The sequence below is a fragment of the Coptis chinensis genome, chromosome 9 (assembly GCF_015680905.1).
Source record: "Coptis chinensis isolate HL-2020 chromosome 9, ASM1568090v1, whole genome shotgun sequence".
NCBI lineage: Eukaryota > Viridiplantae > Streptophyta > Magnoliopsida > Ranunculales > Ranunculaceae > Coptis > Coptis chinensis.
Window position 1 is genome coordinate 29,277,591 of NC_141464.1, and position 72,089 is coordinate 29,349,679.

Sequence of the window (72,089 nt, forward strand, 5' to 3'; positions counted from 1 at the left end):
ATTGGACGTGCTAGTAAGACAACTGTTTGTGATGATGGAAATGGGCAGTGTCCTCGATCCACTTCAATTCTCTCTAACAATGTTTCAAGCAATGCATAGTCATGCTATGTTGTTATTGAGATTGCAAAAGTCATTCATGTGATGTAGTTACATTTTTGTTTTCTTTTGTAGGTATCGATCCAAAGTGATCGAAAAGTTGCAATTTGCAGTGTGCATCCTTTTGAACAAGCAACCTTGCAGTGCCTTGGTTGTGTCAAAGCAAAGATACATGTTTGCGAAAAGTTACCATTGCTCTCCTAGGTGCTTTTCGGATGCCCGGCATCATCGTACTTTACATGAAAGGCACTAGTGCTGTAAATGAAAATGGCAATCAAGAGGAAGAGCTTTTTGGGACGCTTTAATACTTCTGGATCTGGAGCTAGCAATGCGAGCCTGTCCAGTTCTACTCCAAGTATAGGGCACAATACTAGTTTAAGTAATGGATCTACTCCTTCATATCCAGCAGCTGTTATCGAAAGGAGTGGTGGTGAAACCTGGTTTGAGGTCGGATGATTGAAGACCTATACACCAACAACTGATGATATTGGGCATGTTCTCAAGTTTGAGTGTGTGTCATTTGATGCAGAAAAGAAATTGCATGTTGGTCATGCTAACACAATATTGACTTCCCATGTAATTCCACCCCCAACCCCTAGTCCGAGGCACTTGGTTCCAGTGAATGGTGTTGATGTGATGGGCAATTTAGATTTGGATGGTCATACCTTCAGGAACCTTTACTGTGCTCTCATACAATATTCTGTCAGATGTGTACGCTTCAAATGATTTATACAGTTATTGCCCTTCTTGGGCCTACCGCAGACAAAACTTATTGCGGGAGATTGTTGGATATCGTGCAGACATCCTTTGCCTTCAAGAGGTACTCTACGTTTTATTGTCCATTATGAAAAATCATTTGATTCAGTGTTTGGTGGGTCTGCACCATGTGTTCTTTCTGCGTACTTTCCTTGGTGTCTGTAACCTATTAATTCTTGTGAATATTCCATTAATTTGCAGGATAACGTCGCTCTAATAGCAGTTTTAGAAGCAAAGTTCAAGAACCCGTAAGGCATACCCCGGAAAAAGACAACTTCTCTGTGTGGTTAGTATATAACTTAGGAACTTAACTTTTTATTCTTCCTTTTTCTGGTTTAACATGCTACTTAGTCCAGCTTTATACTCTTTGATTTGGTAGGAATTGTGTTTTTTTGTGTTTTTTTCCCCGCATACATAATGGAACTTGGGATCTGTTGAGGGAGACCTTTCGTCTCACTCTCGCCGCCCCCATTTTTCTAAGGAGTAGCTTGTGCTTTACCCCCAAGCATAATTCACATGTTACACCACAGTTCGAGTTTGTAATAATGTGCTTTGCATATTGTATCCATCTTTGTAGTTCTTCATAGTGATACCTGAGGAAAAAAATTCTTGAAAGGGTTAAACTTGTCTTTGACATCTCCTAAAACAAGCTTTGCTCTGTTTTGAGGCTTAATGTGTCCTAACACGAGTTTTGCCCTGTTTAGTAACTTTTAGCATCTTCTGTTAATGGCAGAGCGATTAAAGTGTGTATTGATTGGTGCACTTTCGTCAAATATCTCAGTAGTGATGAAAATTTACTTATATAATATGATTAGGGTCCGTTCAAGCATGATTTATATGAATGGAATTGTCATTTTGGAACTAAATCAAATTATATTTAAATTTAGTAAGCGAAAGGGTATTCTTCTGTTTCTTCTCAAGAACACCACTGGAAAACTTGTTCCACCAAGAATTCATCCAATTTTAGCAGTGTAAACTTCACTAAGTCGATACCAAGTCGAAGAACGAGGCATTTCTCTGTTTGGGTATGTTAAGTTACTGTAATTCTTATATGAAAGTGAGTGTTTTATTTTTAATAATCATTTTTTTTAGCTCGGGTCTAATTTTACACATTTTGATATGTACATGTGCAGGGCTCTACTCAAGTTGGAGATGCAGGATCTGACGATCCATTATTAAAAAAGTTTTTAGTGTTCAAAGATGCATTTTGGAGATTCTTAAGGCCACATACAATACGGGGGACTGCATTGGGTTCTGTGTAAGTAGTAATCATGCTAGTGCTTTCCTAATAACTTGTTTGTCAAACGTATATTTGGGCCTTGCTTATCGTTTATGTTAGTCCCTAAAGCAAATGATTGTTGTTCATCTGTTTTGTTTTTATTGCGATTGCTTTGGTATCAAGAGCTTTGATTGAAAACACGGATCTAATTAAGTGGCCATTCCGTTCAAGGCACTATGTGGTGTTTTTGCTCTTATATGTGGTAATGGTTATATAGTGGGCATTAATTAGATCTATGATGTTGGTATTGACAAGTAAGCAAATCTGAGAATGATCGTGTTCTGTTTTACCGTCTTAATCATTTAATGATACACAACCTCATATGATATAAGCATCCGTTACATAGTTCTTATTATTTTTAGGTTCGATGCATTTTGTTGTTTGCGGGGTAAACAAGCCTTATTTACCTATAGCCGTAGGGGATCTCTCGTTCAATCAAGATGGTCCTTGGTCTTATTTGTTGCGATTTGCGGGTGTTTCGATCGTTAGCTTCAACTTTGGTCCATTTATTACTTCCCTCTTGCCTTGGACTTTTTCTTGGGACCATATATTCTCGTTCCTCCATTTAGAATGAAGAAATATCTCGTTGCAGCATTTCTTATCATTGCAACTGTAAGTTAATGGCTTTTAGTTCTTCTTCTCCCCACCTTTTTTTATTTTAAATATATTTTCTCGTATTTTCTATTCAGATAAAAGTGTTAATCATCTGAATTTCTTGATTATCAGTATGATTTGTAATTCTAATTGAACAATCATTATCTGCTTAAGTAGCAAATAGCTTCATCTAGATACTATTATTATATTTTAGTTGGAGGCTGATAATATTGTCATTACCATGATAGAAACAATGTGCAATTTGATCATGCTTTGTAAGTCAAACTTACAAGATTTAGCACTACACACTGCCAATTCAGATAGGTAGCTCACTAAGCTGAGGAGACTACTATTCTAACTAATTATTTGTTATTTTAGGATATTCTTCTTTTCACATAAGTCCGACTATCTTATAATGCTACTATGTATACCACAATATGTGATATTATCAACTTACTTGAACTGGAATTTGGCCACAAGAAGGAAGCTCGAGTGGACTCATTATCAGTATATAGGTCATTTTCTTTTCAGATATCATATAGCTGCGCCTTCACCACTTAGTGGCCTCACCGACTTCTCTCACCTTGGTTGGGGACACCGGGTTTACATTGAGGGACTTAGAGCTTGCAACCGGTCGGTTTTGAAGGAAAACGTCTTTGGGGAGGGTGGATATGGAGTTGTTTACCGTGGTAATTTGATCAATGGGACTCTAGTGGCAGGGTTAAGAAGCTCCTCAACAACTGTAAGTTGACAAATGGTTCTTTTCAAGTTGTGTTATATTTGTACATCTTTTTTCTTGTCTAAAGATGTATTGCTCGCTTTTTTTAAAAAAGAGGCCAAACAGAGAAGGAGTTGAGTTGAAGTTGAAGCTATTGGTCATGTCGGCCACAAAAACTTAGTTCGACTTCTAGGCTCTTGTGGTTGAAGGAACTCACAGTCGGTGTCTACTCGTAACTCCTCCTACAATTTCTCAGCCTTTACCGATATCATGTAGAGTTATTCCCACAAAATTCTAATATGCTGCAAGCTTCTTCTGATTTCTATAAAAGTTTCAGGTTATCTTAGATATTTCTTATAATATGCTAATAGCCAATGCACCAACAAATTTCGGAAATAAGAACAACCATTTAAAGAACGCCCATAGATGCTCATCGTAATTTTATTTAGTGCATTCATAGTTATCCCGTTATATTCATAAAATGAGAACTTCTTGAGATCCAAGATGAATCACTAGATTCCTAATTTCACTAGTAGTTCACTTCTTTTAGTTTACCTTCCCCCTCCTCGTTCGTTGTACTGCTTGTTTGATTGGGTATAGTGGAAGAAGTGTGTTTGCAATTCTGTTTCACTTATAAGTTTTGTTTTGATTTCGTATGTTGTACTCTTGCCACAACATTACTTGGAGGATGGAAAAGTTACCACATGAATTGTTGAAGGCTAGGATCACTTGTTCACTTTTCTGCTCATAATATTAAGGAGTTTGGAAACTACTAACTAGTTTCAGGTAAATTTTTATGTGCATTGATGTGTTTGTTTTGCTGATAACTTGCAATGAGTTTCCTATTTATAGCATTTTCCTATGGAAAAAGATTAGTTGTTAAGTGTCTATACTCTATATACATTTTTGTTTGAAGTAGCTTTGATTAAAGTTATGGTGTTGTGCACTGTTGTGGGATTCTTTGTTAGTTTAATGTGGATGGGCGACTTTTCCTCATGAATTAACTATACCATAACAAGATATGTGGTGAATGTGTTTGGGGGGTGGATGAACGACTTTTTCTCATGAATTAACTATACCATAACAAGATATGTGATGAATTGAAAGTGGGGGGTACATTTGCTTTCGACTTTCTTCTTTTGTGTTATTATTTTTTTTATTTTCTTCGTGTGCGTGTGTGCCTGCTTGTGTGAGCGCGATTACACTAGTTTCATGTAGTGGAAAAGAAAAATAGAAAACGTAGTGGATTTCTCTGTGCTTACACTAGTATCATGTAGTGGATAACACCATTTATCTCCGTGTTTGAAACTAATGTCTTGATGACTAGATGCTTCTAGCTGGGTGTCATGGTTAGAGAATCCACATTATTTGTTCTATATATTATAATTGGACATAAGTGTATGTTTGAAAATTTGAATTTCACTTGGTACAAAGTAGGTTGACCTGCTCTATACATTGTTATGTTCCGACCCTCCTTTTTAGAGTTATATTGGGTCCATGGCTTGCTAGTACATGTTGATGCAGGACAATATTTTTGGACAGTCCTAGGTTTATAGAAGTGGTGCTTTTGTTTATATATAAAGTGTTTCAAAGCCTTTTAGAATAGCTAGATAGATTATTTTGTTGTCGATTCAATGTGTTGTTCAGGTGTGTTGTGTAGGGTATCAATTTGATGGAGGGAAAAGCAAGAAGCGGACCAAAATAATTGCTCCCCAATCAAATGATCATGCTCACCTCAAGCTCCTCGTCAAGGTAAAAGTTTAAAATTCCACCTTCTATTTTCTCATTTGTCTCCATTTTTTCATTTGTTCAACTTCTTACTTCCTTTAGCTGGATTTTCAAATATTTAATTAATTGCATGAGTTTAATTAGTACTATTGTATTTCTAAATTCATTATTTGTTTTGTGAATTTTTAGGAATTAGATGGACTTTGTGGAGTTGCACTAGGATTTATAGTGAGTGAAGCCATCACCAATACTTGGTATTGCAATGATTCGAGATTGCTTGGAAAATCGTATTGAATGTGTTACCCTTATTTGTAAACATGAATTTGTAACTCTTAGAAAAAAAAATTTGAAGTTATATTGCATACATGGTTTAACGAATATCCTATTTTTTTTTTCAGTCTTTTGTTTGTGTTTGCTATTATTTACTTGTCAAATGGTATGAAAAGGAAATGGGGATTTTATTATGGAATTGAGATGTTTGTTTCAATATGGAAATGAGATGTTTGTTTTAATATAGAACAAGTAGTGTTACTTTTGCAGGTTAAGTGCATTCTAATAAAATGGGGTAGGTTTAGCTTGTTGTTACAAAATATGAGATTTTTTTTTTATTTGCAACCTATTAGCAACGGTTCATAACCGTTACAAATTTAAAAACGTTGCTAAAATTTTGTACGAAACAAGCATAACAAGCGTTACAAATAATATTTGCAACACTTAAAAACCGTTGGAAAGTTTTTCTTGCAACGGTTAATAAGCGTTGGAAATTTCTGTTTGCAACGGTTAATGAGCGTTGGAAATTTCTGTTTGCAACGCTTATTAACCGTTGCAAACATTTCCAACACTTTACCCACGCCATATTTGCAACGCTTAAAAAGCGTTGCGAAAATTATTAGCAACGGTTTTTTGCCGTTGCAAATAGCCTGTTATGGTGTAGTGGACGATGGTTATGGGGATTTGGGTGGTTTTCCTTATGCTTGACGAGGGACAGAGTCAAGTTATTTTGTGGTATAGGGCGAATCTATCTCATTTTGTTGTATAGAGAGAGACTAGTTCATTTTTGGTTGTATATAGAGAGCCACTTCATTTTGATGTAATAATCGATGTATTTGGGCAACGGTTCTCACTTAAACAATTTTGTAGATATACAGATATATCTATCCCTGTCGTATATAAAGTTAAGAGTAGTATATATATGGTTGTTGGAAGGGTGAATTATGAGATTTACAGGTTATGATAGGTTTTAAGTATACGAAATGTTGATTAAACAAAGGAAACTCCGTCGAAATTTCAATAGAAATGTGATAGTGACTGCCTCGATATTCATCTCCACGTCCTCAGGATGTGTAATAGGTCTCGGGGCGTGACAGATGTCATGTGATAGATGGGTATTCATTGAATGTGCTATGAATGACCCAATAGTTTGGACTGCCCTAGAGAGGAACTAAGGTATTCGCCTTGCGGGTTGGTCGTATTCCTTGAATGTACAGGAATGTAGGTTTGGGTATTCCTTGAATGTGGCAGGAATGATTCAGGGCATTCATTGAATGTGCCATGAATAACCCGTTAGTGTTATGATGGGTATTCCTTAAAGGTGGTGGGAATGACCCAAGATATTCATTGAATGTGCCATGAATGACCTGATATTTTGTTATGCCCAAAGGAGACTTTGTGAGTATGTGTATGGAAAGCCCAGAGATGGTTGTGACTCACAAGTTATGAGTTTACAAGATGAAAGTATGTTTCCTAGAGGCGATATCCCGCTTGGGACATATGTCTTGTAGTGGACGTGGTACTCAGTGTGAGTGAGGCACACGGATATGTGTGATTTGACAAATGTGTGTAGTGCAAATCGTGGAGTAGGAACTAAAGGTTGGGTTGTGTCTTTGAATAAATGAGTCAACAAGATAATTAATAAGCAAAGTAAAAATATTGATTTTACGTGTGATGGAGTTATTGCATATGATGTATATGATTTCTTATGAGAAATATATACGTGGTTTGTATGAGTTGATACTCACAAGGGATGAATGTACTCCTTGAGTGTGATATTTCCCCGTTCTCATAAGTAGACGAGTGGTTTTTACGTAAAAGTATATGAATTGTGTGATATTATGGATGTGAACTGTGACTGTGAATAATATTAGTAAATGATTGTGATTTCTATGTGACTGCAAAATGACTATAATTTGATATGTTATTACGAAAATATTAATGACTTGTGATAGTCTGAGATCTATGGTTATGCATGCAGAAACTATGACGTAATGATGTCATATGAATGACTACCCTTGATATAGGTAGTATGATAAGTGGTATTCCCGAATATCTTGGACCTAACCAAAGTTATATCAATTAGACTTAAATATCTTAAATGAGGTTTGGTTATGAATGGAAATTTGACTGGCTGAGATAAATCATTTTATTGTGATGTCTAACTCTGTTTTGCAGGAAGGTAGGATCTATTAATCTTTTCTGCAGAGACGTAAATATCCTACCCTAAGACGACGTGTTGGCTTAAAGGTAAGGTATACCAAACTCATATTTAATTAGGCTATCATATGTGCATTTAATAAATGGAATGTAAGTGGTATTTATGTTGTGAGTTATTTTGGAAAGTGGGAATGATGAGTACTATTATATCAGATTCTTGGAATTTTTATATTGGGAGTGAAGTCTTACTTGGGAAGAAACTACACGCCGTTTTGGAAAACGGAATTATATTGTCTTCCAAGTTGAAATGGTTGGTAATATTATATTTATTAATTTGAAAGATTATTATATATATTTTGTTGTTAGTCTACTCATACCAGCAAATTCAATTTGCTGACCCATGTTTGTTTTGTTTTGCAACGTAGGTGTATTCTTGGGAACATAGATGGTGGAGTGCAGTGGATAAGGACACGTGATTTGGAGTTGCTCTTGGAGTCTTCTGGTTTAAGATTTTCTGAAGGGTACGGTTTTGTTTTGAGACAGATGGAATAGAGTTGGTTAGTTTCTTTGTAGTTTAAAAATGTGATTTAAGGATTGTTCTTTTTAGTTTTCTTTTGATTTCAGTTTTGTATATATCGTGTTTGATAACAGGGTTTTGGGTTTTGTTTCACCCTGGGTTTCCAGATAATTAAATATAATTGTTTTAAATATTGTCTGGAAATTTGGGGTGTGACAAATTCACCAGGTCGTGTCTACACAGCTCGTATACCACTAGATTGTACTACGCCACAAGTATGTAATCACGACCCAAACCCAGGTCATCCAAATATTAAATACAGTCATACATAGAAACAAATGATCTACTGCGATCCTAAAGTTCAGTCAACGTACTAATGATGGAGGCACTTACTCTGTAACAGCAAAAGTAATGGCGAATCATTAAGGAAGCACAAAATATGGATCTACACTTAACAACGGCCTAGAGCAAATAAGGAAAGTCATATCAAACACCTATAAGTAGGGAGAGATAAACTACGTAAGGCTTTATTCAAGTTCACCTAAGAAACTTGATACATAGGCAACTCTTATCCCAAAAAAGAGTACATACATCGCCAATCAACCTCAACATCAGATTATAGGTAGAAACCTACACATCTACAGTGTTGTTAGATGCGTGTCAACCAGCTTAACTGGAAAATCGTCTTTCTACTGATTATGTGACCTATCATTCCTTTAACAAATTTTTTTGTGCACCTCTCCAAAAGCTTCTGTGATTGAAACATGGTCTTCAAAATTATACCGGAGCAGCTTATCCTTATCCTAGTGAGGTCGTGCAGTATCAAAATTACTTGAAAAAGAAATTTTATCAACTGTTTGCTGTTTACGGGTACTAGTTGTTGCTGGGAGGCTGGGAGCTGTCTTGTGCCTACTTCGTGTATGATCTGCTTGCCCGCTGAAGGGGAATTGTGGTGTTCGTGATGTGTGGGCCACCTTATGGAGTGTGTGTGCTTGCAGTTTGTACAATGGCAGAATGATCACAGCGTGCATCTCAAAACATTGAACTATTAATTCTGAGGTACTGCGCACTCTTAAATGGCATAACCCAGAGTGCGGGATTTTAAACCAACTTAAACTATATATGTTCGCACAATTCCTATCCCCATTAGCATGGCAAGAACATCCAAGTCACATTCACACTATTAATCTCATAGTAAAAATTATAAAAGTGCAGCTGCTTGTTCTTTCTATTGTAATCAATGAGGCCATAAAGTTCGCCAAGAACAATGGAATGACCTTCAAGCGAAAAATTGTTGTTGGATGTGGCGAAATATAATAATTAAACTCCATCTACCAGTACGAGTATTGTTGGAATTCTCAACACCCCGCGTAGAAAATTAGCTAATTAGTATGATAAAAAGCTTAAAATTTCACCTTGAGAGAAAGTCTATGCTCCGATCATAATTAGAACACAGTATCATATTACACTAATAGGGCTATCACAGTTGGTGTCAACTAGCAAAGTTGATAAAACTTTTGAGTGCTGATACCAGAGGTTTGGAGTTCATAAATTAAATAGTTGAAAGTAATATAACATAAGAAATTAAGACAGTAAAACATAGATCATAAGAAAAATAGCTGATATTTGATAACAACATTAGAGGAGCAATACCTACAAAAACATTGAGAATTGCTAGCGTCCTGCCTCTTTTAAGGGGTAGGACCATCCTACCCAAATAAAAGACAAACAAGAGTGACTAGTTCCTTGCAAAAAAATTAGTGCGTTTTACTTTACTCATAGTCCTCAACTACAAGTTCTGTCAAGCACCACCACCACCTGCCGCCGTCAACCGTCGAGCACCACCACTTCCACCATTCTCATCTTCTTATTATAATTATTTGGTGTTGTCTATTTATTTTCTTTTTTCTTTTGATTTCTCTTCTCAAATTTTCTTCATCCTCTCCACACACCACCACCAATGTCACCATCATAGTTGGATCTTAAATTTGGAGAGGGGGTTATGTTGGCAAAGTACAATTATTCTATGATGGAAGTGGTAATTCTTCATTTTTTTTTTACTACTAAGTTGTGGTAATTCTTCATTTGTTTAAAGGGGATTAATAAACTTGGGACTTTGGCTTGATTGGATTCCGACGGCCGGAGAATGGGTAGAGGAGGGTTGGGGTGGTTGGTAGGTTAGGGGGTTATTTGAATTGAGGAATGTGAACTAATTGTGAACAAAGATATTGAATAAATAGAATTTGAGATTCCCCTAATGCTCGGCGTTTTTCTGTTAGACTTGGAGAAGAAAAAATTATTTCTAAATTGGCCTATGCAGGTCTCGTGCTGGTTTGAAACCCATTTGAAAAAATTATTTCTAAATTGGCCTATGCAGGTCTCGAACCTGCGACCTTCGCGTTATTAGCACGACGCTCTAACCAACTGAGCTAATAGGCCAATTTGTCAATGGAATGCAGGCATACTATTTTGATATTGTAATACAATTTCGTTGGAGTAGATCATACTAAAAAATCGGGTGTGACTATCCCACATGAGCCACAAAAAATATATATATATATTTTATAAAGTAGCTTGTGATTGGCTACATGGCTGTTGTGAAATGTGAAAGACAGGTCTACACACAAACACCTACATCACTTTCACTTTCTGCTCATTTTTTTTTTCCACTTGTAATTCACTTTCTTCTCTTTGCTATTTTAATTAGAAAGTTCTCCTATTTTTTTTTTTTTTTTTTTTTATTTTATTTTATTTATTTATTAACGAAAAAAAATTAGGATAACTTCCTGAATCGGGCGTTGACTTAAAGATTAGGACAAAGCACCCCGTTGAATATGGCAGAGAAAATTTATTTCACTGTCGGACGTGGCTCCCACTTGATAATAGTATGAAATATTCTTAATACCCTTCTACACCATTTATATATGAAGACATTGTATCTCACTTGTACAACATTATGTGGTGTTGTTAAATTCGTATTTGGATAACCTGAAAATACACGCTTAATACGGTTTTCATCCCTATTGTCACTACTGTTTCAGGTCTCTTTCCAATAATCCAGTACTCATCAAATTTTCCCATCTAAGGGTGCAAGTGGATATCCAAATATTCGAATCTGATTCGAATTCGTATTTGAAAAATCAGATATTATCCGAAAATTTTGGATATCGGATACGGATTCGGATAATTTTTTATGTCCGAACTGGTTTCGAATTCGGATTCGGATACTGCCATATCCACATCCGAAAATATCCGATCCGATTTAAAATTTTAATAGTTATTATATATAATTTATTTATTTATTTATTATTGTATAAAATATTATATAAAATTATAAACTAATAATATAAAACTATAATAACAAAATAATAATAATAATAAATGACAAATATATATTTATAATAGTTTTTATAGTGATAAAATGAATTATTCAAAGCAAATAAAATTTTAATTAATATTAATTTTTGGATCGGATATTATCCGATATCCGATTCGGATATCCGAAATCGGATTCGGATAAAAATTTTAATATCCGTCGGATACGGATTCGGATATCGGTTTTCGGATTCGGATTTAGATATACAAGCATATCTTAATCTTAATCTATCCGTTTGCACCCCTATTCCCATCTCATTTACATGAATTTTCCACCAAAAGTTGGGTTTCATTTTCGAATAATTCCTCTCTTTAGTCTCTTCAGAATCACCATCCTAGTATAATTCAAACGGACTTTGATATGCTTTACTGACTAGTTGAAACAAAAATCCAAAAGAAATCTATATAAGTTCACTTTATAAATCTACATTTTAATTGAGCTGAATATGATCATATGAGGACATTGTATCTCATATGTACGACATAATGTAGTATTGTAGTGTTGTAACATTCGTATTTAGATAACCTGAAAATACACGTTTAACTAAACTAAATATGATTATAGTAAGACATTGTATCTCACATGTATGACATTATGTGGTGCTGTTAAATGACATGTTTAACTAAACTAAATATGATCATAGTAAGACATTGTATCTCACTTGTACGACATTGTGTGGTGTTGTTAAACTCGTATTTAGATAACCTGAAAATACACACTTAATGCGGTTTTCATCCCTATTTTGCTTTACTTTTACAACATGTGAAAATAATCCAATAATCAAAATGACTTGGGACATAGGATTCTGATGTACAAGGTAGGAAGAGAGATGACAAGAGGGTGGAAAATGTTCAAGGGTTTATATGTAAATTCGTATAATGAAATATTATTTTTTTCAAAAAAAAAACACTAATATGTGGAAGGGTATTAGGGGTATTTCATACTATCATCAAGTGGGGCCACGTTCTGAAGTGGAATAAATCTTTTTTGCCATATTCAACAGGCTATTTTGTCCTAATCTTTAACTCAAACGTCCGATACTCCGATCTAGGTATTCTCTATTTTAATTATCTTCCCTTTTTAAGTATGCAAACACGTTTAGAGTTTTTGGAGTTTTTGTTCTATATAATGTACATGCAAGAGAACATCCAAAAAAATAAATGCACAACACTTGATTGATCTTAATGAAAAATATTTTTTTTTAGATATTATATGGGGATTGTGGGTTTGTTAAGTTGAAGAGAATTATTTTGATGAACAAAAACTTGTTGGATACTTGGATATTGTCGGGTACTCCTAATCAACAATCCTTGGACTTGCTTGTTCGAAGAAAAAGGGAACATACATAAACACTTGTTCAAAGTTTGATTTTACTTATCATTGTTCTTTTCTTTTTTCCTCCTCCCATTTTTCCGATTACTTGTGTGTTCTCTCCTCCCCAAAACAAAAGACGTACAAAAGAATTGAAATAAGTTGATGAATAAGAAAGAAGTCAACTATTCCAGACCCCATATTACCAACCCATATGTCATATAAACCAGTAATGATATATACATAGACCTACTAATTTGGCCTACTTAACCGACCTACTAATGGCAATCATTGATTTACATAGAGATACGTGTCTGTGTATATTACAATGCAAACCAACGTTATATATCTAAATAATAAGTAGAAATAGTATTTCCGTCGCCCTACTCCGTATAAACTTGAGGGCTCCTCATTAGAATGATTATAAAGTTAAAATTGAACTCTTAAAAGAAGATTGAGGTGAATTTGTCAATCACCATCACAAATAAAGTTCAAAATGGTACTTTTGAAAGTTATACATACGCAAGTTCAGATTTCAAACACAGCCTACTTCTTAAGCAGGATATGTAACATACATTTCATTTGTTCAAATTAAAGCAAACGTGTATGAAAATCTTTATTTTCCTGAGTAGCTTCCAACTGGGCAAATTAACTTCTTGGCTGAATTTTTTTTATTTTTTTAAATATCTTTGAGCAAATTCAAGCTAGAAACGCTTACAGATATGATTCCTGACCATTTGTTTTCGCAGATTTTGTGTTCGAGTTCATACATGGGCAGGGGAGGGGTCTATCATTTAGCATATTGAATTAGGAAAATTCAGCATTGATGTGTAGATTGGAGCATTCCCATACATACAGATGATTATAAATCCATGATCAACTCAAAATTTCACAACTCTTGAATAGTATTAATAAGCAAAATAACAGTAAATAATTTTTTCCATCGTTGAAAAATCAACGGCTAATCTCAAAGAAAAATCAACTTATTCAATTCGTAGAGTTGATATATAACAAGGATTTCAACTACTAGCTAGCAAAGACTCATGGAGGCTGCAATATATATATATATCTATCTAACAAAATAAGAAAGTGTGGGCCCCAAAAGCCCTATCTAATGGTAGGTAATCAATCTCACCAAAATATGACTTGACATATCTAAGTGTTTGGAGAATTTGTACAATTTTATTAAGTGCAATCAATACTATGAGATCTATCCAAAAATCCAAAAATCAACAATTGGCAGCTTGTAAGGGTGGAATTTGAGCTAAACAAGCCAAGCTTTACCATGCTCAAGCTCGGCTCGCTAATTACACGAGCTTTAAATTGAGCTCGAGCTCGGCTCATATAGTTAAACGAGCGAGCTTGAGCCGAGCTTAAACAAGTCAAGCCCAAGTCGCTCGGTCATTTTACACTATAAATATGTTATTTGAGCTAAACGAGCCGAGCTTCATTAAGCTCATTTGTTACACGAGCTTTAATTTGAGCTCGAGCCCAACTCATATAGTAAACGAGCGATCTCGAGCCGAGCTCCGAGCCCTAGGCTCAAATTCCACCCTAAGCGGCTAGACTTATAAATTGTTGAGCTAGCCCATAAACTGTTGGGCCTCCAATTTTGACATGTACTGCACAATTGCCTAACCCAATTGATGTTATTGGGCTTACGGATAATTGACAATTGAGCTGGCCTTGTGCCGAAGGCGCGACAAATTGTCTTCGGCGCGACTGGCCTTGCGCCAAAGGCGCGACAAGTTGTCGGGGTAGCACCGTAGGCGCATCGAGGTCTTGCGGGCCGTATTCACGGGCATAACCTAGTTTATAACAAGGAAGACCTTTATAACAGTCAAATGGCAACCGGATAATAAAAGCTCAAAATTCCATAAGTTTCTGAGGCATGTTCTAGTTTTTACGTGCAATATCAACACCCGGGTTTTGAGTTTCTTTTTTTTGGACTTTTTTTCACTAAATCAAACACGTCCCTTAGGAGTTAGGACTTCCAACATTGGATTTTACTTGTACAAAAAGATGATGACTATTATAAACTTGATGTTCACATTCTTATTACCTACAAGTATCATTTGAGGCCAAGATGGTATTTTGAAAAACTAGCTATAAATAAACAGGTTCGTGCCTTCTCTAAACAACAAAACATGGGGAATTCAAGCTTTGCATTAGTAGCACTGTTTTATACACTTTTATCTCTAGTTTCATTGGCAACTTCAAGTTCATTGTATGACAACTTTCTGCAATGCACTTCCCTTCAGTCCAATTCTTCCATACCAATATACACTCCTAACACTGCTTCTTATTCATCTGTCTTGCAGTTCTCAATAAGAAACCTTAGGTTTACATCACCCAACACACCAAAGCCTGAACTAATAGTCACACCCTTGCATGAATCCCATGTTCAAGCGGCTGTGATTTGTTCCAGGAAATATGGAATGCATATTAGAGTTCGAAGCGGTGGACATGATTATGAAGGGCTTTCGTATGCAACTGGTGTGCCATTTGTCATTGTTGATCTTATTAATCTTCAATCCATAAGTGTTGACGCAAAAGATGGAACTGCATGGGTTTCATCTGGTGCAACCATTGGCCAACTCTATTATAGGATTGCAGAGCAAAGTAGAACTTATGGCTTCCCTGCCGGGATTTGCCCCACTGTAGGTGTTGGTGGCCAATTCAGCGGTGGCGGTTACGGTGCGTTGTTGAGGAAGTATGGTCTTGCAGCAGACAATGTTGTGGATGCTCGGTTAGTCAATGTTGACGGTAAGATTCTTACCAAAGAATCTATGGGGGAGGATCTGTTTTGGGCCATTAGAGGAGGGGGAGGAGGAAGTTTTGGTGTTATTCTTTCATGGAAAATCAGGTTGGTTCCTGTTCCACCTACTGTAACTGTTTTCACACACAATAAGAACTTGGAACAAGGCGCAACTGCACTTGTTCATAGGTGGCAATATGTGGCAGATAAACTCCCTCGAGACCTCTTCATTCAAATCGTTATAAACGTTGCAAACTCCAGTCGAGTTGGAGAGAGAACAGTACAAGCATCATTCCGATCTTTATTCCTTGGTGGAGTAAAACAGCTCATCCCTCTAATGGAACAACATTTTCCTGAACTGGGTTTGAAGCGCGACGATTATATTGAAATGAGTTGGATACAATCTGTTCTCTATTTCGCTGGATTCCCAATTGAAGGTCCATCAGACGTTCTATTAGATAGGAATCCATTAACTAGAGACTACTTCAAGGCAAAATCGGACTATGTTACAGAACCTATTTCAGAAAAAGGGTTGAAAGGAATTTGGAAACTGCTTCTGGAGGAAAATAGGCCAGTAGTGATATTTAGTCCTTACGGTGGAAGAATGAGTGAAATCTCTGAATCTGCCATCCCCTTTCCACATAGAAAAGGAAACATATACAAGATTCAGCACTTGGTGTACTGGGCAGAAGAAGGGACTAAGGCAGCTAAAGAACGTATAGGTTGGATTAGAAGGCTGTATAGGTACTTGATTCCATATGTTTCCAAGTCCCCAAGGGCCGCATATCTCAACTACAGAGATCTAGACTTGGGTCAGAGCAAGAACGGCACAGCAAGCTACTCCAAAGCTAAAGTTTGGGGCAGAAAATACTTCAAGAACAACTTCGACAGATTAGTGCTGGCGAAGAGCAAGGTTGATCCAGATAATTTCTTTAGGAATGAACAAAGCATACCAAGTGTTCCGTCATGAAAAACTAGATACTAGTGTACGTTTAGTAATAGTATGTGTAGACCATAGGAAGTAAAATAAAAGAGGTATCCGATATATATACCTCCATCGCTCCTTAGGATGTTGTAAGTTGTAACTTTGCCCAGTGTATTCTTTGTCATATAAAATGATTTGTTATTGTCTTACACGGGTATAAATAAATCTTGTAGGGTATGTAAATGTATCTATTGATTGATTCACATGAAATTATATCGTCAGACATACACGCACACGCCAATACCATGCCTTCCCGAAACCACGGAGCTCAAAGATGAAGTAATTTTCCCAAACGCTTGTTATCCCATTGACTAGACCAAGGACGCGATAGTCAAAATTCAAAGATTATTTGTGACTTTTTTTTATCGTAAACTCGTTACATTTCATTCTCCAGAAGTGCAAATCTATTAGACACGAATTATCATGGAGAAAAATTGCAAAATCTTGCAAATTCCTCTAAAATAATGCCAGATAGTGTCTGAAGGATGGCCAAGTATTGATGATTTTAAAAAACCGTGGTCTAAACTCTGAATTTCACGGTGAGTGTCCTCTTTAACGCTAAATTTCAAACCAACATATCGCTAGGTTTCTAATTAAATAGGAGATTCGATTCTTCAATACAAATCCAATTTAAGTCAGAATCTTAAGAAGGATCACTGAAAAAGTACTTTTGTAATAAGAAATTGATATGGAGTGGGGGTGTTGTCTATTTATTTCCCTTTTTGTTTTGATTTCTCTTCTCAAATTTTCTTCATCCTCTCCACACACCACCACCAATGTCCACTATCAATGCCACCATCATAGTTGGATCTGAAATTTGGAGAGGGGGTTATGTTGGCGAAGTAAAATTATTCTATGATTTCTATGATGGAAGTGGTAATTCTTCATTTTTTTTTAACAACTAAGTTGTGGTAATTCTTCATTTGCTTAAAGAGGATTAATAAACTTGGAACTTTGGCTTGATTGGCCGGAGAATGGGTAGAGGAGGGTTGGGGGTGGTTGGTAGGTTAGGGGGGTTATGTGAACTAATTGTGAACAAGGATATATTGAATAGTGTGAATGTGACTTGGAGAAGATGGAGTTAACTCACTGATCTAATGTTCTTTTTGATGGTTTGAAACCCATTTGAAAAAAGTATTTCTAAATTGGCCTATACAGTCTCGAACCTGCGACCTTCGCGACGCTCTAACCAACTGAGCTAATAGGCCAATCTGTCATAGGAATGCTGGCATGCTATTTGGATATTGGAATACAATTTCGTTGGAGTAGATTATACCCTAAAAAATCGGGTGTGACTATCCCACATGAGCCACACAAAAAAAATAAAAATATTTTATAAAGTAGTTTGTGATTGGCTGCATGGCTGTTGTGAAATGTGAATGACGAGTTTAAACAAACAAACACTTACATCACTTTCTGCTCATTTCCTTTTTCCAATTGTAATTCACTTTCTTCTCTTTGTTATTTTAATTAGGATAACTTTCTGAATCCGACCGTTAACTTAAAAATTAGGACAAATCACCCCGTTAAATGTGGTAGAGAATATTTATTTTATTGCCGAACGTGGCCCCCATTTGATGATAGTATAAAATACTCTTAACACCCTTCCACAATATTTATATATGAAGATATTGTATCTCACTTCTATGACATTATGTACGTGGTGCTATTAAATTCGTATTTTGATAACCTGAAAATACACGCTTAATACGGTTTTCATCCCTATTGCCACTACTGATTCAGGTCTCTTTCTAATAATCCAGTACTCATCAATTGTTCCCATAATCCCATCTCATCTACATGAATTTTCCACCAAAAGTTGGCTTTCATTTTTGAATAATTCCTCTCTTTAGTCTTTTCAGAATCACCATCCTAGTATAATTCAAACGGACTTTGATATGCTTTAGTGACCATGGTTGAAACAAAAATCCAAAATAAATCTATATAAGTTCACTTTATAAATCTACATTTTAACTGAACTGAATATGATTATATGAGGACATTGTATCTCATATGTACAATATTATGTAGTATTATAGTGTTGTAACATTTGTATTTGGATAATCTGAAAATACATTGTTTCAGCAAGATTTGCCAAAACACACCAGTTGAGGGTTGGAAGTAATGTTTTTTGGAGATGGTGATTGGGGAAAGATGAGACTGGACTTCGGTTTTGAAGTTGCCTCACGCACTCCAAAGATATTGCTTGGGATCAAGTCTCGATTATAGTTCGGAAAAATGACGAAGGTTGGATTTTTTAGGTAGCATTGGTGATAGTTACTTCCTCGTTCTCCAATATTCCAATCGTGGGATGAAGTTGAGAACTGGCGGAGAACCGGCCCAATCATGGGATGAAGTTCGAGAGTCGGGACATCCGTCATTTCGTGTGATGAAGTTGGAGCCCGGTGGGACATCTGTCACCGTGGAATGAAGTGGAGAACTGGCGGGAGAACTGTCAGCTCGTGGGATGAAGTTGGAGAACCGGCGGAGAACTGTCGGCTTGTGGGATGAAGTTGAGAACCGCGGTTCGTGGGATGAAGTCGAGAACTGGTGGGACATCCGGGCCATTTCGTGGATTGAAGTCGAGAACTGGGCGGGAAATGTCACCGTGGGATGAAGTCGAGAACTGGCGGGAGAAATGTCGACTCGTGGGATGAAGTTGGAGAATCGGCGGGAGAATCGGCCATTCGTGGGATGAAGTTGGAGAACCAGGGGAGAACCGATTCGTGGGATGAAGTTGGAGAAGGTCGAGAATCGGGCGGGATTTCGGTGGGATGGATGAAGTCGAGAATCATGGCGAGAACTGTCGGTTCGTGGGATGAAGTTGAGAACTGGCGGGACATCCGTCATTTCGTGGATTGAAATTGAGAACTGGCGGGGACATCCGTCCATTTCGTGGAATGTAGGCTTTGAGCATGGGCTTTTTCATAGATAAGCTCTGAGCGTGGGCTTGTTTATAGTTGGGCTCTGAGCGTGGGCTTGTTTATAGTTGGGCTCTGAGCATGGGCTTGTATTGAATTGGGCTTTTATTGGGCCACATTTGTGGGGGCCGGAACATCGCCCTCTCTTTGTTACATGGACAAGGCCTGTGTGGCAAAGAAGTAATAATTTTTAATGGTACCTGGTAGGTTAGTAAATCGGTAAAAATAAAAATGATGAGAGTTGAAAGCAAATAGAAATTTCTTTCTTGATATAATTTATATAGAGTTTGGTATAAATTTGGATTTTGATATTGTTGAATTTATTGTATAATGGTGAAAATATGTAATGGCAGTTTGGTAAATATACTTAAAATGGTTAAAGATGAAAGGTTATAGACTTATAGCCCATGGGCTTTTTGATAGGTGTTATGGGGATCAAGCTTAAACTAGATATGGGTTGATTTTGAAGAGGTTGATAGAATGGGCTTTATCTAGGCTTTTAGAAAGAAGGGGTTGTTCTGTATGTCGTAGGCTTGGAACCTTAAATACACTAAGGAAGAAATATGTCTTGTATGCAACCCAAAAGAATATAACTGTCATGATTGCCCGGTAACTTCCAAGAACTATAACAGTTGCAAAAATCTCCTCAAGCTTCCAGCTGTCTGGGAGAGGGGACGACTTCACTCGATCTTTCGAAATTGTCATTATAGTACCATCATTTAGGATGGGCACCATAAATGGTGGAAAGTCAAATTTCCATATAAGAGTTAGCATCATGAAACCAAGCAGCGACAATTCAATTCAATGACAAATCAAGCAGCGGCAAATTTAGTACAGCCAGCGGCAAACTTTCTTCCTAAATATCATTTGGATCAGCGGCATTCTAGAAAACACACATCATTTTGGCGTAAAACATAATAAGAGAATAATAAGAGAAGGATTGGTATTTATGGGATCAGCAATGCGAGCGATGCGAGCGGCATTATAGGATCGGCAATGCAAGTGGATTTTTGGGATTGGCAATGCGAGCGGCATTTATGGGCTCGGCAATGCGAGCGGCATTTTTGGGATTGGCAATGCGAGCGGCATTTATGGGCTCGGCAATGCGAGCGGCATTTTTGGGATTGGCAATGCGAGCGGCATTTATGGGTTCGACAATGCGAGCGGCATTTATAGGCTCGGCAATGCGAGCGATTCGGGACAAAGACATTAAAATTTTTGTCTTTGAACTTGTATTCTTAACAGTGCCCAGAATCCAGATTTTGTTAGGCTGAGAACATTCTATGCTTTTGGGTTGACGAAGGCTTTAAAGCACTCCCTTCGCTACCACCTTGCGACTAACAACCTCCACTTTGTCTTGTCCTTTTTGCTTTGCGTTGTTGCATTTTATCTTTGAAATGCCTACTCAATGGAACTATGCAAGTAGCGGCTCATTGCACATCCTGGAATGCAGCTTAAGAAGTTGCCACACGCGCTTTGCGGTGAGAGCATCCTTCCGGGACTCGAACCTTGCAAATGGAGAAGTGGCGAACCGGTGTTTCAAAACCTTTGCAATACCCTCAACCTTTGCAAGTAGGGGAAGCTGCATGTGATTTGACTACCATTTCATAATTATAGTCAACTCCCATAGAAACTCTTGAACCGGTCTTAATGAAGCGAGGTGCTCGGTTAGTATGAGTGCTTCAAGCCTTAGTGGATATGTCGTCGGGTTCAAGCGAGAAGGTGTCAAGCGCCGGTGTTCATACTCGAAGTTGTTAAAATAGAATATATAATAAAGTAGGAGTCGATTTGATCGAGCTAGAGAAAGCATCTTACTCTTCACCGAGTAGAAAGCAGTTCAACTCGAGTGGAATGAATAGGTTCAGGCGTCAGGACTCAAGTGGGGAAGCTCCATTTCTTTATGCCTATCCTTCCTTGAAAAGTCTGTCCCACGCATCCTTGAAATCTCTTGAAACATAACTGGGAACCAAGAACCTCTTGTGATAATTAGATCTGGAACTGATTTTAGGTGGAAGAGGAGTTTGCTTGGGCCTATTGTCGTTGCACCCCAGAAAAGTCGAAACTGTGAGGATTTCTCCAATACCCAGAATACATGTCAATCAATAAAGAAAACCGAATAATAATAGGACATACCTGAAGCCATAGCGTTATCAAGCAAGTCCTATAAGCAGCAGCGGAACGTTGTTGTCTTCCATTCTAAAACCCTTCTTGTGTTCTCTCACAGTGGATGGAAAACTTATGAGAATCAGAATAGGGTTTGGGGTGGGGACCTCAACTTATATATTATGGGTGTATTTCTATTATAGCCCATCATGATAATAGAAATACGCTTAAGCCCAAAAAAGTATCTGCACATATCGTTAAGCCTATACTCACTTTATACACGTGTCATGACTTGACACGTGTGGTTTGAGACATGTAAATGACCCAGTCATGTTACTTTAAGATCACAGTTTAGTGAGTCTTCTCAATGTCACTCGGACGTAGTTCGACAATTAACAATTGTGTAATGTGTATGATCTATGTAGGTACACCTTAAAGAGAAAAGTTCTAACAATCTCCCACTTGTACCACATAGGTCATAACCCGATATTAAACAATGGTGACCTTAAGAGCTCTAAATTTTATTGTCGAAATAATGAGTGACGCGTCTCAAAAACACAATCTGGTCCATTGAAAATAAAAAATATAGGATCACAAATGCCTTTGCCACATTTAGCATGACTAGACCCATCGTGGTCACAATACTAATATCTCCAACGACATAGATTAAGTATGGATGTGTAGCATGAAAATAACATGTAATGTGATCCCTGAACATGTTCATTTTCAATTGGTCCAACCTTATGATTTATAATGATGTCTTTATTCTACTTAATCAAACTTTATATGCGCAACCATAAATGAATAAGTAGATAAATTTATTTCAAAAAAAAAAAATAATCATCAATAGTAAACAAAATATTAATACAAACTCCCACTAAAATGAAACATCAGAAGGACTAACCACCCCCATACGAGCTACATGCTCCTTAAATGCCTTAGGTGGTAAGCCCTTAGTTAGCGGATCAGCTATCTGGAGATTTGTATTAACATACTCAATTGTCATATGATGATCTTTAACCCTCTCTTTCATGACAAGAAACTTGATGTCAATGTGCCTAGACTTTGACGAACTCTTGTTGTTCTTGGAATAAAGTTCTGCGGCTTTATTATCACAATAAACCGTTAATGGTTTCTCAATGAAACCCATTGCATGAAGCCCAGAAGTGAAATTTCTATACCTTTTTTACTTGATTTGATGCTTCAAAACAAGCAATAAATTCTGCTTCCATAGTGGAGGAGGCTATTAGTGTTTGTTTGACACTTTTCCATGATACAGCACCTCCAGCTAACATGAAAACATAACCAGACGTGGATTTTCTACTATCCAAGCAACCAGCAAAATCGAATCCGAATACCCAATCAACTCAAAATGATCGGTTTTTCGGTATGTGAGCATAAAATCTTTTGTCCTTTGCAAATACCGCATCACCTTTTTAGCCGCTTTCCAATGATCCATTCCTGGATTACTTAAGTATCTGCCTAGCATTCCAACTACGTACGCAATATCTGGACGCGTACAAACTTGAGCATACATAAGACTCCCTACTATTGATGCATAAGGAATATCTTGCATTTGTTCTTTCTCTAAATCGTTCTTTGGACATTGAAGCAAACTCAATTTATCACCCTTAGCAATGGGCATCACCTAGTGCACAGTTTTGCATGCCAAACCTACTTAGCACCCTTTCAACATAAGCCTTTTGTGATAAGCCTAGAATGCCACGTGATCTATCACGATGAATTTCAATGCCTAGCACAAAAGATGCTTCACCAAGATCTTTCATCTCAAAATTCCTTGAAAGAAATCGCTTGGTTTCATGCAAAAGGCCTATGTCATTGCTCGCTAGTAGGATGTCATCAACATATAGCACTAGAAAAATAAATTTACTCCCATCGATCTTGTGATAAACGATTGATCCACATCATTTTCCTTAAAACCAAAAGAGGAAATGATGTGATCAAACTTTTAAATACCATCGACGAGATGCCGCTTTAAGCCATAGATGGATTTCTTTAATTTACAAACCAAATGTTGAGCCTTTGGACTCAAAACCATGAGGTTGCCTCATATAGATAGTCTCACAATGTCACCATGAGAAAAGTTGTCTTAACATCCATCTGGTGTAACTCTAAATCATAATGAGCTACAAGTGCCATAATAAGTCTAAAAGAGTCTTTCGATGAAACTGGAGAGAAAGTCTCTTTATAGTCAATGCCTGCCTTTTTAGTAAAGCCTTTTGCAACAAGACGTGCTTTATATCTGTCAATGCTACCTTTTGAGTCTCTTTTGGTTTTGAAAATCCATTTGTTAGCAATGGGTTTGACTCCATTAGGCAACTCGACAAGATCCCAAACGTCATTGTCTTTCATAGACCTTAACTCCTCTATCATGGCATTCATCCAATCTAAGGAGTGAGCACTTTGTTTGGCTTGAATAAAGATAGTAGGATCATTTTCCATTCCTATATCAAACTCATGCTCTTGGAGATAAACTATATATTCATCTGAATTAATAGCTGCTCTCCGCTCCCTAGTTGATCTCCTTATTGGCACTTCTAATTGAATTTGTTGAGGTTCTTCTATAATAGCAGGGGCCAACTCAGGAATATTTGGTTGATCTACAACCGCATCCTGCCTAATGACAGGTGTGATCAACTCATCTCTGTGGATATCCATTAAAGGAATATCAACATGCTCTTCTTCAAAAGCAATATTCCTTTGTTGTGTGCTCCCACTATCCTCAACATCTTCAATAAATTTGGCATTATCCGTCTCAATTAGGGTATTGGAAGAGGGGCAATAAAACTTGAAACCCCTTGACCTTTCCGAATAACCAATAAAGTAGCAACTAACTGTTCTTGAGTCCAGTTTTCTTTCATTAGGCCTATATGGCCTAGCCTCAGCTGGACAACCCCAAATATGTAAATGCCTTATACTGGGTTTCTTTCCAGTCCATAATTCATATGGGGTTTTAGTTACTGCTTTACTAGGTACTCGGTTAAGGATATATACTGCAGTCTTTAAGGCTTCACCCCAAAGAGACTCTGGTAAGGTAGAATGACAAATCATACTCCTAACCATGTCCTTTAGAGTCCGATTTCGTCTCTCAGATACACCATTTTGACGTGGAGTCCCTGGCATGGTGTATTGAGGAACGATGCCACATTCCTCCAAGTATCTTGCAAATGGTCCTGGATGTTGGCCTTTTCCATCATACCTACCATAGTATTCACCACCACGGTCGGATCTGATAGCTTTAATTTTCTTAGAATGTTGATTTTCAACTTCAACTTTATAGGCCTTAAATACATCCGATTGGATGTGATTTTTCATGAATTAAGTATAGATACCCATAACGAGAATAGTCGATCAGAACGTGATAAAATACCGTTGACCATTCCAAGAAGCCGTAGGAAATGGACCACAAATATCGGTATATATCAAGTCTAAGACACTGAAACTCTGGCGGCACCAAACTTCCTTATATTTGTTTGTTTACCCTTTATACATTCAATACAAACTTTAAAGTCTGAAAAATCAAGGGCACTAAGAACTCCATTTGACACAAGCCTTTCAATTCTCTGTTTAGAGATATGACCCAAACGCTTGTGCCACAATGTAGAGGAGTTCTCATTAATTAATCTACGCTTAGTACCATAGTTATTAACATGCAAAGTTTCATTTAACCTTAAGTGAGAGGCATCCAAGTCTAACTTGTATAGATTATCAATCAAAGAGCCTGTACCGATAAGATTTGAATTTTGAAAGAGACTAAATATTCCTTTTCCAACTGAACAAGTATAACCGGATTTGTCCAAACAGGAAATAGAAATTAAATTTCGTCTAAAAGACGGTACATAAACAGTCTCATCTAAATCCAAATAAAAACCAGACTCTAATTTTAATCTAAAGACTCCAATGGCCTCAACACATGCCTTATTGCCATCACCCATGTAAATGAACCTTTCGGTATCACTTGGCTTTGCGGCTCCTTAGACAACCAACGCATGGAAACACTAATGTGAATAGTTGCTCCCGTATCTATCCACCAAGAATTAGAAGGTACTTCAGCAAGATTTAATTCAGAACAAACAAAACTAAATTCATTACCCGCTTGCTTTGCTTTCCACTTTATATACTTTGGACATTCTTTCTTAATGTGACTGCTGGGTTTCTTACAAAAGTAATGTAAAGTAGCCGAACTGTTTATCTTTCGCATTCACCTGTGGTGTCGCATTATCTGCAGTTCCTTTACCCTTATTATTCCATTTTCTTTTCTTAGTGCCTGAATTGCCAATAGAGGAAGTGGCCATGTGAGCACTTTCGTCTTCTCTTGTTCAACCTTTCCTCTTCTTGCACACACCGAAAGCAATGAGCTCATTAAGAGTCCATTTCTCCCTTTGAGTATTATAATTGATCTTAAAGGGACCAAATTGTGCAGGAAGAGAAATAAGAATGAGGTGCACAAGGAGATCATTAGAGAACTCCAACTTTAGTGCCCTCATTTTGGCAACAAGATTAGATATTTCCATAATGTACTCTCTAACATTTCCTTTGCCAGTATACCGCATGGTGACAAGTTTGCTAGGGAGCGTACTTGCCTCCACCTTTTCGATGCAACAAATCGGTTACGCAACTTGGTTTAGGAATTTCTTGGCATTTTCTTCCTTAGGCATTGCACCACCTAAAAGTTTCAGAAATAGAGTGCTTCATTATACTAAGACTAAAGGCGATTGAGCTCCCACTTTTCGAGGTAGCCTTTTCCTCACTCCACTATCGGCCTTAAGGTTAGCGTGCTCATCAACACGTAATGCATAATCCAAATCCATACATCCAAGAACGATTAGAACATGCTCTTTCCATTTTGTAAAGTTGGAACCAAGAAGAACTGGAATACTAGTTAAATTGGCGGATATAGAAGATGTATTTCAAGCATAACACAAAAGATATCTCACATTACTATATATGTCATCTACTATAATACATTGACAATAATAAACTTGAATATTATCATGCATTCATCAGTCTAAATGAAAATTAGTAATCAAGTAGACAAATGACAAGATAGAAAACATTTATAAAACTTTAGTAGGGGACCTTAATGAGAAACCTAACACACCGTTATAATTCAAATCTTTGGACAAGCATTTAACGTGTAAGTGGTTTCCTCTAAACACATAAGGCTAATCGACATATGTAAAACAAAATTAGGCTTGGCAAAACAATAAGCCTTCCTTAGGGCCGACTATTGAATGCATAAGTAACTCCTAAAATTATTTTACATATATTAATTACCTTATACCGTCACTAATCCGGCCAAAATAGTAAACTTCCTTTGGGCCGATTATTACTTGCATGGATTAAGACGCAACTATATACAATCTAATAAACTTTACCATTAAACCCAAATAAATTTTCCATGAAAGAGGCCACTTAGGCAGCGTATCACGTTGAACTTACCCAAATTTCATGGTTTAGATTGCTAATTTTAAAATGTTTGGAACATGCTATTATTCAATTCTATTTATTAACATGAAAATAGTAGAAAAGAAAATTCCAATAGCAAACTTAAGAAATCCAAACATGATCAAACTGAAATTTAAGTCCATCTACTTTATTGGGCTCGAAAAACTCTTCGATTTGACTATTCATATGCCCAAAACGGACTTAAAACAAGGTATATACAACTGAAATAAGGTAATTGGGCCCAAAAAATACCAAATAGGCCCAAAACCGGGTCAAACTAGATCCAGTCAGCATGAGTCGGACCCGGTCAGCACAAGTCAAACTTTGTTTGCAAAGTCAGACCTTGCATACATGGGCCAGACCCAAGCCCAATCTAATTTATGGGTCGAGTTGGACGTTGGGCTATGGGGCATACTTTAATAAAACACAATCTCTCTTTTAGTGGGCTTTAAAAGAAAAAACCCAAAAAAAAAAAAAAAAATTATGTTGGGATCGGTTTTAAAACTCACTTGCACCAAGTGAGTTGACTTTGAGAAAAGAAACTCATCGTCACTTTCAAAGAACAGAGTGCAAAAAAAACTTCATAGTTTTCCAACCCCAAACTGCCTCCATTAATCCCATCAACTGAACGATACAAAACAAGTTTCGACCGTCAGATATCATCTCGACCATCACACAACCCACCACACCAAATTTCAGCCCCATTGGACACTGCATCTCCGAGATACATAGATTTTAAAAACGCCAGATTCAATATAAAAACGAGTTTTTAATCACTTTTAACATCAGTTAACGACATGAATCTGAGATCAAAAACTATAAGCCACCGTACGGATTTAAAATATGGTATAAAGAGATCAATACTGGAAAATCTCAGCACCATACATCCAAACCCGAAGGAGATCCAAAAGTCCAAACTTGACAGAAAAAACAGTTTCGGGAATTTTCAATTTCAACCTTCGACGGCGATACCCACCATAACTGGCGATCAAAACCCATCATCCACCGTTGGATATGATCCTTAGATGATGAAGTATTGACTCCACAAATCCCGACCCCAGAAAAATCCGGTCGCCGGAATCCGACGGTTCAATAACGTTGAAACCGAAAAAAAACTGATTTTTCTCAATTTTAATTTTAATTGTATAAGAAAATAAACCGTATGTTTTCTTAATGACTAACATGTCGGCGACTGATACCAATTGTGAGGATTTCTCCAATACCCAGAATACATGTCAATCAATAAAGAAAACCGAATAATAATAGGACATACCTGAAGCCATAGCGTTATCAAGCAAGTCCTATAAGCAAGAATTTGAACGTTGTTGTCTTCCATTCTAAAACCCTTCGTGTTCTCTCGGTGGATGGAAAACTTATGAGAATCGAATAGGGTTTGGGGTGGGGACCTCAACTTATATATTATGGGTGTATTTATTATACCCCATCATGATAATAGAAATACGCTTTAAGCCCAAAAAGTATCTGACATATCGTTAAGCCCATATTCACTTTATACACGTGTCATGACTTTACACGTGTGGTTTGAGACATGTAAATGACCCAGTCATGTTACTTTAAGATCAAAGTTTAGTGAGTCTTCTCAATGTCACTCGGACGTAGTTCGACAATTAACAATTGTGTAATGTGTATGATCTATGTAGGTACACCTTAAAGAGAAAAGTTCTAACAGAAACTCCCAGTACAGGTCTAACATCGGCATGATTGGGTTCACCCATCCGTAGGTTAGAGCATTCCTCGATGACTCTGCATTCCTTAATTCGACAAATATGATAAGAGAACGGCATTTAACAGGACTGGCAACTCATTCAGCGGCATAGAGCGGTATTCTCAAAGGATCGGCAACCTCAAGCAAAAACCAAAAGGTTTCTACCTATCAACTTTATCGGCACTTCTTCGAGCGGCTATAAATTGATTGACTAACCCATTTTTTTATCAATCGGTGACTTGGTAATTTGGATAAGGTTGAAAACGATTCCCGATCACTTAAGAACCGCTGCCATAAATGTAGTAGGAGGATAAACTGTCAACCCATATGAATTCACCAACGGCAAACACCACACTTGTTGCATTTGATTCTGCCAGAGGCTTTAGAAAAATATCCACCATCGTGGTGTTGGGAACCGTTATTTCATCAAAGATACCAACTCAATCTGCAGAATGTTGTTTTGAGCATAGAGACTGGGGTTTGAAGTTTAAAACTAGCCCGCCTCGTGAGCTTGAATCAACGACTTGAGCCTCTAGATCGATCTATGTTTATACCTTGAGGAAAGCGGCGGCAACAAGAATATAGAGAGAACAACACGCCTAGTCCAAACATCAAAACAAGTATACATCTAAACCAAAGAAATTTTGAACAACAAATAGAAATACCATTCTGACTTGAGTTTGAAAACTGTGATAGTATTTAGTAATGATGAGTAGTGGATTTGAAGAGTTGTTGAATGGAGTTCATATTTTGGAGTAACCATCAGGAAACTATAATTCAAATTGAAGAAGGATCGGACATATCCTTTGAGCGGCAAGATTGTATTATAGACCGACCCAATAAATTTTTTTGTTTGTGAAACAAACCTATTGGTTTACGTTTCTTTATGAGTCCTTGGATATAAAAAGAACGCAAGTCAGCTCTCATCAGTCATAAAACTAACAGAGAAGAAAAAAAAAAAAAAAAATAAATAAATAAAACAAAGTTCTTATATTATCGTTATTTCTCGTTCGGCAATTCATGTTTACTATAGCCAGCGGCAAATTCAACAAGCGGCAAATCAAGCAGTATCAATTCATTTAGCTCAAACCGTATGATGGGAGGTCGGGATGAAGACCGGTAACTTGATAGATCGGCAAATTGGATTTCAAATTGGATAATTGATGATCGGGATTTTTTGTAGAGAAACTAGTGTTTGACAGACTAAACTTTAGGAGATCGTCCAAGTTTCGAAAGGTGATCGGTTAAGGATTGCTAATTGGACAGGATGTAGTTTGTTTTTTTTTTTTTTTTTTGAATTAAGGGAAGGAAAATCTATGACCCCCCTTTTATTTTGTAGCTCGGCGGTTTCTTGTTCTTTTATTGTATGAATAGGGTCGGCAAAATATTAGTGGGTTACTAATGGGCTAATTATATATCGGGGCTTGCTTTCACCGATAGGATCGGCAAAATAAAAAAGAATGTCCCATGGGCGGCAAAACATAGATCGGCAAGGAGTGCTTGGCTAGATCAGTTCATTCAATTGCTATATAGTAGGTCGGCAAACAAGTTACTTGGTTTACCAAAATATTTAGAAATTGGGTATTAGACAATAGTGATTGAGCGGCAAATAATTGGATTGGCAAAGGATAGAGATCGTCAAGTTCAAAAGGATAATTGCTTGCCCTTGACTGATCAATTTGGGACGAAATTTGGGGTGGTAAACAATTTGACTGATCAAGTTCAAAATTTGGGGTGTCGCAGCCCCCAATGTAATGATAATGTAAAGAAATGTGGGGTGTCGCCGCCCCCAGTGTAATGATAACGTAAAGAAATGTGGGGTGTCGCCGCCCCCAGTGTAATGATAACCCCCCAGTGTAATGATAACGTAATGAAATCTGGAGTGTCGCCGCCCCCATAGTGTAATGATAACGTAATGAAATTTGGAGTATTGCCGCCCCCAAAGTGTAATGATAACGTAATGAAATTTGGGGTATCGCCGCCCCCAAAGTGTAATGATAATATAATGATTTAATTTAATGGTTAAAATATATGAATATAATGAAATGTTATGAATGCTAATTTAAATGTATGCATGTATGTATGAATGACAAATGAATTATAAATGTAAAAGATATTTAAGACGCCCCATGTATGAATGGAAGGTCTTTTATTTGATGACAAAGTGATACTTGTTATTGCAAGATTTTTTTTTTTTTTTTTTTTTTGTAGTGAATCAATATGACTTTGAGGCAGAATGATTGTAAGTATCAGCAATTGGTAAAGCGCTTCTTGTCGTATGGTTGATCCATTCTTGAGGAGACAACAAATAGAAAGTTATCGACATCATCATATGGACATATCAAAGATGTCGATGAGCCCTAAGGTTTGGGCTACTATCAACTTTGTGAGTTCCATTATAAGGTCAAACACTCTTTGTTATATGTTGATCCCTTCTTTAGTGAGGCAACAAATAGAAAGTTATCGACATCATCATATGGACATATCAGCATGTCGATCAGTCCTGTGCGAGTTCCATTATGAGGTCAAACACTCCTTGTTATATGCCGATCCATTCTTTAGTGAGGCTACAATTAGAATGCTATTGACATCATCATATGGAACAGATCAGCCACGTCGATAAGCCCTAAGGTTTGGGCTACTATCAACTGTGCATGTTCCATGACGAGGTCAACTACTGTCCTTGTTGTATACCAATTTCTCGTAGTTATATCTTGATGATCGAGCTAAATATGAATTGATGGCAAACAGATCGGAATTGTTGAACTAGTGTACTGGTCATCAAATTGAATCTTTTTGCTTGATGCCCAAATTGAAAGAGCTTTTAGAAATAAAATTCTTGAATTGAAAAAAAATTGAAAAAAAAATTGATTTTTTTTTTCTTCTTGCCGATCATTTGGATCAGCAAAATATTCTCTGAAACATTTGGTCGGCAAGTTTTTTTTTTTTTTTTTTTTTTTTTTTTTTTTAAGGTAGGTAAAATTAGATATTGCAAATTGGCAATGGAAAAGACCGAGCCAATTATGAAGATTAGTTCTTTCTTCGCCTAGGGTGAACATTTGGAGTATATGGACGGAAGGTTGGGATCCAATCACTCTTTTTGTAGTCCTCTGTAAGTGAGTCACCATCTATAGAACTACTACTGTCAACTGACCATGTAATGTGAAACATGCATTGGTCGACAATGAACTGTGAAACATGCATTGGTCGATAATGAGCTCGAGGGTTGGGACCACGACTTGGAGAGGGACCTTTCAAAGAGGTTGGACTACTAAAGCATAGTAAGTGATACATACAGATAATTTCTTCTAGGAAAGAGCCGATCTCTTATAGCCTTTTGGCTAGGATTGGCTACACTAACATTTTTTTTTTTTTTTTCATATCTTCGATTAGTTGTCTACCCCTCCATGAGTGGTCGACATTAAAGTTAGTAGAAGAGTTTTTGAACTCACTCACGATCACACTTGAAACTATGCGTTTTCATATTGTAGTTTTGTTTGCTTTATTTAATCGCACGATTCTTTTTGGTGCATGAGGAAGTGCTTTGATTCTGTAGTTACTTCGCCCGACAACTATACATGTATATGTTTCTTCAATTTTCGGAGACGACGGTCAACTTGAGTTATTAGATCTGCAATATGAATACTCACTCTCCCAGTCGCAGATGGCTGAAAACCATCAGACTTGGAAAGAGAATTCTCATTCGGCAAAAGTTAAGTGTTGAACTTGAGCGGCAAGAGGAGAGCCTTCACAGTTGTTTGTTCTTTGTGAAGCTATTGACGCAACTTTTTTGTTGTTGAGAGTATCCCCACAGACGGCGCCAAATATGTTTCAGCAAGATTTGCCAAAACACACCAGTTGAGGGTTGGAAGTAATGTTTTTTGGAGATGGTGAAGGAGATGGTGATTGGGGAAAGATGAGACTGGACTTCGGTTTTGAAGTTGCCTACGTACCCAAAGATATTGCTTGGGATCAAGTCTCGATTGCGTAGTTCTGGAAAAATGACGAAGGTTGGATTTTATAGGTAGCATTGGTGATAGTTACTTCCTCGTTCTCCAATATTCCAATCGTGGGATGAAGTTGGAGAATCGGGCGGAGAACCGGCCCAATCATGGGATGAAGTTGGAGAGCTGGCGGGATAACTGTCAGCTCGTGGAATGAAGTTGGAGAACTGGCGGGACATCTGTCAGCTCGTGGAATGAAGTTGGAGAACTGGCGGGAGAACTGTCAGCTCATGGGATGAAGTTAGGAGAACCGGCTGAGAACTCGTGGGATGAAGTTGAGAACCGCGGGAGAAACGTCGGTTCGTGGGATGAAGTTGGAGAACTGGTGGGACATCTGTCAGCTCGTGGATTTAAGTTGGAGAACTGGCGGGAGAAATGTCAGCTCGTGGGATGAAGTTGGAGAATTGGTGGGACATCTGTCAGCTCGTAGGATGAAGTTGGAGAACTGGCGGGAGAACTGTCAGCTCGTGGGATGAAGTTGGAGAACTGGCGGGAGAACTGTCAGTTCGTGGGATGAAGTTGGAGAATTGGCGAGAGAACTGTCAGTTCGTGGGATGAAGTTTGAGAACTGGCGGGACATCTGTCAGCTCGTGGATTGAAGTTGGAGAACTGGCGGGACATCTGTCAGCTCGTGGAATGTAGGCTTTGAGCATGGGCTTTTTCATAGATAAGCTCTGAGCATGGGCTCTGAGCGTGGGCTTGTTTATAGTTGGGCTCTGAGCGTGGGCTTGTTTATAGTTGGGCTCTGAGCATGGGCATGTATTGAATTGGGCTTTTATTGGGCCACATTTGTGGGGGCCGGAACATACATGTTTAACTGAACTAAATATGATCATAGTAAGACATTGTATCTCACATGTACGATATTATGTGGTGTTGTTAAATGACCCCTTATATGTATGACATTATGTAGTGTTGTAATATTCGTATTTGGAAAACCTGAAAATACACGTTTAACTGAACTAAATATGATCATAGTAAGACATTGTATCTTACATATATAACATTATGTGGTGTTGTTAAATGACACGTTTAACTAAACTAAATATGTTCATAGTAAGACATTGTATCTCACTTGTACGATATTATGTGGTATTGTTAAACTCGTATTTGGATAACCTGAAAATACACGCTTAATGCAGTTTTCATCCCTATTTTGCTTTACTTTTACAACATGTAGAAAGAATCCAATGATCAAATTAAAGTGACTTGGGACATAGGATTTTGATGTACAAGGTAGGAAGAGAGATGACAAGAGGGTGGGAGATGTTCAAGGGTTTATATGTAAACTCGTATAATGAAATATCATTTTTTCAAAAAAGAAAACACTAATATGTGGAAGGGTATTAGGGGTATTTCATACTATCATCAAGTGGGGACCACGTTCTGAAGTGGAATAAATCTTCTCTGCCATATTCAACAGGATGTTTTGTCCTAATCTTTAAGTCAACATCCGATCCAGGTATTCTCCATTTTAATTATCTTCCCTTTTTAAGTATCTAAACACGTTTAGAGTTTTTGGGAGTTTTGGTTCTATATAATGTACATGCAAGAGAACATCCAAAAGAATGAATGCACACCACTTGATTGATCTTAATGAGAGATAATTTTTTTTAGTTATTATATGGGGATTGTGGGTTTGTTGAGTTAAAGAGAATTATTTTGCTGGACAAAAACATGTTGGATACTTGGATATTGTCGGGTACTCCTAATCAACGATCCTTGGACTTGCTTGTTCAAAGAAAAAAGGAACATACATAAGCATTTGTTCAAAGTTTGATTTTACTTATCATTTTTCTTTTCTTTTTTCCTCCTCCCATTTTGCCGATTACTTGTGTGTTCTCTCCTCTGCAAAACAAAAGACGTACAAAAGAATTGAAAGTAGTTGATGAATAAGGAAGAACTCAGGTATGCTAACTTGCTAAGTTGTTTTAGGCTCTGTTTGGCAGTAACAAGTTAAGCCGTACTTATTAGCCATGTTTGGAGTATCCAATTCTTGTTGTTCATGTCCCAGAGATGATCAATAACATAAGGTGTTTGGTTATTGCTTACTCTTCCTCAAAACTTATTACACCCCAAGTCATAAACACACAAAATAATCATGAAAAACTTCAAATAGAAAACCTAATACAATGCAATCTTAAAACATATTGTTAATCAAACTCCCAAATTAATATACCAAAACAACTCCATACATATTTATATTTTCTTGAAAAAAAATTTACAAAGAAAGATTATATAAACTTCTTTGGTAGCAACAATTTGGAAATCACCAAAATCAAGTGGGTTTAATCTTGTATCTTCAAATTTGGAGAAATCAAGAGATGATGTGAGTAGGGAGATGTTCAAATTTGAGAAAATAGAGATTTTGTGCGATGAAAATGGTGGGTTTTGCTTTGAGGTATTGCACTTTTCCTTTTTGTTTCAAGTAAGAGAAGTAAGGTGTGGAGAGAAGATGGTGGGGGAAAAGGAAGAAATAAAATTGTTGAAGTGGTGAAGAAGAAGAGAGTAGGCAGTGTTTTCTCGTTTTTTTCTCTTTTTTTTTGTCGGTCTTTTCTTATTTACTAAGATGTAGATCGGAATCCAACCTTTTCAAAAGAATACCATTATTCACACTTTTGTAGTTGGGCCAACCAACTAGTAGCATACGGGCTTGGGCTCAAAATATAGGAACCAAACATAAAAATTGGGATAGTGCACCCTAAATCATGAATAGGTTGGGCAATACAGGCTACCAAACAGGGCCTAACTATTCCTAGACCCCCACATTACCAACCCATATGTCGTATAAACCAGTAATGATACATACACAGACCTACTAATTTGGCCTACTTAACCAACCTACTAATAGTAATCATTGATTTATATAGAGATATGTGTCTGTATGTATATTGCAATGCAAACCAACGTTATATATCCAAATAATAAATCGTAATAGTAGGTCTAAAAAGTAGATCCGTATACCACTTCTCCGTATAAACTTGAGGGCTACTCATTAGAATGATTATAAAGTTAAAATTGAACTCTTAAAAGAAGATTGAGATGAATATGTCAATCACCATCACAAATAAAGTTCAAAATGGTACTTTTGAAAGTTATACATACGCAAGTTCAGATTTTGCCTTCAATGAATATAAGCTGGTTAAGTTTTTAAAGACTACCATCATCCACTTGTTGTCTCAAATATTTTGCGTCGTCTGGATCCTAGTTTGTCCTTCAAAATTTATCTAAAGAGACATCGATCAATCAAGAATAAATTTCACCATTTAGCGCCGGGTTGACAGATATATGAAACATATATTCTAGTGGTCCATGTTTCTCCTTGACAGTGTCAAAGCAGACGTGCATGAAGTTGCCTTGCACCCTAACTATATGTAACATACATTTCATTTGTTCAAATTAAAGCAAACGTGTATGAAAATCTTTATTTTCCTGAGTAGCTTGCATTGAACAACCACCACCACCACCACCACCCCTCCCTCACTAGTCCAAAATTTACCGCATAAAGCAAAGTAAAACAACATGAAATTATCAGGGCCAACTGGGCAAATTAACTTCTTGGCTGATTTTTTTTATTTTTTTAAATCTTTGAGCTATGAAATTCAAGCTAGAAACGCTTACAGATATGATTCCTGACCATTTGCTTTCACAGATTTTGAGTTCGAGTTCATACATGGGCAGGGGAGGGGTCTATCATTTAGTATATTGAATTAGGAAAATTCAGCATTGATGTGTAGATTGGAGCATTCCATACATACGGATGATTATAAATCCATGATCAACTCAAAATTTCACAACTCATGAATAATATTAATAAGCAAAAGAACAGTCAATAATTTTTTCCATTGTTGAAAAATCAACGGCTAATCTCAAAGAAAAATCAACTTATTCAATTCGTAGAGTTGATATATAACAAGGATTTCAACTGCTAGCTAGCAAAGACTCAAGGAGGCTGCAACTAGAAGCTAGTATATATATTTATAACAAGGACGACCTTTATAACAGTCAAATGGTAATCGGATAATAAAAGCTCAAAATTCCAAAAGTTTCTGAGGCATGTTCTAGTTTTTACGTGCAATATCAACACCTGGTTTTTTGAGTTTCCATTTTTTGGACTTTTTTCACTAAAACAAACACGTCCCTTGGGAGTTAGGACTTCCAACATTGGATTTTACTTGTACAAAAAGATGATGACTATTATAAACTTGATGTTCACATTCTTATTACCTAGAAGTATCATTTGAGGCCAAGATGGTATTTTGAAAAACTATAAATAAACAGGTTCGTGCCTTCTCTAAACAACAAAACATGGGGAATTCAAGCTTTGCATTAGTAGCACTGTTTTATACACTTTTATCTCTAGTTTCATTGGCAACTTCAAGTTCATTGTATGACAACTTTCTGCAATGCACTTCCCTTCAGTCCAATTCTTCCATACCAATATACACTCCTAACACTGCTTCTTATTCATCTGTCTTGCAGTTCTCAATAAGAAACCTTAGGTTTACATCACCCAACACACCAAAGCCTGAACTAATAGTCACACCCTTGCATGAATCCCATGTTCAAGCGGCTGTGATTTGTTCCAGGAAATATGGAATGCATATTAGAGTTCGAAGCGGTGGACATGATTATGAAGGGCTTTCGTATGCAACTGGTGTGCCATTTGTCATTGTTGATCTTATTAATCTTCAATCCATAAGTGTTGACGCAAAAGATGGAACTGCATGGGTTTCATCTGGTGCAACCATTGGCCAACTCTATTATAGGATTGCAGAGCAAAGTAGAACTTATGGCTTCCCTGCCGGGATTTGCCCCACTGTAGGTGTTGGTGGCCACTTCAGCGGTGGCGGTTACGGTGCGTTGTTGAGGAAGTATGGTCTTGCAGCAGACAATGTTGTGGATGCTCGGTTAGTCAATGTTGACGGTAAGATTCTTACCAAAGAATCTATGGGGGAGGATCTGTTTTGGGCCATTAGAGGAGGGGGAGGAGGAAGTTTTGGTGTTATTCTTTCATGGAAAATCAGGTTGGTTCCTGTTCCACCTACTGTGACTGTTTTCACACACAATAAGAACTTGGAACAAGGCGCAACTGCACTTGTTCATAGGTGGCAATATGTGGCAGATAAACTCCCTCGAGACCTCTTCATTCGAATCGTTATAAACGTTGCAAACTCCAGTCGAGTTGGAGAGAGAACAGTACAAGCATCATTCCAATCTTTATTCCTTGGTGGAGTAAAACAGCTCATCCCTCTAATGGAACAACATTTTCCTGAACTGGGTTTGAAGCGCGACGATTATATTGAAATGAGTTGGATACAATCTGTTCTCTATTTCGCTGGATTCCCAATTGAAGGTCCATCAGACGTTCTATTAGATAGGAATCCATTAACTAGAGACTACTTCAAGGCAAAATCGGACTATGTTACAGAACCTATTTCAGAAAAAGGGTTGAAAGGAATTTGGAAACTGCTTCTGGAGGAAAATAGACCAGAAGTGATATTTAGTCCTTACGGTGGAAGAATGAATGAAATCTCTGAATCTGCTATCCCCTTTCCACATAGAAAAGGAAACATATACAAGATTCAGCACTTGGTGTACTGGGCAGAAGAAGGGACTAAGGCAGCTAAAGAACGTATAGGTTGGATTAGAAGGCTGTATAGGTACTTGATTCCATATGTTTCCAAGTCCCCAAGGGCCGCATATCTCAACTACAGGGATCTAGACTTGGGTCAGAGCAAGAACGGCACAGCAAGCTACTCCAAAGCTAAAGTTTGGGGCAGAAAATACTTCAAGAACAACTTCGACAGATTAGTGCTGGCGAAGAGCAAGGTTGATCCAGATAATTTCTTTAGGAATGAACAAAGCATACCAAGTGTTCCATCATGGAAAACTAGATACTAGTGTACGTTTAGTAATAGTATGTGTATACCATAGGAAGTCAAATAAAAGAGGTATCCGATATATATACCTCCATCGCTCCTTAGGATGTTGTAAGTTGTAACTTTGCCCAGTGTATTCTTTGTCATATAAAATGATTTGTTATTGCCTTACCGGGGTGTAAATAAATCTTGTAGGGTATGTAAATGTATCTATTGATTGATTCACATGAAATTATATCGTCAGACATACACGCACACGCCAATACCCTGCCTTCCCGAAACCATGGAGCTCAAAGATGAAGTAATTTTCCCAAACGCTTGTTATCCCATCGACTAGACCAAGGACGCGATAATCAAAATTCAAAGATTATTTGTGACTTTTTTTTATCGTAAACTCGTTACATTTCATTCTCCAGAAGTGCAAATCTATTAGAAACGAATTATCATGGAGAAAAATTGCAAAATCTTGCAAAATCCTATAAAATAATGCCAGATAGCGTCTGAAGGGTGGCCAAGTATTGATGATTTTAAAAGACCGTGGTCTAAAATCTGAATTTCACGGTGAGTGTCCTCTTTAACGCTGAATTTCAAACCAACATATCGCTAGGTTTCTAATTAAATAGGAGATTCAATTCTTCAGAAGTTGTAGGGAAATGGAGTGCATGGTGCAATTTTGCAAGTATGAGCGACTCTAATCCATTTCCAAGAGCAAGGACTCAAGGAGGATATATATATGCTAATTGGAACCAAAAATTGGTAACAACTTTCATGTTTTTTTTAACGCCCAGAAATTTTGAGTTTGCAATCATTGGCAATGTTTAACACTATAAATTAGTTGAAATTTTGTGGAGGTGATTTTCATGGGATTGTTCAACACATCTATAAAAACGAGATTTTAATTCATGTTGTCGGTGAAGTTGTGGGGCGTGGTACAAACCATGGTATAAAAACCATAGTATATTGATTATATATACCCAGTTTGCATGGCAAATCCAACTATTCGGATATGAGTGAGCGGCCAACTGGCGAACCAGCTGGCTGATGCTTCAGCTACGATCTCAAAACATGCTGCTAGATCTAGACATCTAGTCAACTCAAGCGACAGGGTCCCTTTGATGCAGATACCAATCAAGTGACCACTTGGTTAGGTGTAGATACTAGATACTAGACACACTGGAAAGTAAAATTTCATGCTTTCAAGTTATTTATGCTAGATCTTGTATGAAGGTCTGAAAAGCATTATGAAATCAAAATAGTGCCATTTTTCAGTTCTAATCTTGAATGGTACATGAGTACATGACCAACCAGTCAACCACTACACACTTTATTTTATTTTTATTTTTTGATTGTATAACTTCAATTTACACAGTAAATTACTGATTTAAATTAGCATTCTCTCCTAAATTTTGGAGCGATTGAATTAAACAATAATAAAAAAATAAAAAAATTAAGTCACAACCCCAACCTGCTGATTTGAGTTTGTATTACAGCAGAAAAGGCCCGAAAAAGCAGATGTGTTCTAATCCTTTCTTCTTGAACTGGATCTGTGAGAACTTTATGTTAATGCCATTCTAGTTAATCGTCTTCGATGCATATGGCCCCTTCCTGAGTAAGACTAGCCCATTTTGATGAGACCCTGCGTATACATAACCAACAGAATCATTGCTGTTCTGAAATTGGACCCAGAGATGCAGCTTTTTATGAATACTTTTCAACTTGAGCAAAATAATCAAATACCTTGAGAATAATAATGGCAGCATTCTTGTGTAGAACTTCATTGTACTCGTGACAGGAAAAACTCTGCAGCATAAAAAACCTTGAGAGAAATGGCATTACTTAATTTGAAGTTAATTCTATTGTACAAGGTAGCAAAAACAGACCTGAACACAGCTGGGGCAACCGGTTTCTACAGAGCAGCGGCAAGTTGTGATAAGTTCCAAAGAAGCAACTAAAATTTCTCTGAAACGTGGTTGCATCTGTTACACAATTCCAAAAACCAAGACAAGTTTTACTAACAGGTTCACATAAGAAATAAATAACATCAGTAACCTCTCATGACTTGGTAACGCGAATTGAGATCATTAAATACACATAACACACAAAAATATGAGATACCTGTGCTGAAACCCCGCTCCCTCCAGGATGCTGATCGTAAAGTAGAATTCTCTCAGGAACTTTTTGCCTTCTGTACTTAATTTCTCCTTCGGAAAGATAGTGAATTTCATTGGGATTTACACACTCGGAAGCCAAATCAGATGAGTTGCACTGAATAAACCTATATGCCAGCACATCAGTCAGACTCGTCATTGATAACTGATAAACTGCTACTTGTAATGAGAAAGATATCCCTTTCTTGAAAATGATGTGGAAAGTCTTAGATACTCGAACTTAAATGAAAAATACCTACAAACCTACATAAGACAAACAAGAACATCACTTCATCACTTCATTCTCAACAATCGAAGTGAGTCTGGCCTCATGGGGTCTAAAAAGCATCTCCCGACTGTTTTGATGGTGTCTTAATGGTATAAAAAAGGTTAAACGGATTATTTCTTCAATCTCAAACATTTCTCAATCAAGAGGTAAAATAATTGAATTTGTTTTAGTTCCTTCCACTATATGATAAATGCTTCATCAGTGTGTTATAAATGATTTTCTTGTATTGTGTTCTAGGTGCTCAACTTAAGGTTTGGCCTAACTGCACCGCAATATAACAGTATCACTTAGCAACAGATGTCCAAGACAGATTCAAAACCCCGTAGGCGTTAAGAAGAACCTAGCCGAGACAACTTGGTATTTTTATCATGTGTTATGTGACTTACAAAGGAACAACATTACAGAGAGCATGAGCAACAGCATGAAGGCCTGCAGGAAATGAGAGCTTTCGATTTTCCACAGCGTCTTTAATTGATGGAGGAACCCTGATCCAAACAGCCTGTTCAAGGGTAACATGCGAAATGCCCAAATTAAATAAAAGAACAGATGGATCAACCTTGGAAACAGGTGAAAATTACCAATAACTTATTTATTTGAAAATCAATTCCACATTGGACAAACCTGTGATTCATACGAATAATTAGGGAGTGAAAGTGGAACACTGTCCAAGATTTCATTGCTTCCTCGCTGAATTTTAAAGAAGCCGAACCATGTAGTCGTTACTTTGCAAAAGTTTGTTTGGGCAGCTGTCGAGTCCTGAGTTGCTGTATAGGCCTAAACACAGGTTACACAGCAGACAAATCATGTTCATTAACATTTTTTTCATATCTTCACTATTGAATTTAGGATGAAAGTGCATGTCATTAAAGATCAGTGGCTATTACTATAGATTAAAACTAAGGAAAATCCTAGAAAACAGTAATTCGTTAAAAGTAAAAAGAAACAAGGCGCAATGGATGATAATGGAATTGATTTCTAGAAAATAATAGCAGCTAGTTGATTTCCCCTCAAATCCAACTTTGACTTTCCAATTTCTCCATTTTTTTCGAACAAACCCAAAAAAAAACACCAGAAAGGTGTCGCCAGAAAAAAGAATTCAAAGCACTTTCTGAGTAACCTATTTTACGTACTTTTTCCTTGATGAGAGGATGCCATCTACACTTGTCTGCCCAATAATCTTTACAGACAGCCTTTTCAGCAGTTTCCCGATAGTTATCATCAGAAGAATGATAAGGATCTAATTATTCATTTTCAAAAACTAACAATAGTATAAAAGAAATTACCCCCCAATAAGTAATCTTGACTCTTTCAAGGGAACCACACCACTAGACCAATCCTAGAGTGTTCCCTTGAGTTCCAACAAAACTTTGTGCATCTCCTTCCCTTGTGTTCAGATATTCTTCGGATCATTTCGTTCAAAAGTACTGAAATAATAGCTCTAGGTAGATGCTTCCTTATCCATGTTGTCTTTGGACATAGAACATGTGTAATTACGTCCCCACCAAGCACATTCTCAACCCTATACCGACACCCAAGGCTTGCAAAAGATACAAAGAATAACTCCAACAGTGCACGGGGTATTATCAGCCGTTTCTAAATGTTATTTCCCTCCTCAGAGCAGGTCCTTATAGCTTTGCTCACTTGCGTACAACTGGAAAGTGGAAACACTTCTTCCCATCCGAGTTACACGTGTTAAGGTACATCCTACGTTAGGTGGTAATAATCTCCTGTTTTCTTATGGTTTACTTCAGCGAAGACAAGCTTTGTGCTCTTTGAAAGATTAAAATGGACACTTACAGGCAGTACTTTGAATAACAATGGGTAAGGTATATGATTAACACTTCAATAAGAATTTTTTTATCCAGAAGACCAATTGTAAGAAATTGATACAGACCTACTATGGAACGTCAGAGAGCTAGCAAGTATGAACACAAAGAGTATACAGAATGTCAAAAAAACAAGAAAGTAAAAAATAATAAATCAAAAAACAACAAAGTAAAACCTCAAAATCTTCTACTAAATCAAATACTAAGTATACCTACAATAAACTGCAAAAGAGTCTCTTACAAAAGTAAATGAACATGAGAGAAGATTCGGAAACAATCAATTAAAAATTAAAGATTGATCATTCAGTAGAAGGAGGGCATTAAAGGGTCCGATGTACTGCAGCACTAGATAAGCTCTTGAACCACTTAACCATAAGACATACACCTCAGGTATGTGAGACATAAGCTACATGCATTGCTGCTAAGGTGTATGCCTTCAGTTTGGACGCCTCCGCCTGGATTGAAGTGTGCCTCAGCCCTCATGGCATATGCTGGCTAGCATATCAATCATTCTTCAGTGTTACACAAAGATGGTTAAGGCATGTAACAGGAGAAAATACGAAGCGAGTGAGAAGACAGAAAAACAGATAAGAGCAGAACATACAATATCTCCACCAGGCACATGAACATCTGTGTAATCACGAGTCTTCGTAAAATACTTCGGATTATCCTCTTCGCACAGAGCGATCTTTTCAAATATATCTAAGTCCTTGACCAGGTAGATTTTCCCTTGCTGCATGTATACAGCACCTTCATAAACCTGAATAGAAACAAACGGCATCTCCAAATATTTATCCATTGATCATTCATGAGTATCAATAATCTAGAAATGAGATGGCATCAGTAAACACAATAAACAGCTTATAATAAAGACATTGTATCCGGGAAATATAAATTAAAAAGTAGAAGAATAAATCACCTAGGCAAATGCACGAATTCTTGTTCCCGTTGAACAAATTCCAGATATGGAAGTATATACTAACTTTACTAATCAAGCATTCAGAACTATCTATTACCTGAAAGAACGCTTTGCTTTCCTCAATCTCTTCAATGACTTCATCTGTTTTTTTGTCTATCACTTTGTATTTCTCAGTCTCTATTGCTCGGATACTGATTCCATATGAAGGTCTTTTCTGTAGCAGAAAAGAGAAAAGAAATAATATATCTTACAATTTGCACAAAATCTATAACCGATCGTACACTTTAGAGTATATAGTATAGAGACCTCATGACCAATATAGCTCCATATTCTGACTGGAGAATCACGTGATGGATCAGAACTCAGATACCCTTTCTTAGTAAGGGCTGTAATCGAACAATGTAGGGAAGGGCCAAAATATTTATCATCATGGAGAAAACTCAATGGGTGTTCAACAGCCGCACAAACAAGGTGTTGTTCAAGAACCTACAAAACAAGATGTTATGAATACACGGTAGTATTTTCAAGAAAATTGAAGCTCAACATAGTTTCAAGCAAATCCAAAAGTGACGAGCCTAAAGTAATTTGAAATTCCATATGAACAGAAAAAAAAGGACGAAAATCCATGTCGCTGTAATACCTGCTTATTTTTGGCATCAACGTGGCAACACTCGATTGAGCGCCGAAAAAGTTTTTCAGGGAATGTCATGAAATACTGATCAAGAGGCCCTTCAAAAGCAACGTATACAGCAAGTGATGGTCTTTCCCTTCTCCCAGATCTTCCAGCTTGTTGCCACAGGCTAAATAGCAATATAAATAGTGTCCAATCAAAATATGCAGCATAGTACTACAGAAAAACAGACAACAAATTGATGTGCTAGTTAGCTCACCTAGAAATGCTACCAGGAAAGCCAAGATGAAGAGTTGCATCAATGTATCCAACATCAATACCAAGCTCAAGTGCATTTGTTGCAGCAACCCCACGAAGCTTTCCACCAAAGAATTCACTCTCTATTCTCCTTCTATCCTGTTCATCAGTACACAGTATGAGAATCCAACAAATTGGTGATCGTTATTTTTGTTCAAGTAACGCAGTGAATTTGTGATAAAAGAAAGGCTTAAATAAGTCTTTACACATGCCAAGTGACAAAGGACATACCGGATGAGTCCCAAAGCACGGAGAAAATGGAGAAAGCTGAATAAATCATTAAAAATTATGTCTAAAATCGAAAAAAGTAAGCATACGGCATTGTAAGACTTGGTATTCCCTACACACATGATGTAAAAGTGATAGTGGCAAGAAAGTGTTTGAGAGATAGTGGCAAGAATGTGTTCGGATTGAAGGTGCTCAAATGCAAACATTCAAAAAGACAGATTCACAAGGACAGCAATACAATATGAAAGCCACGTACCCATGCATATCAAGTTCGAGATGAACTTTTTTTCATATTATTTCTTTTTTTGCTTAGTAAACACAATATTATACTACAAAAACAAACAAAAAAGTAGGTGTAGTGTGAGATGTTCACACTACAATCCCAAAGAGATATAAACAGGAACCAGACTGGCAAGGTAGTAGAATCTCATCTTGCCATCATATCCTCTGGTCTAATTTCTCTAAACAATGGGCACATGAGACGACCATTCCCATACAATCATCTTACATTTACATAATATCTGCTGAACATTTCTGGGGAGTTTTTCTAACCAGAAAGATGTGTTGTAGAAGTGGCCATTTATTCAAGAAAGCAAGTTACTTTCATGGTGTAGATTGAGTTTTGATTCTTTCTTCCTTGAATCAAGGTTGTTTATACTTTCATTTGTAAGGTATGGCTTATGTCAAGTTAAATTTCAGTTAAAATGCAAACTTCCTGTCTTACGAGTTATGAGTATACAAGTATACAAATCAAGGGAATAACTGAAACAAACAAATGCCCATTCACATACTACAATCTATATGTATAGAGTCACATGCACTGTTTTTTCTGGTTTGACCAATAACAAAAACAAAGAATTATTGGTACCTCTTAATTTTTCTGGAAGTCCAATTGAGTTTGTAATCATAATCAAGACAGTTACGTTATAGCAAGAAGAAGAAGAACTGAAATGACACAGTGACAAAAGATTTAAACAAGAAGCCCAATATCAACCTGAGCAACGTAGCCACCTCGATAGGAACATATGGAATCAACAAGACAGGGTGCAGTCTCTTGAAGAATCTCACGCCTATAAACAGTTTTAGAGATGATAGGACATTAACCCTTTCTTAGTTAACCAAAAAATATATATATAGAAGGGATAAAAAGTAAAAAAATAAATAAATAAAATTAAGCCCATAAGATGAATTTGTTCACAAAAACTAAGACGTGTATATGGTTAATGTACATACGTATAAAATAGAACAAGTTCACAGAGTTTCCGTGTTTTGCAAAAAGCAATGCAACGAAGTCCATGCTGAACCATTTCCGCGAAGATTGAGGAGATCTCCGAAACTGGGCTGCATAATAGAGACATAGTCATTAGCAACAGAATTTCAGATATCTTCCAACAATTCAAAGGCATATAGTTGAGGATTGATCATGCTCAAGCAAAAATAGTCTTATGCACTCATGTGTAGAGATATGTGAGTGTCTCCAGATGAGTATACTCCATTATTTGCGGGGCAATCTCCTAACCATATAGATAATCCAAACATACAATTCGACAAATCTGAAAACTCTACCCTCATCAAAATTGGCTAACTGCGTAGTTTCCAGTTACAGTGTTAGATTGAGGGTACATTTGGCAGGGTCGAATATTTTGGAATGCGCTGATTTTTAGTGGAGAAGACTTTTAGTGCATTGAGTCCTGTTTTAGTGCCAGTGAAAATATATCCATCAAAATGACTATTTAACAACAAAATTTCAATTTTCTGCCAAAAAAGAGACCTGACAGTATATGTTTGATACAAGCTGTGGAGAAATGGGCATTTCCATTAGGTGAGGAGAGAGAGAGAGAGAACTTGTTTGTACCTAGTGCGCCTAGAAATGACATTTTTATCAGCAGTTTTACTGATACCAGTGTCACTTGAAAACTTTGAAACCTGTGATTTATCAGCGATAATAAGGATTTCAAATTGAAAGATTAATATGTCATTCGAAGGTCACTATTCTTGATCAAAGTAGAAAAGAAAAGCCACCAACCGTCTTCCAAATCAATGGTGGATTCCAGAGGACAAAAAGCTTTGGACCACTTGGACTTCCATCATTCTGGATCAAATCCAATGTTGGCAGGCCTGCAAGTTCCTGAAGCATTTGAAAATAGAACTGGGTAATTACTTGCGAGTGATAAAAATAACAGAGAAAATGACTTAAAATATGTAACAAAACACTTTTTTAACACCCTTTCATGTGTTAGATACAGTCACCATTCTAGTCTTCCCATACAAGATTTGAATATCGGTACATCAATCATTTCCCCCATTTGGCTATGAACTCATCCATACAGAAACACATATACACAGAGCAATTCATACCATAGCATGTTCACGAGGATTGGCAGAGGTGGCAGTACAAAATATGAATGAAGGATCGCTACCATACACTACATGGAAGAAAGTTCATCAACTCATAAGAAGGAGAATGATAACAATAATGACAGATAACATTGTAAAACAAGTGTTGTACCATGAGCACAAAGCCGGCGAAGCCTCCTCAATATAAGAGCTGTATGGCACCCAAATGCCCCTTTATAAGTATGAGTCTCATCGATGACTACAAATCTGAGATGATAAGATGCATTAGAGAGCCTTATTAAGAATTTTTTAAAAAACAAATAGGAACAGGAATAATCTTTGGTTCTTTTTTGAAAAAAAGAAATGCAATTTCGTTTTTTGAGTAATAAGACTATTCCAATTATGATCAGGAAAATACCCAGTTGATGACAATAAGAATTATAAAGGCTGGTCGGACTCGCACATAATTTTTAATTTTCAATAATAAATATATAAGAATAATGAACCTGACTACCTGAGATTAGATAAAATCCTCTGGAATTGGGTGTGGGATGGTAAGATTGACATGTGTAACATATCTGGATTTGTAATTAACTGCATCAATGACGACAAAATGTTTAGCAAAAATTGAAAAGAATATTTAAAGAAAAGCTACCCAATCTAGGGAAACCTAACTTACAAAAATACCAGTCTAGCGTTATCACGAAGCCACATCCTATCCCCTTGAGAAGTGTCACCATCGTATACACCCATAGCACAGCTCATCTTCATTCCCTCTGTCATCAGTGATAAAGCCCTCATCTGATCTTGAGCTAAAGCCTGCAAGCATGCACAAATAAGATTATTCATATGCATTAAAAATAAACCTAAAAATGAAAAAAATCAATCTACTAAAAAGGGAAAATCTGTCATTATGGATTACTCAGAAATTCATTTCGCTTTTTTTGACAATATTGAATTTGGATTACGAGTAAATATTTTGAAGGCATGAACCTTCGTGGGAAATAAGTACAGAGCACATGATGTTAAATTTTGGGATAATGATTCCAGAACTGGCACGTTGTAACAAAGTGATTTTCCACTGGATGTCATGGTGGCCACAACGACATTCTTTCCAGAAAGTGAAGCCTGTATCGATTCAGCCTGCAAATATTAAAACAACCAGAGCTCAACAACGTCAAATACTCATCTATATCATAGGGAAAAAAAAACATTATTGTGTGGCCCTCCTATACCTGGTGGCTATATAACCTAGAGACTCCAATCCTTTTAAGGGCAGACCTTGTGGTTTCTGAGAGCGCATTTGGGATATCCACATAAACTGCTTTTCTTCCACATATTTCTTCAATGTGCACTATCTGCACCAAACATGGCAGACCAAAGTAGAAAAATATAAAACAAAATAAAAAGGATAAGACATAACAAAACTAAACTAAACAAAAAAGATACAAACCAAACAAACAAACAAAAGCAGAAAAAGTAAAAAACCTGTTCACGAGATCCAATGCCCTTTCTCAGGTGTTCCACCATTTCTGCTGGTAACAATGGTTTCATATCCTGTTCGCCAAACAAATTGAAAATTATGACTACATTTACCTGAGAATACGAATGCAAACAAAGCAACAGCAGTTTTAAAAGATTCAAGATAGTTACTTAAGTCCAATCCTTTAACATATTTATATAAGGTTTGCAGTTTGCATATTAATATTGCCAGTGAGCCACAGGCCAAACAAAACGAAATTAGAACCACAAGAGAAGACAAGGCAGTTGTAAAGCAACCCAAACAGTTGTGAGTTTGTGACAGTGGGAACATCCAAACCACTAAAAAGTAGAATAACAAGTTCACTCTTACATGGCAACGTTTCTGTCCTGATAGAGAATTCGAAACAGCTGTACTGCCGGTTCTGGCACGTTTTGCTTCACCACATGTTGTTGCACTATTACCATACTTAATGGATACAATAAGATCTTCCAGGGAAGGCAGCAAATTCATCCTATTTCCCGATTTCCTTTTAGCCTGAGAACATAAAGGTTCAATTATTTAATAATCAAGAGGTCTGTTTCTTACAAAAATTACGTAGACGAACTGTTTTTATTCAAACTAAGTCCAGTAACAGAAGAAAACAAATTGATAAAAAAAAATTCTGAAAATACAGCGACAAGCCATTGAATCTGCTGATTATTACAAAACTGAAGATATTATCCTAGATATGCATCAATAAATGGACATGTGGGAATACAGAAGAAAAACAAAAGACGCCATTGGTACTCAAAACATGCGGCAAAAAAACGTACCATTGAATCTCTAACAGCCCACCACAAATGTTCTTTGAATCCGGCCTCCCGTTTCTTAATCGCATTTACGATAGTTGAGGTAGAAATTTGTTTTCTAACTGTGGCACACATGCAAAGCCAGAACAAACACCACTTACAAAAGTGTAAGCAAGATTGGATACAGAAAATGGAGAAAACCTCCAGAATATGGCTAACCATACCTGTGCGAACATTATTAACAGAATCAGATTGACCTCCTACGTCTTTTGAAGAATCCACAATGACAATTGCGTCACCCAATTTGATAGGCACGTTTTCATAAGTACCAATCCTCACAATCTGGGAAGCAAACAAACACAAATTGAGACAATCTAAAATCAATTCTTTGATTTGATTATAAGACAGTATATCTGCAAACATGTGACAAAACAACTCATAGTTATCCCGTTCCCAAACACGAAGGGGCCAAAACAATATCACAACACAACACGGGCAAATTTAATAACTTCCGGGGGATAGTAAAATCGCTGCAATATATGAAGACTTTGGCATGATCAAATTAATCATGTTTGTTGGATTAAGTGTCGTCTGCATTTAGCATACTAAGTAAAGTCTTGATGCAAATAATATTTTAGTCTTCATACCCAGTATCAAACTACATACCTTTGGACAAAGTACAGAAAGCTGCTTCACATCTTCAATGCATAAATCAAGTCCAAACACACCAAGTTTCTTCATAGCTCCATTTAACCGATCGCAAGTAACATCAACACTTTGCATTTGCAAAAAACCCGAAAAAATATTCAAAAACGAAAAAACCTTCAATAACTTCTTCAACCAAACCGGACAATGACACGATTTCCCATAACTAAAACCCAACAACTTCGAAATCAAACATTCCAAACTCTTCGCATCACACAAACAATTCACCCTATCCATAACCTTCACAACCTTCTCATACCCCTTTTCATCCAATACAATACCACTCTTCCCACCATTTATCACATCCCCTACCAGCCCATTCCGTGATTCGTCCTTTTTTGGTATTTCATATAACCCTTTATTATTTCTATTCCTTTCAACAAATGATGATAAGTCTTGCATTAAATCATCCCAAGTCGAATCAGTACAATTTGAGGACGGGGTTCTTTTTACCAATTGATCGTAAGGTTTAGAATGTGTCTGAGATTGAATATTCTTTTTTGTAAAAGGAACAAGAACAATAAACTCCTCTTTTTCAATTGTATAACTACTTATAATACTCTCCATCCTCATTTTAGCACCCTAATAAATAAACACAAAAAACAAAAATATTGACATTAAACAAATAATTAATTAAACGTTATTATTATTATTATTATTATTATTATTATTATTTTGGTGTACCTTAAAGAAGAGATGGAAATTGGGTGAGTTTTTGGCGGGGGTGAAGATTAATTTGAGGAGAAGTTTGATTTCTTGGATTTTGAGATTGGGTGAGATCGAAATTATAACTGATTCACCGGATAAACTTCGGATTTCGATTTCTTTTTCGGTTTTTTCAGACATGGCTTATTTTGAGCGAAACCCTAGATTTTGGCGCGGGAAATTGGAATGAAAGAAAAGTGTATTTATAGTGATGATTATTAGGCGGCGGCTAGGCTAGTCATTTTAAAGCCGCGAAGTGAATGTATCTATGTGTAAGTTGAGACAACGTTGAGAGACAAGAAGTTGCTGTAGTGTAGTGGTCATCACGCTTGCTTTACACGCAAGATGTCCCCAGTTCGAACCTGGGCAGCAACATAGAAATTATTTTTTTAGTTTTTTACTATCGTTAAATTTTACTTCAAGCCTTCATCATTGAATTTAGCATTCAGTCTTTCAGTGCCGAAATTGGTTCTTCATAATTTCATATATTTATAGTTTAGTTCATTTAAAGTTTTTGGGTTAGCATGGTGGTTGCTCTCATCAAGAGAAACACAAAAGGAAACCTCTCTAAATCCATGCTCTCTTAATTCTAAAACTGCGCTCTGTATTTTTGAAACTGCACTTTACACATCTGAAGTAGAAATTATTGGGTAACTGCCACTACTTTGCTTTCTACAACAACCAATCCACCCAAATTCAAATTATTTGAAGAATATTCTTGTGATTTGCTGGAAATTGATATCAAAGAAGATGCAAAAATGAAGACTCAATTGAGATATTCACATAAATTTAAAAAAAGAAGAATTATAGAGCAAAGAGTAAGGAACCAGGGTTTTCGAACCCATTGAATGTGTTGAAATTATCAAAGGTGTTTATGGAGTAAAAAAATTCATAGGACCTGTTAGGGGAAAGTTGTCGTATATACATTGTTCTAAAAATTGGTCTAAGGGCGTCGCAAAAAGGCTTAGGTGGTGCCTTAACCGACTAAAGAGTTTTAAAATTTTCAGGTTTTTAGGCCCTAGTTGTTTAAAAATTGGTGGACCGATTAGGGGCTAATTTGTTTAAAATTAATTGTCCGACTAAGGCTAGGCGGTCCAATTTTTTTTTTTTTTTTCGAATGATTAAATGTCGAAAAATAAAGACCCGTGTAGACTTAAAATTTGAATGAGTTTAAAAGACTTAAGTCTAATGTGAATTATATGCCACTATAACAAATAGTATGTTTTTATATGAAGTCAATATTCCTCAACTATTACGCATTTTTGTAACAAGTATTTTTGTTCGTGTTTATTTTTTAAGTTATGGTAAATGATTTTATTTATTTATTGTAGTATATGTGTGTATTACTATATATATTAGGAAAAAAAACCGTCTAGCGCCTAACCCGTCTAGACACTGCCTAGAAAGCCTAGGCGCTTTCCCACCACCCGACTACTGCCTAGTGTTTTTAGAACACTGCATATATATGCTTCTCAAAAAAAGAGTGGGAAGGGAGGAGGATCAGGTGCTACTAATAGCAATGTATTTTGTATCTCTTTAAATAAATATACTTTATTTGACTGGAGGGCTTGAGACCAACTATTTATTGTAAAAACATTTGATATGATATCTACAAAAAAACATAGTTGCAGTAAATAAATAATTGAATAATTATATAAAAAGATGCTCCCTAAACGCTCTCAATGTGGGAGCCTCTCACTTTATGGGCTTTGGCGCTCCCGTTTCTGCTTTCGCTTTCACTCCCGCTCAACGATCTGGTGACTAAGGGCATGACTGACACTCATTCCACAGCTAAAAAAGAAGAAACAGATACTCGCTAATGATTGAAGAGAGATGCTTTCATCCAATTTAGATAGAAATTAGTACAATAAGGGCATGGAGAAATAACTTTCTCAAGTACAACAAACAAAACTAACAAAGTAAATTCACACTGACAATAGACGGATGCTTCAGCATGAACTCTTAGTATTATTTAGTAAACACTCATATTGCGGTTGTTTGAACTTTCGGATCGCAGGAAAGACCGGCTGTTTGAACTTTCGGATCGCAGGAAAGACTGAAGTCGTACTCTTGCCTGTGTTGCAATTGCCAATAAATCCTCATCTTGGTTTTCTTTAGCAGCAGCAAGAGCTGAGATATATGCCTGTCTTGCCTCCTCCATTTCCAGCATCTCCGTCTCACTAATATCATCCTGTTAAAAGCAACCTTTAGGTTTCAGAATTCAAAGTTTTTTCAATCATAAATAATCTTTATGTTTTTAATCTCTAAGAGTAGTTACAAAGAACACAAGGAAAGGTGCATGCCAAAACTCTCTTCAAAGAAACCAACTTTGAGCTACCTAGAAAGCTACGCAAGGTAACATCAAAGACAACTGTAGTTATTGGAATGGAACAACTGACCAGATTTACACTAGCGTGCAAACGGAGGCGAAAATCAATATACTCTCAATAGTCTTCTTTTGGGGACCAAACACACTTGCCCCATAAAACACGTTAATGGGCAACAACTTGAAGAAATTGGATGGTCAGACCTTGCATTTTACTTCTTGATTACGTTTTCTAAAAATTTCGGCCGAGCTCAAATGCCAAGCATCATAATGTTCTCTCATAACAATCGGAAGTAACATTACACAACATCAACCAAACAGTCACCTTCCAGGATAAACCAATCTTACCTTTTTCCAATTATAAAGGAGATCCATAAGGATTATAATGTAAGAGTGGCCAATCCTTCCCATCCACCATGCAACATGTTTCTAGAGGATCCACAAACTTACTATCTTAATCCTCTTCAATTTTAATCAAAAAGGAAGCAACAAAAGAAAACATTGTTTTCTAGAAACAAAAACAGGAAAACAGAGAAAGGAAATTATTGGACAGGGATTTTTTATCCAGACACCAAGAACTATGCGTATAGATTATCTGGAGGACTGATACGGTCTACCAACCAACATCCAAAGGATATACAGACCAGCACAAATACAAAAACTGTAAGCTAATGATAGCACAAAACTAAGAAGAGATGGTGATGGGCTTACTGTAGAAGGAAGCTGATCGGAATAAGAAGGAAATACATCATAATTCTCAGCATATCCAGTGCAATCGTCACTTGTTAAACTTTCAAATAACAACATAAATGCTGCTTTCTCTCCTTGTACAGACTCCATTTCGTCCTGTAGCTCCTCAACTTTTTTATTAGAAGTTGTCGCTTCCCACTGGATTTTTTCTAGAGTTGCCTGCTTGTCTGCAAGCTTGACCTATTACATAATATGAGAGCTGTTAACTTTCCATTTAATTGAAGTAGAATTTGCTACTTGGTTTAGTAACTTTCGGTTACAAAGCATGACAAGGACGCAGGAAAGCAAACTATCTGAAATTACAGGACATGGGATTGACTTTTATCATTTCAGCACTTTTTAACACAATAATAGTTAAAAATGCCCTAATTTGACAACCGAACACACATACTAATGCTATAGGATAATTTTAGACCGTAGAAGCTGTACAAGGTACAACAAGTACATTAACAATGAAAGTAGCATATAATGCTAGGTCACATTGACACGGGCACGTGTGTCGAGTGTCCGACACGGATACGGGGTGTCGGATACGGCGAGCAGTTGAAGATCGACACAGGGACACGGATAGGAATAATTAATTAATTTTTTAATAATTATAAATTTATTAAATTAGATGGTGTAAATCATAAATTCGAGGTAAATTAAATACAATATGTGTCCAACACGGACACATGGATACGTATCCGACATAGATTTTTTTCAAAATATGGCGTGTCCATGTAACCTAGATATAATGGAATTGTAACTATGTGAGAATATTATTTGAAATCATATGCACAACGTGGTTGTGTGTCCAACACTCCGACGCGAGTGTCGTGTGTTTGACACGGATTTTTCTAAGAATAAGAAGTGTCCACATTACTTAGCTAGATAGCTTCCAGCCCCTCAACTCAGTTATCTATTCGCCCAAGAGTTGTTATATCTTGAACAGATTTTACTCATTTCTCCTCTCACTAGGCTGTGATTTCATATTATCAAACCCTACAAACATATTGAAAATAATATCTACACATAACTATAGCACTTAGATGATAATGCAAGTGATTTAAACATACTCTTGCATCAGATAGTTGCAAATGAGCAGACTTGATCAAGGTCTCCTTCTCCGCAATCTGGCGTTTCAATTCATCAACTTTTGCATGAACCACGTTCATTTGGTTCATTGAAGTCTCTGCAGATTTCAGGAGCTCGTCTTTCTCCAATACTTTCTTTTGCAGGTTGTCTACTTGCTCCTGCAATAGAATCATCTGTTCCTTATCCTTTTCCAATGTCGATGGCCTTGATGGGATAAATTCATCTACAGAGGTATCTTTACTTGGATTATTTTCTCCAATGTTCCTTTGCATTTTGGTCGGAATCGACTGAGCTATTTTCCTGCCTTTTGGTTCACCACCCTGTAACAAACTACTACCAATATCAAGGACATGGATTGGGCTAATACAAGTTGATCGAAAGAAACTTGAATCACCACAACACTTTATAACATATGTATTTACATTGACGTAAATGTGATTATCACCTTTTCCCATCCACAATGAATTCAATAAGATAAACACATACAAGAACAGAATTAAACAACCACCAATGGAATTTATTTATGAAATGTGAAAACATCATTTTCTGTTTTTTTCAGTGATATCTATCTTTCTTTCTTCCAAAACTTTTCAATACACATAAACTCATAAACACACACACACACATTAAAACACATATAAACGAACATTTCCCATTTAAAGTCCGACAACAACATAATTACACGACACTTTTAAAATTGTTTGTGCATTTTTTCCTACCGAGATCACAACTTCCACAAATTGTTTGCGCATTATCCACCATTTCCGCAAAATATCTTCCACAATAGTCTTCTGTTCCACAATCCAATTAAATTCTGACACACTAAACCAAGCATAATAATAAGTTTATAATCATGCAAATGCAAACCAACTTTGTTGAGGTGTAATTAACACAACCCCAATAATAACTAAGACCTTGGACAATTTAACAAGAATGTAGCCAAAAAAATTTAAAGAAATGCGATAAATCCAGGCAACACAAAGAATTTCATGAGGTTCAGCGATATTGCCCAAGTCCTCCAGAAGAGCGCACCAATTTCACTATTAATTTATTAAAGATGAAAGCTTACACTTGCTCTCTGTTTCTCTCACTCAAAGTCGTGGTTTCCTTACTGAAACTGGGCACAAAAATCACTCTAGAATCTATCCTTATTCTTTCTATCAAATTGGATACAAGTTACGAATGACAAAGCACCCATTTGTAGGCTATGAATTTGCCTTTTGCAATACTATCCAATAGTGGAAAATAGTTCATCACATGCTCCTTTAGTCTTTTAATATTCAAGCCCACAATTCATGGTCATTTTCTTCATTCTTGATCTTCTTATGTTGTAGCTTTGTAGGCTCAATAATGCCCACATGTGAATCAAGGAATTCTTTTGGCTGGTGGTAACTCTTTTCCTATGAATTGGTTCGTTCAGCCTCCACACTTAACAATCTCACACTTGGAAATTTCCAAGTGGGAGATTGTCATTTGTCAAGTGTGGATGCCGAAAGAGTCAGCAAATGCAACTCAATTCATAGGAAAAGAGTTACCACCACTCCAAGGTGCATGTGGTGAACTATATGCCACTATTGCATCATATTACAACAACCTTCCATGCCTTTAAATACTTGCTTGTTTCTCACTGGTAATGTGTACAAGTTGTGATAAAGGAAACCAAGGCTTTGAGTGACAGAGAAATAAGTATAACCTTTCATCTTTAATAGTTTAAAAGTGAAATTCGTGCCCTTTAATTTATTTGGTTATGTTCTTGTTACATTGCTTCCAAGGTCTAATTAACATTAGGGTGTATAAAATCACATACATTGTATAAACTAGAACTCCAAATAAATAAATACAAAACTTGTCACCTTCTTGGAAAAAGAATCTTTAGTAGGTGTCTTGGTACAAACCATCGTCGCTCGACGAGTAAAGGAAGATGAATTATTGGCTTTCCTATCCTGACACCATTTCAAAACAAAACTAGTTAATAAAACTTTTAAGTTAATAACAAATGAAGTAATTAAACAAGGGATAGAATAGTAACTAACCATGAGAGTCTCAATAAGTGGTACCATCTCAACAAGATTCTTGTAAATAACTCGATCAAAGTTATTATTATTGGAGAGAGAATGGTGGGACGATGATGACGTGTGATCTTCTGAAAGCCATGATATTGGATCTGTAATAAAGTTTCCGTCCTCATCGTGTTCTTCTAAATCCAAAAAGTTTTGTTTCTCCAACATTCTTGTTTGAGGCAGAGTGAGAGTGAGATTTACGAGTTTGTTTGAATATATATTATTATGAGATAACGACTCGTTAGCCGTTAGTCCATGGTACTAATGGGCCGGTTAATAGTTATAGGCCTGTGGGCTTGGATAAGGCCCATCTGAATCTACAATGGTTGACGGTTGAATAGTTGAAATAGAACCTTCGGAAGAATTAATGGTGGGTGAGGGATGAAAGTGAACCAACTTCTTGATGTGACTTATGTTTGTCACTTTGTTGAAGAGGTTATATATTAAGATCTCTCTAATTCTAGTTAGACATTAACATTTTGTCAATATATATATACGTGGATGGCCCAAAGGTCATCCTCATTTCTATTAAAACCAGCAATGGCCCGGTTATGCAACGTCCATGTAAATCAAGAAATTCTGTACATGTAGATGATGAGCCTATTTTTCATAGGAACTTGATACCGCCCGACTTCATAGAAGATAGTTGTTATGCCTTTTTTATTCAATTTATTGGAACTTGCAGGTGTTAGACAGTATGTTAGATTTCTCAACAACTATTCACAGTATCAAAAAGGATCAAACAAACTAGTGTCAGTTTACTACTCTATTATTTACTCAGATTCTTTGCCTAGCTCAACAACTTCTTTCATTTCAGTCTGTTTTCTTTTTCTAATGAGATAATGCAATAGTACAGACCGTCATGGTAGATATGCTATCTGTCTGAATAGGTTCTGTTTTTTTTTCCGTCGATAAGTTAGGAATTCTATTAAATGTAAAACGTAGAAGCAAGGATGGATATGTTTTTTTATGGCCGGACTAAGGATTCGCTAGCTCAATCTCCAAGTATAGACACCATATACAGCGCGTCCCATTTGTAGATGATAGATCCATAGGGGCTTTTCGTTACAGAAAGTACTCTCAAACGTTTAATTTGTAGCCTAGACGCATGCTTAGCTGCGGTATTTGCTTCCCTCGTGTGAGAGATGTGGAGCATAGCTATCTTCTCCTTGTTTTTTCCAAATTTTCCTTTTAGCTGCTTCCAGTGCATAGACCCTTCTTTAGCCGCTATGACTACTTTAGCTGCATCTGGTCGAATAGGTGTTATAATTCTGCTGTTATTTCCAATCTGTTTGATTAATGAATGGTTCTGTTTTGAATTGTACTAACAATCATAAAAGCCAGTTAACCATAGTGATCGATATCATTCTTGCAAAAGCAATCCAATTTGAGATTGCGTGTGAAAAAACAAAAACACTACGCTCAGATAAATGTGCTTTCGGAGTGTAAATAACAGGATTACAGTACAGGAGCCAATTTGATTGGAAGAGAGATTCTAGTAGTGTTGTTATAAGGACATATGGCCCAAGCGTTCCCTTTCTAAGACAGGCCTACTAGCGTTCGATGAAGGAGAATAATTGCAATATGAACATCGATTGGTGTACTGCAGAAAGCTCGTTGGAGCATAATAAAGGACTTACTGATCCTGTTAATGAGCTATTGCATGAGATTTTAAATGAGTTCATCGATGAGTCCTCCTTCAACAAGAATTATGATGAGCCTGCAGAATGTATTGCTTCAGTGAAAGGACATGATGTGGAATACATCTTCCATGAGTCTTCCATCATTGATCGCGTTGAAGGTCAACAAAATTATGATCAGGTACGTACGTAGCTTGTTTGCAAAGTTAATTAGCTCCGAAAAATCCCCTGCATGTAGTTAGTTATAATATAACTGACATGTAACTCCCTCGTATGAAAAATGTTTTGATAAGCATCAGCAGGGTTCAGAACCTCTGGTATGGTTAAGGATGCATGCTCTGTTAGATAAATTTAAGGGGATCGGTTTCGTTGAAGATGAGAAATCACATTTAACAAATCACATTTAACAAATTCACAAAAAAACAATGAAAAGGAAAAGTTAGAAAACTTCTCAATTGTAGACTGAGTCACGTGTTTGACACGCTCTCCTTAAAGTGAATTTCGCCCCTGCTACGGTACCACAGATTCGTCAGGCGTCCACCTCCTAGGATAAAACAATCTCACATGTCAAAGGGGTACTCCAAGTTGACTTGTCTCAACAAACTCTCCATTATCGTGCTCTCACACATTTCAGAAAACTTATAGAAATCTAATGAACTTGACATGAGAAAGACGACATTGTCTGTGATGAATGCTCTTTAATTCTCTTACTCCTTTTATAAATGCAAAATGTAAATATGTATATATAGAAGAATGGTGTCTCTTCAAAGAGTCACCACACCTTTTCAAAAGTGTCTCTATGAAAAGGCATCACACCTTTTCAAAGAGGACTCTTCCAAAAGGTACAACCCAAAAGACACATCTTTCGAGTCTAACCACCAGAAGACACATGGGAGCCAAATGGTACAACCCTTGGAATCAAGTGAGTTTTCATTCACATAATGAATCTACTAAAAATTCCAACATGCTCGAGATGACATAGATTTTTTACCCGAAATAGATATTGAATGTAACATGTTGTTGTGACTAAATGCGGAAGCGTGTCAACAACACAAGGTTAACCACGAAGGTGACACCTTTAATTAAGACAAGTGTTCTAACAATAACTCAAGCAAACAACCCAATAACCAATATCAACTATAGTCTATAGCAAAGCATAAACAAGTAATTATAAAGAGAAAGTAAAGAACACACCATACACAATGGCACAAAGGATTTAATTAAGGTGGTTCGGCAAGATGTTTATGTCCACACACGGCGAGATCGATGGTTCCACTAGTTGAAGAAGAAGATTACAGGAAGAGTTGCTTTGATTGTATACAACAATCAACTCTCAATCACTCACAAAGAATGCTCTCACTAGTTTTCTCTCTTTCTCACTATTTAGAAACCCTAGAAAAATATTATACACTCTCACTTTATAATCTATATAATAAAACAATTTGGTTTTTTATGCTGTTATATCAAGCGGTCAGGGAGAAAACAGTTTTGGGATGATCCTACGATGATAAATCAATTTCTTTTAAGAGTCCTACTTACTCTAAAAAAACAAATCACCACCCGAAATAAAAACCCCTTACTCTAAACTAAAGAGTCTGGCCTACTTTCTTTTAAGAGTCCTATTTACTCTAAAAAAACAAATCACCACCCGAAATAAAAACCCCTGCCTTTTCCCCTCTTCACGGCAAGAAAACCCCTTCATCTTCACACCAAAAAAAAAAAAAAACAACAACGCTCTCTAGCAAGCTCCACTCAATTCTTCTTCAGTAACTTTCTTCAAACAGTACAGCAAAAAAAAAAAAAAAAAAAAAGGCGCTCTCTAGCAAGCTCCAGTCAATTCTTCTTCGGTAACCTTCTTCAAACAGTGGAGATAATAGGTACCCTCTTTGTTCTTTTTTAATTATAGTGGTTCTTGAGTCATAGATAATTTTTAATGCTTAAGTACTGTTGACATGATTTGTTAAGTGTTGAATTGGTTGGATTAGAAGTCCCATATATACTCCATTGTTAATGCTTAAGTACTTAAGTACTGAAGGAAATAGGCTCTTGAAAGGTTCAAACTCTTTTCCATTTTCAATTTTAATCTATATTTTAGCGTGTCAATGTGTGACCTTATGCTGTTATATCAAGCGATCAGGGAGAAAACAGTTTTGGGATGATCCTACGGTGATAAATAAATTTCTTTTAAGAATCCTACTTATTCTAAAAAAAACTCGCCAAAATCACCACCGAAATAAAACCCCTGTTTTTCCTCTCTTCACACCCCACCTTCCTCTTCTCGAAAAAAAAAAAAATGCTCTCTAGCAAGCTCCAGGTTCAATTCTTCTTCATTAACCATCTTCAAACAGTGGAGATAATAGGTACCCTCTTTGTTCTTTTTTAATTATAATGGTCCTGAATCATAGATAATTTTTAATGCTTAAGTACTATTGACATGATTTGTTAAGTGCTAAATTGGTTGGATTAGTTTTCTAGAACTCCCATATATATTACATTGGAATATCATCTTGGTGAATATGGCATATTCGAGATGTCTAAGAGTATTAATGAATCTGTTATTAAATATTTGGATTGGAGAAGGAAAATTCGCATGCATAGACACTTCGATTCCCTTTCAATTCCTAAGGTGTGTGCATACTAATCGGTTAATTATTTTGATAGCAGTAGATATTTATGGGAATGAATTGATAACATGCTTCCACTTCAATTGTCTTTTTGTTTAATCCCATGGAATTGAAGTAATTGGAGTTTAGAGTTTGGTTAGTTGTTATTTCAATGTTTTTGACTTAATAAAGTGGACTCGAGAATTAGATTATGGTGTTTACTCAACATGTAGTATGTTGATAATACGTACTATAATAGAGGTGTTTTAGTGTCTTTGCTTTATGAACTTTAAAACAGTGTTAGACATGTTAGTACTTCAAGCCAGCACATGTATATGACTATGTACATTGATATGCCATAGTGCTCAATCATTTCATATTTACTCTCCCATTAGTCTTTACTCAACTAAGTGCATGTTGATAATACGTACTATAATAGAGGCAATAATTCTACACTGACACAGAGAATTTGACACAATTGGCCGACGCAGTGACGTGGCACTGCAACATCAATGTTACACTATGAAAAACCACCATTGCAATATCAATGTTGCATCGAGAAGTACCACTACAATATCAATGTTGCATCATAAAAACCACTGCAACATCAATGTTGCACCATAAAAACCACTGCAACGTCAATGTTGCATCGGGAAATATCACTGCAACATCAATGTGAAAACCACTACAATGTGAATGTTGCATCGAGAAATATCACTTCAACATCAATGTTGCATCATGAAAACCACTGCAACATCAATGTTGTACCATGGAAAATCAATGGAATGGATGATTTATTATAAAGAGTCTTTCTACGTGAACAAACTATTTTGAACAAATTCTAGAGAACAAACTGACGTGGCAAGCAGAGAGACCTTGATTGAAGTACTTCTTAGAGTAATACACACGCACCCCTGCTTGATGAGTGCCACATCAGTTTGTTCAAGAGAGTATGTTCATATAGAATTTTTGTATTGTAAAGAAAATATGAGAATGGAAAGAGAAAAAGTGTTTTGAGTGAGAGAAAAAAAAATTGACTCTTTGTAACGCCCGTATTTAAAATACTTATTTATTAATTAATTAATTAATTTAATTATTTATTTAAAATTCGCTGGATTGGATTTGAGATATGTGGGCCTGATTTATGGGCCCGAGTATGTGTTGGGCTTAGGTTTCAAACCCAGGTATATATACATATTTTTTCAGAGAATAGGGTTTTTTAGATAAAAATAAAATAAAAATGGAGGCAGAGATAAAAGCTCGCTGGCTAGAGCGTTGGAATGCGACGAATCGAACTAAGAGGGATTCTATGAGGGATTCGTGGAGCTGTTAATTAAGGTGAGTAGATTAGTTTTATATTTCACGGTCTAATTTTACTGTCCAAGGTTTCCGTTCATGATTTCTGTGTATTCTTTTGTCATTATTATTATTGCTAATGTCGTGGTTAAAACTTGTTAAATGGTAGCATGACTAAAACTCTGGAGGTGGATTTGTGGAAACTGTTAGAACTCTGGAGGTTGTTAATGGCGACATTAAGAAATCGCCAGTAAAAATTTATGTGTGAACTGTTATTGTTGTTTTTTTTTGTTGATTGAAGATTGGTGGTAGTAAGGGGATGAATGTCGGGTTTAGAATCGTTAATGGGTGTTGTTGGAAGCTTGAAGCTTTGACAAGCGTTAATGGCGTCTTCGCGATTTGTTGGAGGGTGAGCGGTTGGTATGGGTGCTGTCGGGGTGTATAGGTGAAGTGCATTGTTTGAATTATGGGTGGAAGGTGGCTGTCGATTTGGGTTGTGTGTTGTCGTTGGATGGAGTACGGTGGTTAGGCTGTTGAAGCTTTGAAAAAGGCTGTAATGGCGTCGCAAGAAAATCGTATGGATTATTGTGTGAACTCGTTTTTTTGTTGTGGTATAGTTGGTGGTAGCGAGTGATTGAGGGTTATAGAGTGAGGGGGCAGCTGTCGAAGCTCGTAGAAGCCATTAATGGAGGTCGAAAATTCTAGATCTAGTTTTGATGAAGAATATGAATTGAATGATTTGAGGATTTGGCTTTTATTAAATGTTGTTGGTTTTGGATGGGGATTAATTTCGGTTGGTATTTGGATTGTAGTGTGTGGAGGTTTGCGGTGGCCGGACGCGAGTTGGTCTGGTGGAGGGGATGACCGAGATTTAGATCCGGTGCTCCCAGTCTCACCTATTCTAACTCTAATTCAGTTGGGCCTTGGGCCGAAATCTGTTTGGTTTGGGCCGGTTTTAATTTTTGGGCTTTGGGCCAAAGTCTTTAGTTTTTGTTGGGGCCAGTTCTATTTTTTGTGTACATGGACCGGTTCTCTTTTACTTTTGTGGGCTAGGCCATTATTGTTTTAAGTGGATCTATTTCTTTTATATATTTCTAGTTGGGCTGAATCTATTGTTGGGCCGATTTCTAGTTTGACTTTTATGTTGGATCCGGCTAACATTATTTGAACCTTTGGTTGAGTCATAGGCTTGGCTAGCTAGTTGGGTCCGAACCATGACCTTAACCATGACTTTAGCTATGAGCCCATGAGCCATGCACCTTTACCTTAGCCATGACATAAACTATGACCTTAGCCATGAACCATGGCTATGACCATGAACTTGTTGAACATGGAAATGACGTGTTGACTTTGACTTTGATTGTTGACCATTGACCGTTGATTGTGGAATGTTGACTTTTTTTTTCAAATTTTCACATATTTAAGAATATAGACAAATGTAGTAATAAAATATTATCGAAAATGATATAATTTTGTTTGTCATTATCTAATTAAGATTTGACGTGAGTAGTGTATAAAGAATATAAATATTGGCATGTAACAAGAGGTAGGGGTGGGAATTTGGCCCTAACGACCCTAACCCGGCCCTGACCGACCCGACCCTAAGCCCTATAAAGCCCTTACAACTAAAGCCCTCACAGAGTTTAGGGCAGGGGACCGACCCTAATGCATAAAAAAGGCGGGGTTGGGCTAAGGGTTCAAACATAGGCCGACCCCTAACTAAGCCCTAACCAAGCCCTAATTATAATTTCACTATAAAATACACAACTAAAACTATCCAACTCCTTGTTACATATTTTCAACTAAAATAACATTGTCCTTTGTAATTTATCACTTACCGTATGGGTACTTCTAATAACTTGTCTTATATCATAAAAACTTGTAAACCTAATTGTTTCTATCTCATAACTCATGTACACCTCACAACTCCCCGTCTAACCTAGTCGCCAAGAACAATAATGAGCATTGGGCACTAGCCTAATGAAAAATAGGTTGACGTCAGTAAAAACTCATTCCATACTCTTATTTGTCTTTGTGTTCTTCAATGTTAAATGTAATTTTGGTGAGATTTGAGTACAAGAAATAACGGATTTATGTCAGTGAAAGCTCATTCCAAAATGTGTCTTGTGCATTTTAACTGTAATTTTGAAATATAAATATGAGTCTCTATGTACTTCAGTTTATTAGATTGTGGATATGCATTTTAAATTGGTGGACTTATTAAGAATTATTACTAGATTGGTTGTTATTCAAATTTCAAAGTGGTGGGACTTTGAGTTTGCAAATCTTTGAATTTTTTTTGTAATATAAATGAGTTTTAAAACTGATGCAGAAAAAAGAAGAAAATATATAGGCCCGGCCCGACCCGGCCCTAAATTGTTAAAGAGGGCTTAGGGGGGGCTTGAAATTTAGACTTATGACCCGGCCCTATGGGGACTTTAGGGTCGGGCTGGCCTGACCCTAATAACTGAAAGGCTTTAAATGTTTAGGGCCGGGCTAGCCCGACCCGGCCCATTGCCCACCCCTAACAAGAGGGGAATTCTTATAAGACTTAGATATATACGTTTTTATGAGAATTAAACTACACATGGACTCAGATTCATAGACTTTAGTTTTGGGCTTTTTGATGATTGATCAGTTTGACCTGACTGGTGATTTGGACTCGAATAATTATGCGTGATATTTGGACTTGAGTTGTTTTTTCTTTTTAAAGTCGTTTCATTTTGATATTTGGTGGAATGGACTTATATTTTGATTATTTATATACTATTTATATTGTGCACAAATGGAAATAATGCGTGCCTTTGATGGTGACTTGAGTTCACATAAATATATTGAACGAATACATTACATGATTGATTACTATTATGAGTTGCTACTTAAATGAATGGTAGTATGAAGGCTTGAGATATTCCATATGGTGTAGTACAATATATGATTGGCACGTGAAATAATAAGTTTCGAGATTTGATATAGAGATACTTGAATATCGTGCAATAAATAGTATTGGCACGTGATAATGTAGATTGTATTATAACGAGAAATATTAAGCTTCAGTACAATTAAGTATACTGGCATGAGATAGAACAAGGATTATTATGGAGATTATCCAAATATGGTGGCTTAGTGCAATAATTTATTTGGCACGTGATAGAGTGAAATGGTTATGAGATACTAATGTATGATACCTGAATAAATGACGTAACGAAAATCCTAGAACCTAGCTACCACAACTCATGTGATTTGGCCCTTGTGATGGGCGTATGTGATATGATTGGCCCTTCTGGCGTTTCAGTGAATCTGAATGGCCCTTCTGGCGTAGCCGAATAGTGGCTTGATTATTCCGTTCACAAAATTTAGAACGAGACGCACGATATTTTATGCCGAATAGTGGCAGTACTCACATAATGGCTTTCGTGTGAGGGTTACTTGGTATGCGATATCCCGCTTAGGGTAGCTACGCACGGAGTGGTTTATTATGTGAGGGGAGGCATATGGATATACATGTTCGGCGTTGGGTAGCGATTGTGGTAGCCAGGGAAACTAGGTAAGACATAGATACGACGTGATTTTAGGGACACACAAAGAAAGCCTTAAATAATATAATTATGATAATGTGTTGGTTAATGATATATCTTTAAAGATATAATTGTATATAGTTTTGCAGAATGGTGGGTCAAACTAATTACTTGTGCAGAGACGACCCACTCTGTAATTGAGCATAAAATACGGTAAGTATAGAATATGCTTGGCTGGTTATTAGTTTAGTTATAACCTAAGGCGCCTCGGTGGAAGAACTAAATGTCTTAGTATTATTGTTGGGAAGCTAAGGCGCCTCAAGGGAGGAACTACATGTCTTATTTATTATGCATATGGTTTGTTGTGTGGCTGGTGGGAAGTTACGGCGCCTCGGTGGAGGAACTAACTGCCTTATTTATTGGGTATATATATGTATAAGTATAATTTATATTTTAGGGCTACTCACACCAACATTGTTTATAATGCTGACCCGATTTGCATGTTTGCTTATCGGGTATGTTCATTAAATGAACATAGTTGATAAGTCTTGACAGGTTTCATGTTGAAGAAGGTTGGTTGCTGCTTGTGGTTTGCATTAGCGTTGCATTCAGGATATATTTTGTTTTCCCTTAAGGTGTAATAGATTTTAGTTGAGACAAATGTTGTTTTATACTTTCAGTTGTAATTATAACTAAAGAGGGTTGAAAGGAGATTTGTAACTTAATCAGATTTGTGAATTTTTGTAATGAAGAGAACTTTTGTTTATTTGAAATTTTTATTGGTTTTTAATTATTCGCGTATTTAAACTGATTATGGGTGTTTGGGAGTTGAGAGTGTATCACACCTCGAAAATTGAAGAGTCGGGAACAAATATTGTTTTTTTTTCAAATTTTGTCAAAATTCGGGGTGTGACACCATTATTTTCACCACTGCAACATGACACATCACTGTGTCTTGACTGTGTTATTTTTCCTGTGTCAGTGTAGTATTACTCATAATAGAGGTGTTGATAATAAAGCATTACTTAAAAACATCAGATGGTTCGTGTAATAGCATTTTAGTAAGTTGGGAAATAACCATTTGAATAATTCTTTCTCATTCTTCAGGCTATAGTTTGCATTATGCTTAGTCTCAAAAAATTCTTAGTCCCATACTATATTACTTCAATTTACGAAGGGTTTTTTATGAACTACCTCATAGCCCATATTTGCTTGAGCATGACACGACTTGTAGAATTGTATTTGTGATATTTAATTCTTTGTTAGTGTGAGTCCTCTGCGTACACATTGTTGTCCCAGTAGTCAAGCTATTGTTTTCATTCATGGACATTGACGCATAAAGTTTTTTCCAAGTCATTTGTTGTTGATATGATGTTATTGCTTTTGCTTTTGGATGGAAGATCATGATTATCAATGTAGTTGTTTTTCGGCCTAATGATATACTACTTTTAAATTCATGTACAGGTTAGGAACATTTTAATTTAGGAATATAAGCATTTAACGCTTTGCATGATGTTGATTACAAGATTTATGAGTGGCTAATAACGCGTTAGGGCGAAGGTAAGTGCAAGTATTGGGTGCTTCATAAAAGTTGATGAGATTTCCAAATATTTTGTAGTCACAAGTTAAATCTATACTACTACTGAACTTCTTTGACATGCTATGGTGAATAAATCATGTAGTGAGACTTAAGAGACTTGAGATGCGGCGCTTTAGAGGGAAACCTTAAAGTTATGGTAGATTTATATTGTAATATTAGCTTTGGTTGTTTAGCGTTGAGCGTAGGCTTTCCTATGTATTATTATAACTCTCTGCTTTAATGATCTAACTCAAGAAAAAGATCTCTATAATATCATTATCAAAATAACCAAGGGAAAATTAAAAAGTGTGATACTTGCATAGTCAATGATTTTGTTGTCTTTAGTGAAGAAATGACACTCTGTGTGTAGTCAAAGAAATTTGGGTTTAGAAATTTAATAATTTGTAGTTGTTCTCAGACGTATATATGCTAAACCAAGATGATTTTTTATGGGATATTTAGTTAAGACCTTCAAGGTATCATAAGGACAAATAGGTTAAATTTAAATGTAAAAAAAATAGTTGGAAAAGTTAGTGGGCAGAATACTAAATTTACATGTGTCATAATGACTCGAGTGGCGTAGCCACGAGTCAAATTCTAGTCCCTTATATAGCGGGTACAAATGAATGAGGAGAAAATGGGTGGAAAAAGAAGTTGGCCAAAAGTTTCGACAAATATCAACATGCCTATGATATATCGCAAAGTATCGAAGTAACCATCAAAGCTTCTGATTCCCACGGTAGTGAGTTTCCACCACAGAGGGATTCCCACGGAAGTCTCTTGCCGCCACCCATCAAAGCTTCTGGATTTCAACGACATGAAGTTTTCGCCACAGAAGGGTTCTCACGGAACAAAGCTTCTGTAGCCATATATTTCCCATTTTACAACACATACTTCACCATCATATTGGTGTGCCTTAAGGAACATGTATAGTACTCCTTTGGGCTTTGGCCAGTCAAGTAAGTTGGAGAATTCCCATAGGTTTTCTTCCAATTTGCATAAATCTTATGATGTCACACGTCAGTGTGATGAGATACATCAATGATAAACAACTTATCTCATGTACAACTAGAACTTTCAATGTTTCTGCTAGAGATCATGTCAGTACTCTCCACTCTCAAACACTCGTGGCAAACCATATGTTTAGACTACAGCAGGTCTTGCATACGACCTAAGGTCAGGTCGTCCAAACGACCTAGGAAACGTAACTGCTGCAAGGTAGTCAACATCATCATTAATGAGAGATCATTACTTCATAACGGAATGAGTAAAAGTAATCATCAAGACAGCGCAAAAGGGGATCTACGCCTATAAAAGGAGATGTCTTCTCCATTTTCAAGGGAGGCCAATTCTCCATCTTCTCGATCATCTATTTCCATCTCCCTTCCAATCAACCAATCAAAAGCTCGAACTACGTCCGACTTGATTCGAGTTCACTAAAGCACTCGATACGTAGTCAGCTCGACATAACCGAGTTCAGTCGAACAAATACTAACTCTACAGATCATAAGCCAAGGGTTGGGTCGAAGATAAAGTCCTATATATCCATTTAGCTAGAAGTTGGCAACAAATGTTTTTTGTATGATTGCTCATGTACAAATTACAAACAAGGTTTGATAGCGCCGAACTACTTATACACTTCATCTTATTATGCTAAGTTAACAACAGATCATACAACACTCCATCGTTTGTAAACAACTACATTTGGTTGTGTTAAATTCTTACCGATATGTAAGAACATAGTAAGCATATTATTCTCATACCAGACTGAGATCGTTTTTTTTTTTTTTTAATTAAATGACAGAGTAAAACTGAGGAAGCGGATTTGGCAAACTCAATGGCCCCTCCTGTTAGAATAGCTGTATGAACACAACAACTAAAGTAGAACAGAAGGAACAGTAGACAGCAGTAGCAATGAAGAGACAAGGACAGCAGTAACTGAGAATAACCAAGGCGCGGATTAGGCTATCCTTAAGAAAAGATTTCGCCCCTTCCAATGGTGCAGAAAGGCAACTGTGGCGTCTTCCTCACAGGATTCAATGGTTAACAAAGCTGACTGACTTTGCACTAGAACGGACTACCCCTCTAGAACAACAATATATTTCTCTCTGGCGGCGGCCGGTAAGAAGAGAAGAAGAAAAGAACTGGTTTGAGTTTTTGTTTCTCTGAGTTGAGTTTCTGATCAAGTCTGCTCTCTCTATGGACTCACAGTCCTATTTATAGAGGTTAGGAGGAAGAGAGACCAACTCCTAATAGAACACTGAAACTTGCTGCTCAAGAAAAAGGCAAAACAAGTTTAGCTATTGGTCAAACCACTACCCACAACAGTAAGCCCAAGCCCAGGCCCGAACCCTACCCGATGTGGTGGATAACCAATGTGGGACTATCTACTATGCACTAAAGTGGAGAGAACACCATTTGTTCATCTCCTCCACTTTGCACACACACACACTAGTATTTAGAAATACACAAGAGATTCCAACAATCCCCCACTATTTCAAAATACTAATAGTCCCCCACTATTTTGGTACAAAAGAAATGGGTTAACGAAATGCCAGAGTGAATCGAAAAAACAATGCATAAGATACTAGTGCTTTACGGGCTTGAACCAGTCATAGGGTAACATATCTTATAATACATGAAAGTGGTGGATTAAAAAATCTTTGAACCAACATTCCCTTGTAGTAAAATAGAGGACATACACCCACATTGCTCTTTCATTATATGCACGTTTCGTAGCGATTGTTGCTTTTTTTGGCCCTTCTTTTTGCTGTGTTCCATGAATGCTCTAGAGTACTTGCCTGAATACTCATAAGAACTGACCCAGTTCTACATTCACGTAGGTGGATATCCATCAAGTGTACATTGCAGTTAAAATACACTATCTCATTATAAAAAAATGGACTATGGATTCCAATAAGAGTAAAATAACTCATCCTTTCTCATTGCAATTCAAGTTATACAAAGTATACAAAAAATGCTATCTAGTCATAGGGTGGGACGTCTCAAAGAAAGACAATAGCATACCAGAGCGACGAGGTGACTTGTTTTTCCCTTTGAACCTAATTCATGGGATCTCCAATCACATAGGTGGGGTTGCCGTCAGTGTCGCCCTCTATCTAAGGCAAAAGTCCCATCCCCCTCGACGTATAACCACTTGCCTCCAAAGAAGTGGTGCGGTTAGACATGTGGCCAAACTAAGTCCAACCTAACATAATCTCTAGCAGCTGCTTGATTAAGTTATATCTCAACTTACATGTATTCTTTTCCCATTGCACATAAGATAACATGTCTTAGCTATTTGCAATGAGCGGTTGCAAAGCATATACACATCGGGAGGTTGTTTAGAGCCAATGGGAAGATTTGCCAAGAGGTTGCTAACCCACTCAGCATTATCACATGCCTTTTCTAAGGCGATTAGCTTGGATGATATTCAAAACACTCAATTTCCACCAAAGGTAAACACATAAACAATCTTTGGATCCGGTTTATAACATATTACCCTTCTAACAATGATGGAAATCTACTAAATATCGATCCATAATCAATGGCTCTGCTATAGTACTTGGATAATCGACAATATACATCAAAGTTCCTTATAAGGACACAATGGGTTATCACTCAAGTATGTCATTAATGTAGGCAATGTCATGTCTCACATACATTATCCATCAAGTACAATTGGCTACCATTGATATTGACATATTTAGTATGAAAAACACAAGGAGATTATTTTTCATAAGATGGATATTTGCCACAAAAGGTGTTAACACATGCTTATTATCATAATACCCATACTTTTCAATAAAAAATATTTCTACTAAGTGCTATAACAATATAATGAGACCAACATGAGTTTTAATTCCTATATTCACCGGTCATTCAATTATGTAGTGCCGAAATTCCCTATACCATCCGGCGGTCGGTTTAAGGATGCGGCATTTGTGGCCTTCAACCATATTCAAACGTCAACATCTTGACAACTGAATATATAGCAGTTACAAAATGAGTTTAACAACATAATAAACTATCATTTTCAATGACGGTTTATGATGTGTTTCAAATAGGAATTTTCTGTCTCATACACATTCTCAATGCTAGCACTCATGATATTAAATCATCTAAACAAAGAGAGATTAACACATATGTCTTGCTTTACTCTAAAGAAAGTACACATTTTTTTATCAACAACGGTACTTTGACATCTATATGACACTAATATGTTGTTGAAT

At 36.8% G+C, this 72,089-nt stretch overlaps 2 protein-coding genes, 2 long non-coding RNA genes, 2 other non-coding genes and 3 pseudogenes across 11 annotated transcripts in view; 6 read left to right on the forward strand and 3 right to left on the reverse strand.

Annotated features, from left to right (window-relative positions):
• Window positions 1-1,104, forward strand: part of LOC147475461 (carbon catabolite repressor protein 4 homolog 2 pseudogene) — a 2,003-nt pseudogene extending 899 nt beyond the window's left edge. Inside the window, exons 2-3 of the transcript XR_015209720.1 lie at window positions 172-916; window positions 1,054-1,104. The product of XR_015209720.1 is annotated as a carbon catabolite repressor protein 4 homolog 2 pseudogene (transcript). The remainder of the gene's footprint in view (window positions 1-171; window positions 917-1,053) is intronic.
• A 6-nt stretch (window positions 1,105-1,110) lies between these two features.
• LOC147475462 (uncharacterized) lies at window positions 1,111-2,108 on the forward strand. Its single transcript, XR_015208392.1, has 3 exons — window positions 1,111-1,138; window positions 1,740-1,877; window positions 1,986-2,108. It is a non-coding gene; the product is annotated as an uncharacterized LOC147475462 (long non-coding RNA).
• Window positions 2,109-4,093: 1,985 nt separating this feature from the next.
• LOC147475463 (uncharacterized) lies at window positions 4,094-5,549 on the forward strand. Its single transcript, XR_015207419.1, has 3 exons — window positions 4,094-4,229; window positions 5,104-5,195; window positions 5,361-5,549. It is a non-coding gene; the product is annotated as an uncharacterized LOC147475463 (long non-coding RNA).
• Window positions 5,550-10,483: 4,934 nt separating this feature from the next.
• On the reverse strand, window positions 10,484-10,557 carry TRNAI-AAU (transfer RNA isoleucine (anticodon AAU)). Its single transcript has one exon. It is a non-coding gene; the product is annotated as a tRNA-Ile (tRNA).
• Window positions 10,558-14,920: 4,363 nt separating this feature from the next.
• On the forward strand, window positions 14,921-16,697 carry LOC147475465 (tetrahydroberberine oxidase pseudogene; annotated as a pseudogene).
• Window positions 16,698-37,047: 20,350 nt separating this feature from the next.
• LOC147475466 (tetrahydroberberine oxidase pseudogene) lies at window positions 37,048-38,821 on the forward strand (annotated as a pseudogene). Its single transcript, XR_015208946.1, has one exon. The product of XR_015208946.1 is annotated as a tetrahydroberberine oxidase pseudogene (transcript).
• Window positions 38,822-39,892: 1,071 nt separating this feature from the next.
• On the reverse strand, window positions 39,893-51,238 carry LOC147475467 (UBQ, helicase-c and DEAD-like helicase domain-containing protein). 2 transcript variants are annotated; one of them, XM_086583239.1, is made up of 28 exons: window positions 50,988-51,238; window positions 50,265-50,885; window positions 49,823-49,940; window positions 49,623-49,720; window positions 49,180-49,344; window positions 48,816-48,884; window positions 48,563-48,685; window positions 48,321-48,470; window positions 48,015-48,146; window positions 47,842-47,921; window positions 47,500-47,594; window positions 47,349-47,416; window positions 47,017-47,118; window positions 46,846-46,916; window positions 46,224-46,331; window positions 45,985-46,060; window positions 44,994-45,029; window positions 44,725-44,861; window positions 44,475-44,634; window positions 44,141-44,320; window positions 43,932-44,048; window positions 43,520-43,675; window positions 41,711-41,863; window positions 41,476-41,588; window positions 40,769-40,928; window positions 40,534-40,629; window positions 40,391-40,453; window positions 39,893-40,289 (listed from the first exon to the last, which is right to left on the reverse strand). In XM_086583239.1, exons 1-28 carry the CDS (start codon window positions 51,147-51,149, stop codon window positions 40,269-40,271), a joined length of 3,630 nt encoding a protein of 1,209 aa, XP_086439365.1. In that variant the 5' UTR covers window positions 51,150-51,238; the 3' UTR covers window positions 39,893-40,268. The 2 variants fall into 2 exon arrangements, with proteins under 2 accessions (XP_086439365.1, XP_086439366.1); XM_086583240.1 differs by lacking the exon at window positions 44,994-45,029 and having other exon boundaries at window positions 50,988-51,237.
• A 72-nt stretch (window positions 51,239-51,310) lies between these two features.
• TRNAV-UAC (transfer RNA valine (anticodon UAC)) lies at window positions 51,311-51,383 on the forward strand. Its single transcript has one exon. It is a non-coding gene; the product is annotated as a tRNA-Val (tRNA).
• Window positions 51,384-52,828: 1,445 nt separating this feature from the next.
• LOC147475469 (protein MICROTUBULE BINDING PROTEIN 2C-like) lies at window positions 52,829-57,419 on the reverse strand. 3 transcript variants are annotated; one of them, XM_086584312.1, is made up of 6 exons: window positions 57,195-57,419; window positions 57,015-57,104; window positions 55,881-55,952; window positions 55,143-55,481; window positions 54,046-54,264; window positions 52,829-53,199 (listed from the first exon to the last, which is right to left on the reverse strand). In XM_086584312.1, the coding sequence occupies exons 1-6, from the start codon at window positions 57,387-57,389 to the stop codon at window positions 52,981-52,983; spliced, it is 1,134 nt and encodes a 377-aa protein (XP_086440438.1). In that variant the 5' UTR covers window positions 57,390-57,419; the 3' UTR covers window positions 52,829-52,980. The 3 variants fall into 3 exon arrangements, with proteins under 3 accessions (XP_086440438.1, XP_086440439.1, XP_086440440.1); XM_086584313.1 differs by having other exon boundaries at window positions 55,881-55,983; XM_086584314.1 differs by lacking the exon at window positions 55,881-55,952 and having other exon boundaries at window positions 57,195-57,418.
• Between the last annotated feature and the right edge of the window lie 14,670 nt (window positions 57,420-72,089).

Coding starts and splice junctions, on each gene's coding strand:
- LOC147475469 (XM_086584312.1), bottom strand. CDS start 57,389: ATGTTGGAGAAACAAAACTTTTTGGATTTAGAAGAACACGATGAGGAC. Junction 55,482..55,880: donor TTGTGGAAGTTGTGATCTCG/GTAGGAAAAAAT, acceptor AGTTTGTTACAG/GGTGGTGAACCAAAAGGCAG. Junction 54,265..55,142: donor TGCAACTATCTGATGCAAGA/GTATGTTTAAAT, acceptor ATTATGTAATAG/GTCAAGCTTGCAGACAAGCA.
- LOC147475467 (XM_086583239.1), bottom strand. CDS start 51,149: ATGTCTGAAAAAACCGAAAAAGAAATCGAAATCCGAAGTTTATCCGGT. Junction 50,886..50,987: donor ATTTCCATCTCTTCTTTAAG/GTACACCAAAAT, acceptor TTTATTTATTAG/GGTGCTAAAATGAGGATGGA. Junction 48,885..49,179: donor CAGGACAGAAACGTTGCCAT/GTAAGAGTGAAC, acceptor TTTGGCGAACAG/GATATGAAACCATTGTTACC.